The sequence below is a fragment of the Castanea sativa genome, chromosome 8, assembly GCF_040712315.1.
Source record: "Castanea sativa cultivar Marrone di Chiusa Pesio chromosome 8, ASM4071231v1".
NCBI lineage: Eukaryota > Viridiplantae > Streptophyta > Magnoliopsida > Fagales > Fagaceae > Castanea > Castanea sativa.
This window is the reverse complement of record NC_134020.1, coordinates 36,768,877-36,840,102: the sequence shown is the minus strand read 5'-3', so window position 1 is coordinate 36,840,102 and position 71,226 is coordinate 36,768,877. Positions and strand designations below refer to the sequence as shown.

Sequence of the window (71,226 nt, the reverse complement as noted above, 5' to 3'; positions counted from 1 at the left end):
TTCTCATCTGGTCCATTTCTTTTTCCAAGTGCGGCACCCTTCTCGAAGCGGTACCCCGTGTTTGATCTTCGGACTCTACATTTTCCCCTCCTCCTTCCTGACTTGGGGCCCTTCCTTCCATGTGTCCTTGACGCTGCCTCCTGAGGTTGATCTCCCTATTCAACTCCTGGTTCTGACGTGTCAGTTCTGCCATAGCGGCAGCCATGGATTGTATGTGCTGAATAGAGGGCGGTTGCATTACAGGTGCCGATCTGCGATCGCGAAGGGGATTGCTAGAAGCATCCCTACTCTCCTGGTGGCCTGGGCTGGTAGCCCTTGATCTTGTTCGAACCATTTAGCCTTTTGTCTGGGATAGAAAAGAAAATCAGTTTTTCCCACAGACGGCGCCAACTGATGATGCAAAGAAAATCAGTAGGCTGGATGCTTCGGACTTGAAAGGACTACTGGTTCTTTCTGCGGCCTGAAAAAAGAAAAGCGAATCAAGGGTGACCGGGGCTGCCGGCCGAAAACCCTCCGATGGCAAAGTTAGTTTTTCTCTCCATGTTATGAGTTCCAACTTTTTTGGAGTAAAAATCCACGTACCTTGGCCTTGTCTGAAACAGCCCTTTTATAGTGTTCTTACAGGCGGTTATCAAGATTGGAACCTCCCCTAGATTCGAGGAGAGGTAGGAATCAAGTGTAACTTGCATAACTGTTTGGGAGTTATGCTTCTGTTCCACAACGGATACCTAGCGGTTATGCGTGGGATAAGGGATTGTCGCGTCATGCTCGGAGATTTTCCTAAGTATGGTACCCTCGTCCTGGGGCTCTTTGAATGTGTACTGGTATGCGCAGGGGCTGTTTCGTCTAACAGACGAATTCTTTCAGGACGAGGTTATTAGCGATCTGGACGAGTGCATCATTCTGGTGATGCTTACCTCGTCCATAACTCTTCTTCCTTCGACGAGGTAATTCTGGGTAAGTTCCTGAGGGTGTTTACGATGGTAGCCGGGTTATGGACGACCTTTATGGACGACTTGGAGATAGGCTAAATCAGTACCCTATCAGACTCATCACCCAATAACTCATGGTACTTGCTAAATAAATTGGACTTGGACATTTCTTCAAAGCCCATTTTGCGTAAATACGGACTATAGTTGAGGGAAACCATTTCATACATAGAGATGGGGAGAAAATATGGTTGTGAGCCCGAATGATGACGAGTTGTTAAAGAACATGAGAAAAGAAATGGATGAAAAAAAGAATGCTATGAAGGGAAAGACATCCAAAAACTTAGATAGGATGATAAAAATGACTAATTCACCTTTCACCACTGGTGTTTTGGAGTGTCCACTACCTTCAAAGTTCCGACTTCCTTAGTTGGAGACATATGATGGTTTGAAGGATCCTCCTGATTATATAGAATCCTTCAAGACGTTGTTGAATCACCAGCAAACTCCCGACAAGGTAATGTGTGCAGATCTTTCCCAACTACACTTAAAGTAATAGCTCAAGTTTGGTTTAGCAAGTTGGCACCCTCGTCAATTGCAAGCTTTAAACAACTGGGTGATTTATTCGTATGACACTTCATTGGAGGACAAATACACAAAATACCAATTGCTTATTTGCTAATGATAAAACAGTAGGAAGGGGAAATCTTGGGGGCTTTTGTGAAACGCTTCAATAGAGAAATATTAGAAGTGGAAGAGGCAGATGACTAAGTCTCACTAATTGATTTCCAAGTAGGGCTAACATCGGAAGACTTTATTTTTGCAATGGCAAAGAGTCGACCAACCACGATGACAAATCTTATGTTCAAAGCACAAAAGTACACAAATGGAGAAGACATATTGATGGCCAAATTAGTAAACGAAAGGAAGAAGAAGAAGTGGACCATTTTTGGTTTTATTAATTTAGAGGCATTGGACGGAAGCAAATTGCTCTGTCCATGGAATGTTGAATATCTCAAGAGGTATTATCAGTAAAAGTGTAATTAGCATTACTTTATTTCCTAGTAATTCCTTGATAACTAAAAAGAAAAAAAAGGAAAAAAAAAAAGAGGACAAAATTCCTTCTAGCAAATAAAACTTCTTCAAGTAAAAGCATTATCTTTTCTTAGTTTATGCTTCCAAAAATTATTTTTGATAATGTAATGAATAAAATCATTAGGACGATAAATTCTTCATACAAGAGTAAAATTGTCACAACAGTAAATTCTAAATACAAGAGTAAAATCATCACAACAGTAAATTTTAAACACAAGAATAAAATCGTCATAATAGTAAAATTTTAATTCAAGAACAAAATTGTTACGAAGGTTAAGAGTAAAATAGTGCTGACATGGCACTATCTCATTGGAGGGCATAAATACTTGGGTTTATGCCAAATCCTAATTGAATTTAAACTCAAATACAATCTACCAAGAGAATACATATCCCTCCTCTTTATTTGAATGTTCTAAAATTGAAATGGAATGGAATAAATAATAGGACATCTTACGACGATGGATTATACCCTTTTTTTTTTAATTTAAAGGAATGTATATAAATTGACATCATAAACAAAATTTTTATTTAAAAATCATAGAGAGGGTTTGGATACAGCTAAAACGCGGACGTCTGCATTTCAGCTTTTTTTTTTTTTTTTTTGCTAGGATGCACATCGTTCACTATTCATTGGCCATGAACAGTGAATTTAGGCCAATGAACAGTGTTTTTCACCTATTGAAAAATTATTTTACTACAGTATTTTTCAGTTTTCAGCTGTATCCAAATGAACCCATAATATAAGTGAAACCTATTCTCCTCCAAAATTGGAAAATTATGTAGTGAGTCAATCTCATGAAATACCCCCTCCTTCAAGTTTTCCCAACTGGAAGGAATTAAAAATGAGGAGTTTTGGTGGGGTATTTTAAGCAACCCATACTTCCCTTTACCCCCCTCTCCATCCAAACACACTGGAAGAGTAAAAATCAAAATGGAGGGAGTACCTTAAATTTATGAGTGGCAAGTGGCAACCATGAACTGTAATCTCTTCGGTGTAGCATTTCATTCAGTTGCCTTCAAAGAGCCAGCTAAATTAGATTAAATAATTACAAAAAGAAAGTACCATTCTATTTCAACTACAACCAGCTGCAAGTGAGAAAATTAAAATTATTTTAAAAATCCTATCTGCTACCATAGTAAATATCAAGTTCCAAACTTCCTGTTCCTCAAAACTCTATCAACTTGATCAAAAGGTATTTGAGAAATTCCAGAAAGATTCGAGTATTTTATTCCATTTTCACCAGTGGATAAAACTACTTGCAAATGCTTAACCTCTTCCTTCTTCAATTTTAAAAGCTTAAGAGTCTCTTTAATACAAGGGAAAAACGCTTGGGGCCGAGCACAAAAAGGCTGAAAAATACAAAACAATGCTTGCATATCAGTTTCAAACTGACTGACCCCCCTGTCAGAAAAGTGAATCTCACTTGAGAGAATGCTGCAAGAAATGAAATGGTCAAGTCCTTCAGCAACACTTCTCCATAAATCCAAGAAGTCTTTTGGATTGAGGCTTGTTTTCAAAACTTGAAGCTGACTTCTAAGAACATCTAATGCTTCAACAAAATCAGTGCATACAACTAGATCCATGGTTGCTGATAATCTAACTGGAGACAAAACTTCTTGCTCTTCCTCAAAATGTTCCTTATTTTGGACATATTCCCATGAAAGATTTTCAAATGCACGAAGAATAACAGAAATTATCTCCATAAGCCAATTGGTCTCGAGTTCAGACAAATTTTTTATTTCTTCTCCAAAAAAGCAACCCCAGTCAATACCTTCATCTTTGTTATGGTGGTTGGAACCATTTTCAGCAATTCTCATCTCAAGAAAGTCCACATCATCACTCCACTCTTGCAGTTTAGAATCAACATACCTGGCGGCATTAATCAGTCCACATAATCTGATCAATGCACCATCATCATAATCGTCAGGAGAGAATTCAGTTCCCTTGAAGCGGAAAAGCAGTACTTCAAAAAAGTACCAGAGGAATTTGACTGCAGTTGATCTGATGAATCGTAGACGTAGTAATGTGGCTGGCATAGTTTGGCATCGTTCAATCAATTCCCAGGAAATTTTAAGGGCAGATTCTGCAATGAATGGAGCTTTATGGTCTTCTCTAGTAGAAATAAGATATTGCTCAGTGTATGTTGCCAATCCATGTTTATTATCAACAATCCAAGCTCTCTCATCTTTCACTTCTGCCTTTAGTTTCTTACAAGCATCCTTGAGCTCCATCTTTGCCCAAATCTTGAGCCAATCAGGCCTATCATGGAATATCATTAATACTGATATGCCTCTTGAAAGGCCTTCAAACCTTTCAGACTCTGCCAGGAAGAGACCAGTTTCCAAATTTACAAGCAATTGCATCTGTTTATCAAAAGCAACTACAAGGTCTATCAGATGAAGCCATGAAGTCACAACTTCAGATGTCATATGTTTTTCTTTGTATCTTTCAGCAAGACCAGAGAAAAATCTCTTTGCTAAAAAGCCAGACAGCATTTGGATCATTGCAGAAACCCAAGCTTCTCTAGCACTGCAACTTACCAGTCTTGCTCTATCAATCAAAGGTTGCAACACATCATCCACTCCAATAATAAAATCCCTCGTAATTTTATACACAAGAGCAAAAATAAACTCAGGCTGATCAGCCCATTTTGAGAAGTGGTATTCCATCCGTGATGCAATAGGAGATACCAGTTCATCAATAGCCCAAAGCTGCATACTGTACTCCTTTTTCCCAAAAAGATTACGCTGTCGTTCTTCCCTCCGTTTCTGCAGATGCTGCAAAGCACAAAGAGCTATAAAGCTATGCGAATATCTCTCTCTTTTGTCACCTTGCATCAAAACTAGAGGGTTAGGGAGGCCAGATATTTGTCCACTTTCAATTTTAGGCGTTAAAAGTTTTGGTGGCCATCCAAGAGAAGCAAGAAGAGTTCGGTGATCAGCAAAAACTTGTGGCCTAATAACTGCCAAAATTTTATCTACCCTATTATCAACAGATATCAAAAGATTACGCCACTGAGGGCGGAACTTCACAACATTTATTAATGCTTCTTCAATATCATTCATGGCTTTTATGGCTTGAAGCAACTTTTCTTGCTTTGGTCCAGAGTCCTGCATTCCAAGACATAATAATGTTCAACATTTTGGGTCCCATCAACTAACCTACCACTTCAACATGCAACCACAAATACTGCAAAACAAAAAGAAGGGGGGGGGGGGTGGGGGGTTGAAGGGACTAGACCATTACAGTAGCAATTGATGACTTTAAAACCTTTGCTGAAAAGAGGGACCCAGAGTGGTGATTCATGACACAGAGAACAGCATCTTCAAGATCCCCAACCAGAGCTTCCAATCGTAGAGCAGTTTCTGAGATATTAAGAAAGTAAGCTTAGCATATGCCTTGGTAGGTCAAGTGGGAAAGGGTAATGGGAGGGGGGAGGGATGCTTACTGTTAATCCATAAAGTTTACCCTATGATTGATTTTAGCCCTTCAATTCAACGTGATCACTTTAGGTTTGCTAGGGAATGAAAACCAATCACTTCAAGTTTTTTAGGGACTAAAAGTAATTGGTTTAAACTTGAGGGACTAAAATTACTTATGGGCCAACAGTGTATTTTGGCCAAAAAAAAAAAAAATGTTAACAGGTGGAATTGGGATAATGTTAATGTCCACAAGAATCTAAGCCTATGAATCAAACTATATAATCAAGTATGAGATGAACATAATTTCTCAGACTGACAGGTATGCATGCCAACAAAGATATACACCATTGACTAATAAAGACACAAGTTGAGGAAGTAAATGCATGTGAAAGAAATTTAAGGATATGAAATTGGTAACAGTAATACTATTTGTCATGTTGGTCACACATTCAGAAAAGCATAAGAATGAAAAAGAAATAGAAATAGAAATAGAAATTGGTCTGTAACCCACCAATGTAATTGCGAATACTCTCAATTTGCCTGACTTGCTTAGCAAGTAAAGCCAGAGGCAACTCTTCACCCAGTATCTTCGACCCAAACCCATCTACAATCCATAATAAAATCAGAACATAAACATGTTACATCATACAACATTAGATTGAACAACGTAAATTAAGAATGAAACCAAACATATACAAACCTTGTGGAACAGTAAGGAGGTTGAGGTTGTGTAGTTTGAGATTGAGATTGTGAAGGGAGGTTTTGGCAGCGAAGGAACGAGAGATCCATGAAACGGCGCGTTTGGTGAGGCTTGTTCCGAGGGAGAGGAGGTGGGTGTCGAGATCAGAGCAGCGTTTGCTGAGTGATGAGAAGAGATGGGGAGTTTTGGAGAGGAGATCTTGATGGGTTCGGAAATGTTGGTCGAGAAACTCCAACTGATGAGGGGAGAGATCACTGGGTTTGGGCAAAACCGCTGGAAGTGGAGGAGTTGGTGGTGGTGGTGGTGGTTGTTGTGGTGATGACACTGTGGGTTCCATTTAGGACAATCTTTTAAAAAACAGAATCTGATACCTGCTATTTTGGTAGCTTTTGGTTTTTTGAACTGGGTGGGGTTCATGTGTTCAACAACTCCGACTTGGGGTTTCTCTCTCTCTGTTGTAGTCCATGTTTGTGTTACGAAAAAATTTTGTTACTGTGTAACGTCATTTGTCTTTAGTGTTGGTTAATGTTTGTTGGTATTCAGCTTCTCGCACACATCTGCCCCCACAACTTTAGATATTGTGCGTACGAAATATGATTTTTGTTATAAAATTGAAATCGTAAAATTATATCTCGAAAACACGAATCGTAAAAGTGAAATTGTATTTTCCTTCTCAAAAAAAAAAAAGTGAAATTGTATCTTAAATTACTTGATTTTAATTGATGTGGTGCACCCTGTTCATCCATAATGTATGTAATAGTCAGCGCTCAATATTGTTTTAATCTCTAAAATTTATATTAACTTCTTGTCATATTATTCTAAAAAAAAAAATTCTGTCATACTTAAATTAAAAAAAAAATTTTCATTTTTCATCCTTAATTTTTTTAAATAAATTTTCAGTAGCCTAGCGGTGAAAATAAACGAGAAAATTATTTTTTTCAATAATTTTTTTTTAAAAAGAAGATATTTTTCAAAGTTTAAGAATAAAATATATTAATATAACTCTTTTAATAGTTTAGAGAGAAAAAAAAAATTTGTTAACATATTTTTTTTTTAGATAATAATAATAAAATAAATTTTAATTTTAATCCTTAAAATTTGGGGAATTTTCAATTTTGTCCCCAAATTTTTTTAAATTGCAATATACACACTAAACTTTTGGGATAATTTTAATATTCTCACATTTTGGATTCATAAAACAAAAATTTCATTACCATATATAAACAGAACGACTTAAATCAAAACGATATATAACCTTAGAGCATTCACATTAATTTACTATTCTGTCAGAACACGAGTTTCTCAAACATTATTGTAAAGTGCAATTTTGCTGAGTTGGTGGACCTGTTAAATTCAGATAGAGTTTGTTCTTTGGAAGTGGCCTGGATTTTGGAGGATATTAAACTTATTTGTGATGAATTTGTTAGCATATCATTTGTGTTTGTTCCTATGAAATGTAATCATGCTGCCTTAACTCTTGCTAATGCTGCAAAAGAGAACGAGGAGACCATTGTCTAGCTTGAAGAATGCCCCTATTTTCTCTTTCTAATTGTACTACATGATATTTAATAAATAAAATCTACTATCATTCAAAAAAAAAAAAAACACAAAAAACACTACTTTTTCTAATTTAACTATCTATTTTTTTATACACATACGGCAACCTTAATAGTATATCATTGTTTCAATTAAATATTATTTTCTTTCTATTCACAATTTAAATCCCAAAACCCACAATCGAGGCAATTTTCAGAATAGCAGTGTGAGGGAGGGCAATATAGTAAGTTAACACACATCTGAAACGTAATAACAAAATAACATCTCGAGTTTTAAAAAATCGAGTTCCATTTTAAAACTTGAGTCCTGAACACTCGTTTTGTACTTGATGACGTGGCTAGCAAATTCCAAAAAATGCCACATAGATCTCGAGTCTGTAAGACTCGAGTTCTAGCAAATCAAAGTCGAGTCTTGTAGACTCGATTTCCACAGACAGACCAACGCCAAAGAGAACCCAGTAGAACACGAAGAAGAGAGAAACCCAGTTGCCCGAACCCAGGAAGAAGATGAAGCCCGAACCCAAGAAGAACGGAACGAAGAAGAAAAGAAGAAACCCAGGACGAAGATGATGAAGAAAAGAGGAAACCCAGGGACGGAAGATGATGAAGAAAAGAAGAAGAAACTCAGAACGATCTGACGACAGAAAGAACGATTTGATGATGAAGGAGGAACGATCTGATAACGAAGAACAGAGACGAAGAACATATTGAACGATTGGAGCTCCGATTGGATCTGCACGAAGTCTGATTGAGAAGAAACGTGAGAAAGAGGAAGAAGTGGAAGAAGACGAAGCTGAAAGGGAAAAATGGTAGAACTCGAGTTCTACGTGAAAGGCAAAAATTGTGGAATTCGAGTTTCTAAAACTCGATTTTTACGTGGAATTTTTTTCACCTCAGATTTTACCTCTTGAGTCTCGAGTTTTAAAAACTCGAGTTTAACCTTGAACTTGAGTTTTTAAAACTTGAGATGCTAGTTTCTCACTTTCTTTTTCAACAGGACAACTAAAAATATTCTTAGAAAATTAATGTTAAATAGAAAAAAAAATCACCCACAACCACCCAACTCATTCCGGTCACTTAGCGCAGCCGTCCCAAAACCCATAACCATCCAACACAATCCAATCACTCAGCACAACCATCACACCGCATCTACATCCATACATGGATATCCATAAACACTCCAACACAAGTTAAACAACCAAATCAATGCCAAAACAAACAAAAGTACACAACCACCAAATAAAGTATCTTGGATCCCAGGTCCCAGGTCTCAAGCCACTGTCTGCTGGAATTCAATCCACCTCAAGTACCATGAGTTATCCCAGGTCTCAAGCCACTGTCTGCTGCGACTGCGAGGAATCAACTCATTGACCGAAACCACTGCCTCACAACTCACACTCAGGTACTCTCTCTCTCTCTCTCTTACTTTCAATTTCATTTTCTTGAAGGTTTAGTTTGACTATATATCTATTTATGCTTGTCACTTTGGTTATATATTTACTCGATCTCACTCTCACTACCTAATTGCAAAATAAATATTGGCGAATCCTGTGAAAACTAAATTACAAAATGCAAGAACTTTTTATTTTATTTTTTGTGACCCTTTAGCCCTTTCTTGTGATCTGAAAATTTTTTTTTTCCCTCTTCCTGATTATAAAATTTTGTGAAAACTTACTAGTATTATATGTTTTTGTTCAAAACGCAATGACTAGGCGAAGTAAAGATGTTCACCTCGAAATTAAATAAGACATGGAATCATACAGTTGCAATTCAACTGTTATTTCTATGAGTTTTTATTTGATAAAAACATTGGAATAGAATAGAAGTCAATTGAATGTGTATGTGTTTGTGGACACTAGAGCAATGAACGGTACACGAGACTGACACGTGTCCAATGCACTGGACACAAGCCAAACCCTAGTTGTAAGATTAGGTCAGGAGGCTATTTTAAGGGAAGCCAAAAAAGAATGACCATCTCTCAATTGTTTTGTGCTCTGGCTTGTTGATTTCTCTTCTTCTTAGTTGAGCTTCATGCTGCTGAGTGAAAATTAAAATTGTATTGCTTCATTATTTGATCACTCTATTTGTTTGCTTGTTATGAAGATATCTTGGCAGATGCACTTGCCAAGCATCTTCTCCATGATCGCTGATACTTTCGGCTGTTATTGTTTCTCTTATGCCTGTTTGGCATCCCCGTTTTGAAACTGCGCTTATTCAAAGTACGACTCTTTTAAACATCATTATTTTCTAGATAGAGCAGCCCATTTTCTAACGACTTGAAAATTAGCTGTACGGAATGAGCAGGCTTGGTGAGCCGCAACATTAATGACTTCCTAATCATATCTGATAATGCCTCCTACAGTACCTTATTTGACTTTATTGGCACTTGACCTGGTGATTACAAGTGGCCCCATTCTATCACTGAATGCAATCCTTGATGGTCGTTGCTTGTTGATTTTCTTTGCACAATTTAAAGGTCTATGTGAGTTATAGAGGTTGAGTTTCTTCTCACCAATATTGATCCTCTAAATTTCCTTGAAAAGAATGTTGGCCTTTTTCAGTTATGTTCTTACTGCATAAAAAAAATGAATGTGCAAGTGTGAGGTACTGGAAATCTTTCACTAGACTTATGCTTGGATGTCTAGGGGGATTGCAAACTTAAAAGCATGATAGACAAATGTAAGGATGATAGCCAAATGTCTTGCAGAATAGCTGACCTGCAAATAAATTTACTTTGATTAGCTTATAATTTTTCATGTTAATATTTTTTAAGGAACCCTTTGATATACCTAACTAAAATAATTCTTTGAAAATGTCATTTTTAAATATCATCATAACAGCCAACTCCTCCTTTCCCTTCTTTTTGGTTGAGCAGAAAAAAGGGAGTAGTTAGGACAAAAGTAGGATTAATGTTTGTTACTTGCATTTAAACTTCATAGGCTTGACAGATTGAGTTTGTCTGCACCATTTTATTAAATGAATGTGTGAAGAAAATGTTTAAGACCATTTATATACTTTCTTACTTTTAGAGGCAGCTATTTATGATATTTGCTTGTCTATCTAGAGTACTTGCTCTCTTCCAATGGAGGCTGGGATGGAATTGAATAAAGAAAGTGAGAAATCTACTTCCATGGACTCTCATTTACAGTGGAGTCAGTGGCAATTGCTTGATTCCATCCTTCCTACAGGTGGGTTTGCTCATTCTTTTGGTCTTGAGGCAGCAATCCAAACTCGTATAGTATCAGGTCCTGAGGATCTTCGAACTTTTGTAATCCATGTGTTAGAGAATACTGGAAGCTTACTCCTTCCTTTTGTTTATTCTGCAACCTTGTCACCTAATTTGGAAACCTGGCATAAACTTGACAGAACATTAGATGCAATGCTCACAAATGAAGTGGGTCGAAAGGCATCAATTGCACAAGGATCAGCACTTATAAGAGTGGCTGCTGTTGTCTTTTCAGAAATCCCCTCTCTTAAATCCATGAGAGATACCTTTCTGGGTTCTGGGGTTGTTTCTTTCCACCATGCTCCTATATTTGGGCTTATATGTGGACTTCTTGGGTTGGATAGTAGAACCTCTCAGAGAGCTTACTTGTTTATTACAATGAGGGATGTTATCTCTGCTGCAACAAGGCTGAATTTGGTAGGACCTATGGGTGCAGCTGTATTGCAGCATCAAATTGTTCTTCTTGCTGAAGCTATCTTGGAAAAGTGGATGGACCGTAATGCTGAGGAAGCATGCCAAACAATTCCTTTGCTTGATACCGTGCAGGGTTGCCATGGTTACCTGTTTTCTAGAATGTTCTGCTCTTGAAACTACAAAAAGATTGCATCAATTTGTTGTTTCTGTTGTTCTGCACTAATGACTGATGCTACAGCCTCTGTGGGATAGGCTTATACTGGTTAGACTTCCACCAATTTTTCCTTGCCTTCAGAAAATTAAAATCACCAGCTATATTTCTAAAACTGATACAGTAGACATATTCTGTTAGCAAAAAGAAAGCAATTCTAAAGATTGTTTTATCGCAAACTTTTATTTGTTTACTTCAGTCTTTACTACTTTGAGGTGCTATGCTTTTAGCTAGCTTCTAGAGGAGAAACTTACCTGAGTCATGTTGGATCTATCAGTACATAAGTCAAGCCACTTTCTAAAAGATCCTAAAGAGCGTTTTCTTCCTAGTTTTGGGCATAAAATGCTCTTAATTTGTAGAAAGAGATCAATTGTAAACTTTTAATGCTGGCTTTACTAGTTCGTACCCAAAACAAAATTATCAAAGAGTCACCGCAATGGACCCGATGTCCATCTTTGCATGAAGATTGATGTCAATATCCTGGAAACTAAGCTTTACAAAAACCCACTTAAATTCTTAGGAAAATGCTAAAGACAAAATATTTTACAATTTATTTTACAAATTGTTAATGTGGTGAGTGGTTATTGGTAAGTAAAAAAGTGATGTTAGTAGTTGGCAAAAAAAAAAAAAAAAAGTAAGAATTTGACACATTAATTATTTGTAAAACTATTGTAAAATAGTTTGTAACTATAGTATTACTCTTTAAATATTTTAATTCTTAAAGAGTACTATGAGGGTCCGGTTCAATGGGATGGCAATCTTTGGGCTTAAGTCACAATTAATTAATTTGTGGGTAATTGGAAATATAGCTCACAATGGGTGATCCCAAGCAGAACTAAGTAGATGACTGATGAATAAAAGTTACTGCATGATGGTTTGGGGTTATCTATCGGATCGTCCAAGGAGATTGGGCTTAAGTCACAATTAATTAATTTGTGGGTAATTGGAAATATAGCTCACAATGGGTGATCCCAAGAAGAATTAAGTAGATGACTGATGAATAAAAGTTACTGCATGATGGTTTGGGATTATCTATCGGATCGTCCGAGGAGATTCTCAGGTGGCCGAGGTACCTTTTAAGTTTTCCCAATTGGTTTATTCTTTCCCAAAAGAAATGTATTATCTTCCCATTTACTTGTGTTTCTCACCCTAGAAAAATGTTCCAACCCCTTTTCCTTTGAATCTTTTTCCTCTTATACTCTCCCGTTAGTGGATTGGTAATGGTGAGAATATTCAACTTGTGCATGGGCCCCACACTTGAGTGTAGGGCACTGTTCCATTATGTCTAATTTCATATCAGAAAGAGGGCCCCCTTAGCTTCGCCCCTGCGATAATTCCTTTGTAATTTGAATCACGCTCGGATAGCGGACTCTCCCAATGCATTATTTATCCTCGGCACTACTTTCCTCCTCTGGGGATAAGAGTGATTTGTTTGGACCATTAGGGTGGTTGTCCATGTAACAAACTTGTTTGGGCCTCTCACACGTGGGTTGGGCCATATTTATGGGTATTGGCTAGAATTTGGCCTGGGCCGTGCTCCATCCACCCACGATCACATTTATTTATAACTCACTAAATAGTTTATAGCAATTTTTTTTAAAGGAAAAATGAATATATAAATAAAGGGAAAGAATCACATTTCGAGTCCTTAGGGGTAGTGATTGGACACATAAAAGAATGTAAAATGATAAAAAATAATAAATAAATAAAAACTCTTGATTTCTTTGAATAAAGGCAAATGATTTTTTTTAAAAAAAATTAGTAAAGAAGGAAAATGTGAATGACCTTTAGGCAATATCATATATATATATATATATATATATATATATATATATATATATATATATATATATATATATATATTTATTTGTAGTAAATTACAAAAAACTTTCCTAAAGTTTTAGGAATGAAATTTCACTCCAAACCTTAACAAAAATGACACTCCTCTCCGTGAGTTTTGTAACAAATCAACACATAAATCATACCATTAATAACCTTAATGAAATATTTCAATTTTTGAAAATATTCATCTAACCAAATTATAAAGATGGTTAGTAAAGTTTTCTTTTTAGCCATTTTCCAGTCACTTTTAATGGCTATTTTTAGCAATCATACACAAATTTGTTTAGTTAAGAAGATGGAAAAGTATGAGGATAAAAAGTGAGAGGATACAAAACATTTTAGTTTTCCATCATATGTGTTTGGTAAAGAGGAAGGAAAAGTGGAAGGGTAAATAATAAATATGAATTTTCTTTGTTTCGCTAGAAAGAATAATGAGAGGATAAAAAAAAAAATAGTTTAGTTGGATTTACTATATTTCTCATGTTACATTTATTAAAAAAAATAAACAACATATTTGGTCAAATGGGTCTCAAAGGGTAAAATAGTAAAAGCATCTATTATCAACATTTTTTACCTACTTTTCTATCCAATTTGCGGGGATAGAAGTTTGTGGGCCCAAGAAAAATCATTCACCCCATTTCCCTTGCCCTTTATTTTCTCTCTTCGACTAAATGATGGAAAACTCTCATTTTCTTTTCCCCCTTTTCACTAAAACAAAACATAATATTAAAAAAAACAATATTATTTGACACAAAAAATCAACAAAATTTGATTTTTTGTTTTTTGTTTTTTTTGTTTTCAATATGAAAGAAATAATTATGAGAGTATTTATTATAATTTTTTGTTATGATAGTCATTAATACACATTTATTATAATTATGTTTGTATTAATAAGAATTTATTATGATCATGTTTGTATACAAAATTATTATTCTACCATTTGTTGAGGCTCATTTTTGAAAAGCCCAGCAGCCAGAAGAAGCCCAACAATATGGGCAAGAAGACAGTTAGTGGATTGATAGGAATGAACCATTAATGACAAGAATAATGGATCATAGACCCATAAAATAAATAAATGGGTTTTGAGACAAGCAAATGGGCTCAGAGAAGTCCAAAAGAGGAAGTAGCAAACCCATGGACATTATGTAATGAAGAAATGCAAGAATGGGCCACAGTAGGCCTGAAGTAATGAAGTAGGAAAGAAAGGGTTGATGGAAAGCCCATGAGCCTCAAGGATGAAGGATAAAGCAATTGGGCCAAGGAAGCCCAAAAGAGTTAGCAAAGTGCCTATGAGAATGCAGAATTGGAAAATGGGCCGAGGATGCCCAAGAAAAGAAAATTGGTCAAGGATGCCCAAGGAGAAAGAAATGGGACAAATTAGCCCACAAGTAATGTAACAGATTGGGAAAGCCCAAAGTAGCATGAATAAGCATACGGAGTCATTGAAAGAAGGATGGGCAGTAGGCCCAAAGAGGCCCAGTAAACATGGGTCCATTAACACCGTGACAAGAATAACAGAATGGTGTGCCAGGAATGGTAATGAGACTACGGGTGGAGCAAGGAATAGACTAAAAGGAGAAAAACCCAAGCAAGGCCCAGCCCTTGGAAAGAAACAAACCAATAAAGAATGAAAGACCAAAAGACGGCTCACGCCATAGGAGGTCAAGGATGGGCAGCAGAATGCACAGGTGAGCCCTAGATTATGGCAAACACATGAGCAGTGGAGAAGTTTTGGACGTACACAGGAAGTGGAGCACGCGCAAGACCCAAGCACTACCAGCTTGTACCCAGCCAATACAGGAGTGGTGGGTCATGGGTCAGAGGTAAAAGAGGGTATAGTTTGGCGATGGGGAGAAGGGAAAGCCTATTCTGGGGTTCCCGCTCAAGCTCTTTTGGGGGAAATGTCTTACTAGGATGACATACCACCCAAAAGAGGGAGAATGAGCTAGAACCACTAGGTGCATGTCACGAGGGATAGGAAGAGAGAATACCTACACCGTGGCAGATGAGAAGGCCACGGTGAGCAAACAAACAAAACAACATTCTTTGTCTGGTAATGGGGAATGGCACAGCCAGCACAGGTAAGTGGTGGTGATTGTGGTGCTGACAAACCAGTGATGGTTGACAAGGACACCTAGACCAGACAAAAGTTGTTAAGGGGTAAAATGGTAAAAAAGAGTTGCGGCAGGCAATATATAAAGGGCTTTTGCCGTGCACAGTAAGGGGGGCAACAGTAGCAATCACCACAAAAGTGATCACCATCACGTCGCATAAGAAAACACTAAAGAAAAGAAAGAAATCAAAAGGAAAAATTGAAATAGTAAAACAGGGGAAAGAAATAGAGAGTTAGAAAAAGAGCGAGAGAGAGTAGAATGACAAGTATGCATTAATAGATTTTCTCCTTCTCTCCCTCTTAAAGCCTACCTTTTGTTAAAAAATCCTTTTGGGCACAAGCCATTCAGGTCCGCTCCCTCAAAGTGTGTAATTTTCGCGGCAGGATCCTCCTGCGAGGTTACCCACATTAAGGAAATAGTTCCCTTCTTGGCCATAGCCACGTTACTAAACTGAATGTAGCAAGCTAGTTATATTCTTCTTTAATTTTACTGATTACTGCTATCATTTCTCCTCTAAGCTTTATTATTATACTTATAATTTGTCCTTCTCTTTTATTTTAACGAAAAATTGCTTACTTAGTTTACCTAATAATAATGTATCTCGCTTATTATTATTTTGTTGTACCCATTCTGCTGTAATTTTCTTCTGCAGCAACTTCGCCTGCCATGGGCATGTGACAAAAATTTCAGCAAACAGAGGCATAGTTTGTGCACAAACCGGACCAAAGTGAGTTGTAGTTGGGTCGGTCCTGACTTTCTTATCCAAAATACTTGGGCCCAGTACAGCAGGAGGTAGTCCAGCCCAAAATTATAAAAAGGCCCACCGCACCATTTAAAGGTGAAAGTATAATAAAGTAAGATACTAATGGAAAGTAATGTTATAGACATAAACTATTTTACAACATTTTTACATATTTTTGTTGTGACCAACTTCTTACTATTTTTCATCTAGGCTCACCACTAACATCACTTTTTCATTTACCGATAATCACTCACCATATTAGCAATTTGTAATTTTTTTTTAATAATGCTAGAGATACAAACTATTTTACAAATAAATTTACAAAGTGCTTATGTGGTAAGCAGGGACGTAGCTATGTTTGGACCAAGGGGGGCAATGGCCCCCCTTGGCCCAATGAGAAAAAGCACAATATAAAATATATGAAGCTTGGTTTTAAATTTTTATACTCAATTTTTGTTCAATACTTCCATGTTTTTACAAAAAATACAATTTCTTTATTCAAATTTTCATTAAATTTTGATTCTTTTTGTGAGTTTCTGTCTGGATTCTAAATGATTTATGAAATTTATCTTAAAGTATTAGCATAGGATAATTACAGCTTAAGTGTTCGATGAAGTCCCCTAAAAAAGTTTGGGATAAACACACACACACACATATATTTTTTCTTTTATAAGTAGCTTGGATAAAAAAAAATTGGTTTTCATTGGGTTAATTTAGAGTTACAATATGAAAGTTTAGGTTATAACAAATTTTTTAAGCATTTGGGTTTGAGTATATCTCGCCCCCCTCACTCAAAATCCTAGCTCCGTCCCTGGTGGTAAGTGATTATTGGTAAATGAAAAGATGATATTAATAGTGGAGCTAAATGAAAACCAATAAGAGGTTGGCCATATCAACATTTTGTAAAAATGTTGTAAAATAATCTGTGACTGTAGCATTACTTTTTTTTTTTTTGTAAAAATGTTTGTATCTCTAGCATTACTCTTAATAGATGAATTAAATATCATATGATTTATAAGGAATCCTTTATAGCATTAAATTCAATTAAAATATATAGGGAGAGAAAGGTTTTAAACTTTGTGCTTTACCTAAACCTTGTTCATAAATCAATTTGGTAGACAGATAGTAGTTAAAGTGTAAAGAGATAAAGAGATAAATAGATAAATAGAGGAAAGTTCACTTAGAGCAAGAAAGTAATTTTCATAAAATCATAATTGATTATGTAATTGAAATACAAAATTTATCAACTGTTTTCCTTTTTCTTTTACTCCGTTACAATCCAGAATAACATAAATGAATAACAAGATGGATAAGGAGTCTATATTGCAACAACTTTAACTTTATTACCATAAAGTTTTTCATTGCAACAAACATTTTTTTATAGAACTAAACATGCCTTATCCTAATATTTTTATTATGAAATTTGTGAACATTATAATAGTGTGTAATCATACAAGGCACATGCATATGCAATCCTTTCCATGAACTTATATTCAAACCTTAAACACATTGAAAGTTCCTAAAAACCCAACATCCTAAAACAACCACTTCATGCCATCAACTAAACCTATATTCAAACTAGCAAACTTTTTCAAAACTCATTGAAACAATGAATTTATTCAACTTATTTAAGTCAATGATGTGGTGGGCCTTTTTATGATTTTGGGTTGGACTGCCTCCTGCTATACTGGGCCCATGTGTTCTGGATAAGAGAGTCGGGATTGGCCCAACTGCAACTCACTTTGGTTTGGTTTGTGCACAAACTATGCCTCTGTTTGCCGAAACTTTTGTCACATTCCCATGGCAGGCAAAGTTGCCGCAGAAGAAAGTTGCAACGGAATGGGTATGACAAAACAATAATAAGCGAGATACATTATTGTTAGACAAACTAAGTAAGAAATCTTTCATTAAAATAAAAGAGAAGGACAAGTTATAAGTATAATAATAAAGCCTGGAGGAGAAATGATAGCAGTAATCAGTAAAATTAAAGAAGAATATAACTAGCTTGCCACATTCAATTTAGTCACAGGACTATGACCAAGGAGGAAACCATTTCCTCAATGTAGTAACCTCGCAGGAGGATCCTACCGCGAAAATTACATACTTTGAGGGAGCGGACTTGAATGACTTGTGTCCAAAAGGATTTTTAAGCAAAAGGTAGGCTTTAAGAGGGAGAGAAGGAGAAAACCTATTGGTGCATGCCTGCCATTCTACTCTTTCTCGCTCTTTTTCTAACTCTTTATTTCTTTCCCCTATTTTACTATTTCAATTTTTCCTTTTGTTTTCTTTCTTTTCTTTAGTGTTTTCTTGTGCGACGTGATGGTGATCACTCTTGTGGTGATTGCTATTGTTTTCCCCCTACTGTGCACGGCAAAGACCTTTTATATACTGCCTGCCGCGACTATTTTTTTACCATTTTACCCATTAACAACCTTTGTCTGGCCTGGGTGTCCTTGCCAACCACCACTTAGTTTGTCAGCGCCCTAGTCACCACCACTTACCTGTGCTGGCTGTGCCACTCCCCATTACCAAACAAAGAAGGTTGTTTTGTTTGTTTGCTCACCGTGGCCTTCTCATCTGCCACGGTGTGGGTATTCTCTCTTCCTATCGCTCGTGGCATGCACCTAGTGGTTCCAGCTCATCTTTCCTCTTTTGGCTGGTATGTCATCCCAGCAGGCCATTTCCCCCAAAAGAGCTTGAGCGAGAACCCCAGAATAGGCTTCCCCTTCTCCCCACTGCTAGACCATACCCTCTCTTACCTCTGACCCATGACCCACCACTCCTGTATTGGTTGGGTAGAAGTGGGTAATTCTTGGGTCTTGCGCGTGCTCCACTTCCTGTGTACGTCCAAAACTTGTCCTCTGCTCATGCGTTTACCGTGGTTAGGGGCTCACCTATGCGTTCTGCCACTCATCCTTGACCTCTTATGACGTGAACCTTCTTCTGGTCTTTCATTCTTTATTAGTCTGTTTCTTTCCGAGAGCTGGGCCTTGCTTGAGTTTTTCTCCTTTTAGTCTATTCCTTGCTCCACCCATAGTCTCGTTGCCATTCCTGCCACACCATTCTGCTATTCTTGCCACGGTGTTAATGAACCCGTGTTTGCTAGGCCTCTTTGGGCCTGCTGCCCATCCTTCTTTCAATGACTCCGTATGGTCATTCATGCTACTTTGGGCTTTTCCAATCAGTTACATTGCTTGTGGGCCCTTTTGTCCCATTTCTTTCTCCTTGGGCATCCTTAGCCCATTTGCTTTCCTGGGCATCCTCGATCCATTTCCCAATTCTGCATTCCCATGGGCACTTTGCTAACTCTTTTGAGCTTCCTTGGCCCAATTGCTCTATCCTTCATCCTTGGGGTTTATGAGATTTCTATCAACCCCTTTCTTTCCTACTTCATTAGTTCGGGCCTGCTGTGGCCCATTCTTGTTTTTCTTCATTACATAATGCCCATGAGTTTACTACTTCCTCTTCTGGGCTCTTCTGGACCCATTTGCTTTTCTCATGATCCATTTATTTATTTAATGGGCCTATGATTCATTATTCCTGCCATTAATGGTTCATTCCTATCAATCCACTAACTCTATTCTTACCCATATTGTTGGGCTTCTTTTTGCTACTGGGCTTTTCAAAAATGAGCCTCAACAAATGTCAAGTTCCTTTTCATTTTATTCTTATTAATCTAAATTTCTCTCAAAGATCAATTTTTGAATAAATATTTCATTGTTTTGGGTTCCTAAAATTTCTAAGTAACTAAAGTTGGGAAATTCCATGACAAGGCAACAAATTCAAAAGATATTCTAATTTGTTTTTTTGTTTTTGAAAGTGCAAAAAGCATAAAAACAATTTTTGAATAGTTGCTTTTGATACTATATGTCAAGAGAATTGGTTCCTGTGGTTGTGGTCTTCTTTCATTTGTCATCAATGGCTCATGTCTAGTCCTCACTCCTTAACCAGTAATTGCAAGAGGTTCAGCTCTATTCAGGAGAAAGCATCAATTATGATCGAAATATTAATAAATGTGTTTTATAAATTAAAAAAAAAATATTTACATGTACTCTGTTAGTTTTTATTTTTATGTGATGAAAATAATTTTAAAAATGAGTAACCAAACAAGATATATATATATATATATATATATTTAAAGTCAAATTTGAGAGAAAATTCAATATTTTTTTAGAGAGTTTCAACCTATTATGTTTGCTCTTGATGATAATTCTTTATCATCAGGCCAAGATACTAATCAATTTTTGGTGTAGGCAGAGATTGAACCCCAAACCTCTTATTCAACCATAAGAGACTTTAGCAGTTGAGCTAACTAGGATCCATGAGAGAAAATTGTATTAGATTCTACAATTAGAATCTAATTTTGTACCACGTGTCTCATCTAAATTTTTATAATTTTGAACTAAGTGGGTTATTTAGTTTAAAAGATGAGGAGTCGAGCATAAATAAACCAAAAAACCCAATCGTTCATCTAATCTATACTTCTATGCTATTTTTTAAGTTTTCATCATCAAATGTCTAATTTTATGATATGTGTCCTATCTAAATCTAAATTTTTAAATTTTTGTGTCAAATAAGTTACTTAGAGCAAAAGATGAGGAGTCTACCATAAATGAACCATTAAAACCCAACCCATTTATCTAATCTATACTTCTATGCCATTTTTTAAGTTCCTATCATCTATATTAGTTTTTATACATATAATTACTCTAGCCATTGGAAACACACTTTGTTAAAATCTAATTTTTTTTTTATCGTCTAAAATACAAGAGTGATAATTTTGGAGTTAGGTTTCCTCCAACTTGATGCCATGCAAGGGAATACTTTTTTAAAACTTTCAAAGAACCACAGTAAGCAAGTTTGTTCCATTTATCATCTAAATAAATAAATATTATGTCTTAGGAACTTTTTCAATGGCTTAGATTTGCCTTCTCCATGCATATAATATTAATATTTTTTATCACATAAGTTTCTTTGATTAACTTACAATTGGGTTTAAGCCCTTATTTTATTTGCAATTTTGCATGTTTGTCTCTTCATTTAGATGTTTTCAATTTTGCAAGTTATATGTTGCGCGATAGCGGATGCAATACAATTTTTAGTTTGCCTTTTTTTTAGTATCCAAAAGTCTGCTTCAAAATTCTTTAATTTATTTTTCTCTTTTTTTTGTTATGAGAAATTTTACTTATAATTTCTCAAATTCTGTTGCGCGGTAGCATTAGCCATCGATTTCATAGTAATTTCTTCTTCTAATTCACAATAACACACATAAAGAGACATACTTCTATTAATCAAATTGATGCAAGAAACAAATTGATTTAAGAAACGTGAAAGGAATTTGAAGGAAATGAATGTGTTTATTTAATTTCCACCCATATCTTAATTTTTTTGAATAAAAGATTGCATATAACTTTATGCGGGATAACTAAATAATGATTCTTAATTTCCTCTCTCAATATAATGTTAAATCACAAAATCCTTGCTCTTTTCAATGGTATATTTGTGCCAAATTTTCATGATAAACTATTGCATGATAATAGGAAAGAATGATTTCAGCTTTCGTGGACTTGGAGACAAATTTATAAAATATTTTATATAAATAAAAAGAAAAAAAATTGAATTACAAATTACACATTTTTTATTATTATTTTTTCTTCAATTTTGTGGCTCAAATTTTATTTTTGTATTCAATGCGGCCCTTCTGTTTACTTCTGTCTAGTGGATTTATGTTAAGAGTAAACATTCGGTCAGGTTGTGGCGTAAAACTAGTGTTTTACGCCAGCCAATAGGAGGCTGCCACATCATCTCCTTTTAATGAGTCACTTAAATCCCTCTCCAAAGAGTCTAAACAGAGACCGAATTGAGAAAGAAGACCCACAGCCCTCAGATCGAAGCTTGCCCGAACCTCCACCACACCACACATCGAGTTTGCCGGAGCTGTGTGTGGAGCTGGAAACATACCGGAACAGAGACCGAAGCTTGCCTAAACCTCCACCACAGTAAATTATATTACAGTTGCATTTGCATTTAATATTTATTTTATTTTATTTTCTCTCTCATTCTATTCACTCCCTCACTTTTTCTGAACATCTCTTTGTCCCTCACTCTCTCTGAACTCTCTCTTTGTTTCTCAGTCTCTAACTCAAGCTTCTCAATCTGACTTGTCGTGGAGCTGGGTGGCGTCGAAGAAGATGAGGAGGTAGTAGGGTCTTGGGATTTTTGTGGAGGTGAGGTATTGAGAGACAGAGTGGTCATCGAGGTGGATTATGCCGGTTTTGGATCGGGATTGGAGCTTTAAGACTTGGTCCGAGTCGGAGGAGCTGATTGAGGTTGAGGTTGGGGTTGAGATGAGAAGAAGGAAAATGAGGAGAAGGAGGGGGAGAGAGTGAGTGCGAGACATGGTTGTGGGTTTTTTGGGGTTATAGAGAGAATGAGTTTGGTTTGTTTTTGTTTTGGATCTTTGGATTTTTGTTGTGTGGCTTGATGATGGTGATTGGATCTTTGGATTTTTGAATGGGTATATGAATTTCATTGATGGTAGCTTGGTTGAATGGGATGGTGGCTGGGTTGTTGTGTGGCTTCATGATGGTGGTTGGGTGGTTGGATGATGGTGGCTGTGTGGGTTATCTTGGGTCTGTGAGAGAGGTGAGAGTCTGAGGTGGAGGTTTGGGCAATCAAAGATGGAAGAGGGAGGAAGCTTTTTTCTGAGGGCTGTGGGTCTTTCTTAATTCGGTCTCTGTTCCGGTATGTTTCCAAGCTCCACGCACAGCTCCGGCGAACTCAGTGTATGGTGTGGTGGAGGTTCGAGCAAGCTTTGGTCTGAGGGCTGTGGGTCTTCTTTCTCAATTCAGTCTCTATTTGGACTCTTTGGAGAGGGATTTAAGTGACTCATTAAAAGAAGATGACGTGGTAGCCTCCTATTGGCTGGCGTAAAACACTGGTTTTACGCCACAACCTGACCGAATGTTTACTCTTATGTTAAACATTAAAAACACTTCATTTTTATTTCCCATTTTACCCTTAACTCCTTTTTTTTTTTTGAGAAATAGGCCTAGGCTGCCAAATTCATTTAATAGCTAAAAGATTAGTAACAAACACCTTAAAAATTTCAGGAGGAACAGACTCCATCCAAACTAAAACAGAAAAAGAAAATCTTGCTCTCTTATCTAAAGCACGTGCCAAAAATTGTCTTGTCGAAATATATGAGAGAAAGAGTAGTTCTATAGAGAACTTGCTAGAGACAGGATGTCTTTAATCAAATGACCACAAGCAAGTTGGGAGAAGCATTGGTCTCTGATGGCTGAGATAGAGAATTTTGAGCCACCTTCAAGAGTTGAGTTATGCAAGACCCAATTCATGAACAAACTGGACAACCCTTCTTACCACGATTCTTTCAAGTGCAACCATGGGGGAAGGAATGAGGATAATCTCTGATAAAGAAGCCATAACTTTACCAAGAGAATTACAGACCATAACACTAGTACCTACTACATTCAAGTCTTCGAAGATTGCACCATTGAAGTTTGTTTTCAACAAACCAAGATCCGGTGGTTTCCAGACAATTTTCTTTGGAGGTTGTTTTCAACATACCCTTAACTCCTTTTGTTTTCTATTTTTCTTTCTTTTCTTTCACGTCTAAATCTTTGACCACCTATCAACCACCCCAAATCTCTCAATACCCTCAATATATCGAAAGTTAGTCAAAACCTAACATCCTAAAACAACCACTTCATACCCTTAGCCAAACCTATATTCAAACAAATCAAACCAACAAAACTTTTTCAAAACTCATTGCACCAATGCATCTATTCATCTTATTTTAATCAATGTCAAGTTATTTTTCTTTTTATACTTATTAATCAAAATTTCTCTCTAAGATCAATTTTAGAATAAATATTTCATTCTCACATGTTTTGGGTAACTAAAAGTAACTAAAGTTGGGAAATTCCATGACAAGGCAACAAATTCAAAATATATGTTAATTTGTTCTTTTTTCAGGGAGTGTGTGGGCTAGCGTGGTCTTATAAAGGAAAAAGTGCAAAAACACCAACAACAAAAATTTTTTTGTATAGCTGCTTTCGATGCTACACATATATAAAGAGAGAAATGTTGACGGATGTTTTAAAAGTATTGGTTTATAAGATATTTTTAGAAACCTTTAATGGGAAAAGAAAAAAAAAACCCATTAATTTTTTTGACAAATTTTTATATTTCCTATATAAGTTATGTCAAAACTTTCCAAAAATGGTTTATTCACAATTGCCTAAGAGCACTCATAAACATGACACATAAATAAATTTGGTTGCCCTAGTTCTAGGTCTTCTTTCCTTTATCATCAGTGGCTCTAGTGTCTAGTTCTCAACCAGTAATTGCAAGAGATTAGCTCTATTTAGGTGGGAGCATTGATTATGATCAAAATATTATTACACATGTTTTATAAAAAAAAAAATTCTTTACGTGGACTCCATTAGTTTTTTATTTTTTATTTTTATTTTATATATGATGGTGAACTAAAAATCGGACTATCTCTAGTTCGTCCATAGAGTCATCCAGGGCTAAAAATGTTAACCCAGCATATGAAGGTTGTCCATCAGGGAAGCACCTGATGGATGATCCCTTAACACTTAGAAAAAAAAGAAAAAATTTTCAAAATAAGTTTATATCCCGAAAGCTTATAATCTGGACCACGTTCTACTATTACAAATTATGACCAAAATCCTTACTCATCCCTCTAACTTCCCACTAACTTCTTACCTTCTAATAGCAGTTTTAGAAGATAAGTCTGAGTCTTCTAACTTCTATAGTAGTTGTAGAAGATAAGACTAAACCTTCTAATTTCTATAGCGGTTGTGGAAGTTAAGTCTGAACTTTTTAACTTCCATCCACGTGGAGGAAGTTACTAAACAAGTAACCGCTCCAAAACTCACTATAGAGGACTCATCCATGTCAAATGAAGATAAGTTTCCACCACTCCTAAAAGTTGGGATTCTTGAGTTCTTGAGAGAAAAACTAACTTAAGCATCGGAGGGTTCTTGACCGGTTCAACCCGGTCACCTTTGATCTTGTACTTCTTTCTTTTTCAGGCCTTCCGAACAACTTCAAGTCCATTGAAGCCCGGAGCACTTAGCCTACTGATTTTCTGTGCATCATCAGCTAGCACCGTTTGTGGGAAGTTAAATCTATACTTTACAATTTATCTTTCTTAGACAAAAGGTTGTATGGTCTAGACAAGGTCAATGGCCACTAGTCCAGGCCACCAGGAGAGTGGAAACGCTTCCAACCATCCTAACTGCGCTCACCAGTCAGCACTTGTCATGGCAGAGCTAACTCGTTAGAACCAAGAATTGACTCGGGAGATTAACTAGAGAAGGCAACATCATGAATGGCATATAGAAGGAAAAGCTTAGAGTCAAGAAGTTAGAGGAGAAAATGTGGAGCACAAGACTCAATCAAGGGGTACCGCTTCACGTAGAGTGCCACATTTGGAGAAGGAGATGGATCAAATGAGGAAAGTCATGGACAAGATGAGTAAGAATCTGAGAAGAACGAATCCTGTAGATGACTTGGTTCATCGAACTGATTCTCACTTCATAGCTTCCATCAACAGTCATCCCTTGCCTTCCAAGTTTAAAATGCCTTCATTGGACTTTTATGATGGAACGTGTGACCTGTGTGACCACATTGCAACCTTCAAGACCACAATGCACCTTCAAGGAGTTCCAGATGAGATAATGTGTAAGGCCTTTCCAACTACCCTTAAGGGGCCAGCGCGAGTGTGGTTCAGTAAAATGCCTCCGAATACTGTTGGTACTTTTGAGGAGGTGAGTAAGTTGTTCGTCAACAACTTTATCGAAGGACAAAGGCATAAGCACTCCTCGTCCAGCCTACTAACCAAAGAGCAAGGAGAAAATGAGAGCTTGCGATCCTTAATCACTTGCTTCAACAAGGAAGCCTTGACGGAAGACGAGATGGATGATAAGTTGCTATTGGCAGCCTTCCACAATAGGGTCAGTTCATATTTATTTATCCACAAGCTCTATGATCAGGAGCCACAAACCATGCCTGAACTCGTCCATTCAGCCTAGAGCTTCATGAATGCAAATGTTGCAATCATTGCTAAGAAGAAGAAGAGAGCAGAACGAATGGAAGAAGACCCCCCACACAATCCTGAACAAAGGCCTCGTCTAAAGAAGGCTTGGACGGGGGAAAAGAAAGATAAAGACAATCAGAAGGTAGGTTTGTCTTCAGGAAGGGGTTAGCATTACACGCCTTTGAATGTTCCACTTGATTAAGTGCTAATGCATATCAATGATGACCTATCCTTGAAGTGGCCAGAGAAGATGAAGGGAGATCCTAATAACCGTAATAAGAACAAGTATTGTTGCTTCCATAGAGATTATGGGCACGACACAGACGAATACTATGATTTGAAGTAGCAAATTGAAAATCTCATTAAACAAGGAAAGTTGAGAAATTTCCTTGGACGAGATCACAAAGACGAGAAGTTGAAAGGAAAGCTAGAAGAGCCATTACAACCCTCGCTTGGAGAAATAAGAGTCATTGTAGGAGGAACTTTAGCAGGGTAATCTTCCAAGTCAAGGAAGACTTACTTGAAAGTGGTGCAGAACGTCTAACTCTCTGGACAAGTTTCAAGGATGAAGGGGGCAAACGGGCAGGCCATTACTTTCACAGGCGAAGACGCTACAAGAGCCCATCATCCATATGATGATGCAATCGTCATTACTTTGCTCATTGCAGATTACACGACTAGAAGGGTGTTGGTAGATAATGAGAGTTTAGTAGATATCCTATATCACTCTACCTTCCAGCAGATGAGGCTTGGACGAGATCAACTTCGTCTAGTGAATTCACCCTTAGTTGATTTGAAGGAATGAAGGTACAACCAGTGGGCACTATTACTCTACCCGTCATGGTAGGGGCATATTTGCAACACATAGCTAAAGAAGTGAACTTCCTCGTCGTAGATTGTTCGTCTTCTTACAATGCCATCATTGGACGACCAACTCTAAAAAATTGGAAGGCAGTGACATCTACTTACCATTTATCTGTCAAGTTCCCAACAGAGTATAGAGTAGGGCAAGTGCAAGGAGATCAGTTAGCTGCTAGAGTATGTTACTTGGCCATGTTGGCTATAGACGAACATATACAAATGATGAACATAAAGGAGAGAAGGACTATAGCAGAACCCACTGAAGTACTAGAAGACGTTCCTCTGGATGAAGGTGACCATGAGAAGTTTACTAAAATAGGAACAAGTATGGAGGAAGAGACGAAGCAAGACATTATCCAATTCTTAAGGAAGAGTATTGATGTTTTCGCGTGGAGTCATGAAGACATGTCAGGAAATGACCCAAATGTCATTACTCATTGCTTGAATGTGTATCCATCTTCCAAGCCTATTCGTCAGAAGAAGAGGGTCTTTGCTCATAAGCGAGATAAGGCTATCAAAGAAGAGGTCCAGAAGTTAATCACAACAGAATTTATTCGGGAAGTCTATTACCCGGATTGGTTAGCTAATATGGTAATAGTCAAGAAGGCTAACGACAAGTGAAGGATGTGTGTAGCCGTCACCGATTTGGACAATGCTTGCCCCAAGGATAGTTATCTGTTGCCATGCATTGACCAATTGGTGGATTCAACAGCAGGTCATTAGTTACTCAGCTTCATGGACGCCTTCTCAGGTTATAACTAGATAAGGATAGACGAGGCAGATCAAGAGAAGACATCCTTCATTACCAGTCAAGGTTTATTTTGTTACAAAGTGATGCCCTTTGGTTTGAATAATTTGGGGGCAACTTATCAGAGGTTAGTCAATCATATGTTCCATCCACACATAGGACGGAATGTAGAAGTTTATGTGGACGATATGTTGGTGAAGAGCTTGGACGAGAAGAAACATCTAGACGTCTTATAGGAGACATTTGACACACTTAGTCGATACAATATGAAACTAAATCCAAGTAAGTGTGCTTTCGGGGTTTCGTTAGGGAAGTTTCTAGGATTCATGGTTTCACAGAGAGGAATTGAAGCAAATCCTGATAAAATCCAAGCTATACTGAACATGGAACTACCAAAGAATGTCAAGGAAGTCTAGTCCCTCACTAGACAAGTTGCAGCTTTAAACAGGTTTGTTTCAAAAGCTATAGATAAGCGTTTGCCTTTTTTAAAAATTCTCAAGAAGACATTTGAATGGACGAATGAGTGCCAGAAGGCCTTCCAAGATCTTAAGGTCTATCTTATTACAACTCCCCTACTAAGTCCGTCCATACCAGGTAAGGAGTTATATTTGTATTTAGCAGTGTTCCTACATGCAGTAAGCTCAGCATTGATCAGGGAAGAAGGGAAAGTTCAGAAGCCTATGTATTATACAAGCCAAGTACTAAGGGGAGCAGAAGGACGATACCCAATGATTGAGAAGTTAGCTTTTGCACTAATAATAGCTTCCAGGAAACTAAGGCATTATTTCCAGGCTTATGTCATCAATGTCATGATGGATCATCCGCTCAAGAAGGAAATGAACAAGTTGGAAGCTGCAGGACGACTGATCCAATGGGCCATAGAGCTTAGTGAATTTGATATTAGGTATCAGTCTAGAATTGCAATAAAAGCTCAAGCTCTAGTAGATTTCATTGTGGAGTTCACTCCAAGTCATGGTGGCTTAGAAGGGTTGGATGACTCAAAGACATGGGTCGTCTATGTAGATGGTTTGTCCACATTACATACAGGAGGAATAGGAGTTATACTAAAATCTTCGAAAGGGGACAAGTTCAAGTATGCAGCTCGTCTACAGTACCAGACAACCAATAATAAAGTTGAATATGAAGCCCTTCTTAAAGGGCTAGAATTGGCTAAGTCCATAGGGGCAGAGTCAATAGTCGTCCAAGGAGACTCTCAATTAATTATGGGCCAAGTAAATAAAATATGCGAGGCAAAAGAAGAACGGATGAAGAAGTACCTTAGTAGGGTGAAACGCCTTATTAAGAAGTTTAAGGAAGCCAATTTCTTTCAAATTCCAAGGGAGGAAAACATGGAAGCTGACGCCTTGGCAAAGGTAGCATCTGCAGATGGATGGGTGGACGAGCATGATGAAGTCTAATATATGCCCAACATAGATCTTCCAGAGGTGCAGCAGATAGAAGGTGAAGAGAATTGGATGACCCTAATAATAGCTTACCTAAGGGATGGAAGACTTTTAGAGGAGAGAGATGAAGCCAGAAAGCTAAGGATCAGATCAGCCAAGTATGTCCTTATAGATGAGGTGCTATACAAAAGAGGCTTCTCTCTGCCTTACTTAAGGTGTTTAGCTCTCGACAAAGCAAACTACGTACTAAGAGAAGTTCATGCAAGAGCATGCAGAAACCATTCAAGAGCAAGAGCACTCGTCCACAAGGTCGTCCGTGCAGGTTATTACTGGCCGACGATTCAAGCAGGTGCTAAGACTTATGTAAAGGTGTGTGATCAGTGTCAACACTTCAGCAGCGTCCCTAGACAACCATCAGAGTACCTCACCCTGATAATCGCCCCATGGCCTTTTGCATAATGGGTATTGGATATTTTGGGTTCCTTTCCAATTGGAACTAAGCAGATGAAGTTTTTGGTAGTAGGGATTGATTACTTCACCAAGTGGGTGTGATTGCTCGGATTTGTGTTAAAAACACAAGAGCTATTTAGACCTCAAAATAATAAATTACGGCTTGATTGATTTAACTCTAACTTAAACTAAGTGCAGAAACAAGAGTAAATGAAGCACAATCAACCGATACTACTCTAGTGCAAAAACATGAACAACAAACAATAAAAGTAAATCACAAGAGTAAAGGAAGAAAGATGCAAACACAAGATAACACGGCGATGTGTTATCGAAAAGAAAACCGAAAATATTGGCGAAAAACCTATCCGCCGCCCTCCAAGCGGTAAATCGATCCACTAGAGAATAAAGTTGGAGTACATGAATAACAAAAAACCCTCAAAGCCTAGTCTACCCAATGTACTTGAGCCCTCCAAGCTCCTACTACCAACGGACTTCTCGGAGTCATGTCTTCTCCAGCTTTTTGGATCCCGCAATACGCTCGATTGCATCTGCCAAGCCTCACCAGCTTCTTTTGGCAAATCTCCAAAGCTTCCCAAGCTCCAAAACACTCTCTACACTCTAAAAGGGTGTGGGTTGTGTTTGGGTACAAATCTTCTCTCAAGGTATGGCAATGGGAGAGGGAAGGAGAAGAGGCTACAATGATTTCTTACTAAGGATGGGTAGCTCTCTCTCTAAAAGATGGGCGTGTGTATTGTTGAAAACCAATCTAGGGTTTTTCTCTCTAAATGACCTCTTATAACTTTGTGGGTAATGAGAGTATATATAGTGTGGGTGATAGGTAAGAAAGTCACACTTAAAAATCTTCCAAGCAGAAAGTTTAGTAGGTATCTCGCGGGAAGGCCTTACCCGTGAGATACTCGCGAAATTCTCCAGGCTGGCACGACTCTTCAGCTTCCAGCATGTGCTTCTCATGTGGCTCTTTCGCGGGTTAACTTCTAGCGAGACAGTCGCGAAATCCACTGATTCTTCATTTTATGCTCGATTCTTCACTAACTTAATACTAAACCCAGTACAATAAAATCCCATAGAATACAAGTAACAAATTAAAGCAAATACAACACTTTTTGTCATGGAATAAAGCTAACATAAAACATAGTTGTAAATCACAACTTTACAGGGTGGAAGCTAAAATCTTAGCAAAAATCACACAACAAAATTTTAAAAACTTCGTCTGGAAGAGCATTGTATGCAGGTTTGGGTTACCTAGAGTACTAGTGTCAGACAATGGACAATAGTTTGATAACATACCCTTTAGAGAATTCTGCGAGCAGCTGGGAATCAAGAATCATTATTTCTCACCCTCCCACCCACAAGCAAATGGATAAGCAGAAGTAGCAAACCAATTATTGTTGAAGATCATCAAGACTCAGCTTGAAGGGGCAAAGGGAGTATGGCCAGACGAGCTACCAGGTGTATTATGGGCCTACCGGATGACTGTGAGAACCCCCATAGGGGAAACTCCTTTCAAACTAGCCTATGGAAGTGAAGCAGTCATACCAGCAGAATTGCACATGGCCAACCACAGGGTGATAAAGTATTAGGATGAAGAGAATGAAAAACAACTTCATCTTAACCTCAATCTTATAGATGAGGTAATGATGGATGCAGAGCAGAGGACAGCAAGATACAAAAATCTTATGGCTAGACAACATGATGCAATGGTGAAACCCAGGCGCTTCAACATTGGGGACCTCGTCCTAAAAAGAGTCTCCTTAGCAACCAAGAACCCGACCCATAGAAAGCTAGGACCTAATTGAGAAGGATCCCACAGGGTTATTAATTGCAAAAGGCAAGGATCATACTACTTGGAAAACCTAGATGGACAAAAGCTAGAGCACCCCTGGAATATTGAGCATCTAAGAAGATACTATCAATGAAGGGTTAACCTGGATGAGCATTATTATGGACGAAGTTGAAGCTATGTGTTACTTTCTTCATATTTATTTGTGTTTATTGCTAGTACTATATGCCTTTAATATTTTAATTCCCTAAAAGTGCATTAGTTTCCAACTTTTGCGCTGTCTATGGATGAATTTGTGATGGACGAAGTCATGTACTTAGTCTGTTTGTTTGTATATAAGTATTTTTAATTCCCTAAAGGCACTAGCTTCTAAGCATGTGCTACGCTTGTGGACAATGTTTATGTTATGTATAAACAGTTTGGATACCCAATGTATATAATGTTGTGTGAATTTCTAATTCTCATGTTATTTTTATTCAAACTAGTCTACAAGAAGGCTAAAAGCCCAAGACGAGTAAAATCTCTAAACGCAGGGATATAACATCTATAAGCTTTCCTTAAAATAAGGATGAAGCAAAGAAAAATAAACTTAAGGTATATTCGTCTAGTTAATGGACGAGGTAAAAACTTAAGGAATATTCGTCTAACCAATAGAAGAGGAAAAACGTGCACGTAAAAATACTTAAAATCCATGGTTGAATTTGGCCAGCCAAACAGTCCAATATTTGGATTAGTAAATGATGGAAATGTCTTACCCAAAGATGAATAAAGGACCGTCTAGCCTATGGATGAGAGATAATGCAAGCTATAAGTCAAATTCATGGACGAATAAAGCTTGCAAAAGAAATACCATTCATAGAGGAGTTATACTTGGAAAATATAAAGAATGGTAAAGGTGTTGAGCATGAAAAGTTTATCCTAACATGAATGATGTAAACAAAGGAAATTCGTTCATGCAAAAAGGACGATATAAAATGTCTTCATAAGTGGACGAGCCACACTTAAAACCATAGAAATAACATGGACGATGTAAACAACGGAAATTCGTTCATACATAAAGCATACAACATGTTCAAACACCCAATGAGAAATGAAAATAGTAGACGTTCATTCATAAAATTTAAAGAAGGGTAGACGACCATCGTCCAAAAAACCTTAAGTTATTCATAGCCAATGAAGGCAATTGTATTTGTTCCTCGTTCATAAACTTGGACGAGGGAATTGTACTTGAATAAATTTTAAGATAAAGCCCAAAACAACGGGCATCCTCAACAAATGAAAATAAATAAATTTTTTGAAAAAAGATACAAATTACTTCGATAAACCACTGAGGGCATCACCCCCAGATTTTGGGTCGTCCTTGCTGGCACCAATGGCATCCTTGGCAAGCTCTGTTGAGGCGTCGTCCACAATATTGACATCCTCTAAGCTTGTTAGAAGTAGGGAACTCTCTATGGCAGTGGGGATCTTGAAGGAGTCAAAATCCATTTTAGGTTAAGTCTCCTTGGCATCAGAACGTAAGTCCTCATAGCTAGCAGCATAGTAGCGATCTAGGCGAGTGGTAAAATCGTCTAACTTCATGAAGGTTGCAATGGCTTCCTCCTTAGCCTTCTTCAGAGATGAGGTAAGCTCTTGGACTTTCACCTTAAGGTGACCTATATGAGACTCCTTCTCAACACAATTTGCCTTGAGCTCTTCCACCTCATTCTTTATTTTCGTCTTAACTGCTAGAAGACGAGTAACCTCCTCAGTTTGCCTGATTACTTCCCCCTTCTTCAAGAGGATCTCATTAGATAGCTCCTTATTCTTCTCCTTGACAACCTTAGCCTCGTCACAAAGCTCCTTAGCTTGGGTGGATGCAAGGTAAAACTTTGACATGGCCTGAAAATAAATGGACGAGGGAGAGTTAGAAATTTTCCTTAAAAATTCTTAGAAAATAAAATGAATAATGATAAGCTACTTACCTTGAAAAGGTCATGAATGGAAAAACGCTTAAAGTCCTTCACTGACATGTTGTAGTAAGTATTTACTTCATTCTTAGTGATGAGCCCTTTGAACGACCTCTAAGCATAACCTTCGTCCAACACCAAGTTAAGAGGATGCTTGCTTGACTCTGAAGGATGAGTCCTATGAGGAGTTTTGGCTGCAGGAGAAGGAAGATTCTCAGGCTAGAGGGATGGAATGGTCTGGACAAGTACCATGTTCATTGCCAAGTCGTCTAGGTCTACCATCGTAGGAGGGAATTTGGGAACCTTAGGAGGAGGAGTCTTGTTAGACTTTTGCTTCTTGGAGCCTCGACGACTTGGAAGGTCACCAAGATCCACAGAACTGGATATGCCCTTCCTTTTCCCAACTTGAACGACAATTTTCTGGACGACCAAAGGAGTTGTATCGTCTTGGACCTAGACGTCCTCTGGATGTCCTCTTCACCCTCAGTATCACTGGTAACAATCATCTTGTTTTCTTTTATGGTGGCCAATCCTAAGGTGAAGAAGACAAAGTTAGTAATATATATATATATATATATATATATATATATATATATATATATATATATATATATAAGAGCAATGGATGATATTTACTTCGACAAGTGGTTTCCTTGTGAGCAAAATTTGTAGTAGTAGGCTCAGGACCAAGTCCCCAAGCAGCTAGACGACTAAGGGTCACTAAGCTATGGAAGGACCTCTCACGGAAGGCACAAACTCTGTCAATACATTCTAAATGAAAACTGTCCAAGTGTGGACGAGTAACAACTTCACCAATAGAAGAGAAGGTTAGACGAGGAAAAGTTAGATAAAATAAATAAAATAAAAGGAAGAAAGACATACCTTCAGGACGAAGACGACCTAGGGGGCTGGTAAAAGGAGGGAAGGGGGCATAATTTACATCAACTGGGTCCCTAACCCAATTTCCAGAAATAAGAAAGAATTCTTTTTTCCAATGCCTGTTAGAAGAACTACGGCCCTTAATCAGACTAAATTGGGGGCCCCTAGACGAGAACCAATAAAAACCAACAAACTGTTTAATCTTTGAGGGCTTATAGCAATAAAGGAACTCGTCCACTGTGATTGGACGATTCCCCTCAAGCGCCTCACGCCATAATACCTGCATGGCTACTATCGTCCTCCATCCATTAGGATTGAGCTGGTTTGGTCCAATACCCAACCTATGGAGAAGACCTTTACAAAATTTTTTTAAAGGAAACCTAAGACCTATTAGGAAATAAGAGGTATAAACACCTAAACCAGAAGAAGGAGAACAACACCATTCCACCTCTTTAGGTAGACGAGATCTAAACTCACAAGGAATTTGGTATCTACCTACGAGAGTATTTAATTTACTTGTGTCTAGAGTAGATGCCATCTCAGGGGCATAATTATAGATTACATTTTCTTCCTCCTCTTCATCTTGAGGAGGACCAGGTGACTTTCTGGACAAGCTAGCCTCAACCCCAGAGGCCATCCTACGTTGCATCTCCTGGAAACCTTTGAGGGAAAACCAAGGACCTAGACGAATAATACTCATCTGAGGAACTACTATCACTACTATTACTTGTACTACCCTCACCACTCTCATAACTGCTACCACCACTTCCAGGGGATACGTCCTAGTACTCGTCTATCTCTCTTTCTAAACTACTACCGAACACAGACATAATTGGAAGAATGAATAAGACAAAAACCTAAGGATGAAGGGAAGGACATACCTGACGAGACTAGAAGACAAGGACTAGACGAGGCTCTTGGACGAGATGGCAGGAAAGAAATTATTAGAAAAGTGAAGGGTAAGAGAGAGAAATCACATATTTATAAGGCCCAAAGATAAGGTCAACGAAGTGACGTGAACCTACCAGAAGCTGACACGTGGCATTTTTCTCAAAAAGATGAATCGACACGACAATTCAACCAATGAGATTTTGACATGTGGCACAATCCGGAACAATAAAATTCAGCTAGAGTAAAGACGACACGTGGTGCAACTATTAACCATTAAAATGATTGACGCGTGTCAAAAACCAACAATTATACTACAGTGTTCTGGACGACCCTTGGACAAAGAAGGCAACTGATGGTGAACTAAAAATCGGACTATCTCCAGTTCGTCCATAGAGTCGTCCAGGGATAAAAATGTTAACCCAACATATGAAGGTCGTCCATCGTTAGGAGGTCGTCCGTGCGTATGAAGGTCGTCCATTAGAGAAGCACTTGATGGACGGGCCCTCAACACTTAGAAAATTTCAGAATAAGTTTATATCCCAAAAAGCTTATAATCTGGACCATATTCTACTATTACAAATTATGAACAAAATCATTACTCATCGCTCTAACTTCCCACTAAGTTCTTAACTTCTAATAGCAGTTATAGAAGATTAAGTCTAAGCCTTCTAACTTCTATAGCAGTTGTAGAAGATAAGACCGAACCTTCTAACTTCTATAGCAGTTATGGAAGTTAGAGAGTTAAGTTTGAACCTTCTAACTTCCATCCACGTGGAGGAAGTTACTAAACAAGTAACTGCTCCAAAGCTCACTATAAAAGGACTCATCGATGTCAAATGAATGTAAGTTTCCACCACTCCTAAAAGTTGGGATTCTTGAGTTCTTGAGAGATAAACTAACTTAAGCATCAGAGGGTTCTTGGCCAGTTTAACTTGGTCACCTTTGATCTTGTACTTCTTTCTTTGTCAGGCCTTCCAAACAACTTCAAGTCCATTGAAGCCTGGAGCACTTAGCCTACTGATTTTCTGTGCATCATCAATATATAAGATAGAAATTCTACTCTAAGCTAATCTAAGTGTATAAGTGTGTGAATCTCCCTCCTAGAAACTTAAATCCCGATCCTTGCCCTCTACACCTCACAAGTACTTATACTTATGAAATGACCACAATTTAAGTGATGAAAACAACTTTAAAATTAAAATGAGTAACCAAACAAGCTATTATTGCTTTTTTTTTTTCTTCAACCAAAATATTATTGTTGAATAAGACTAACTTTGGAAAATCATATATATATATAAAATTAAAACTGAGAGAAAATTTAATTAAATTCTACCATTGGAGTCTAATTTTGTGCAATGTCTCTCATCTATTTTTTTTTCTAAGTTAGTTATTTAAGCATCGTCTATTTCGACGTAAAATATTTTCAGGAAAATATATTCACATTTTACAATGTTTGTTTTACAGTAAAATATTTGGTCAAAAATAAAACATTTTCAATCAACCAAAACAAGCAGGCAAAAAAGTATAAAATGTTTTACACTTGAAAAAACAGTAAAACATTTTGCGTTTTCTCCCCCAGTTACTGTCGACACTTTCTCCCCCTTTCTTACTCTCTATGTTCTTTTCTGCCATAACCCAACCAGTCACCCATTGCTCATTAGTCCCCCTCCATCCTTTGTTTCTTCTCTCTCCTCCCATCTCTAAACTCTCTCACTCTCAAGGCCAAAACCTTCTTAGATCTCACACCATCTCACACAACCCATTACCCTTGCCCATCTTGCATTGATTCACCCATTGACTAACGCCACCTATTGGCACCGCCCACCACCATTAGTGCTACCGCTGCCAGCCTTCATCACCGTCTCTTCCTTGCACAAACCTCTTCTTCTCTTCTCTCTTGCACCATCCGTTGGGTCCGATTAATGAGCAATAGTCTTGGGTTTTTGGTGGTTGCTTCGATCTCAGCTCCATTGGGTTAGATTTTCAGGTTCAATTTTGTGTTGGTGGAACTTTTTTTTTTGGGTTTTCGATTTGGGTTTATTGGTTTTTTTTTTTTTTTTTTTTTAGGCTTTCTAATTTGGATTTTTAGGTTGTTGTAATTGTTTTTTAGGTGGTTGGCGGTGGTTAGGTGGCTATTGGTGTTGTTTTTCCTTCCTAACCATAGAATGGAATGGAATAGAATGTATTTAAGTAAGGGAAATGAATAGAAAAGAATGGAATGGAATGGAATTAAGTAACTTTGATTGGATGTTATAAAATAAAGGAATGAAAATGAATGGAATGTAAGTAATCTTGTTTGGGAGTAACATGGAGGGAATGGAATAGAGTCATTTTATGACAATATTACTATTAGACCCCTATTTTAAAATAAAGGGTTGAATATATAGGAGTATTTTGGGAGTTTTAGTAAAAAATTCATTAAATCTAATTCCATTTCCTCTCATTCCTCCCAATTTTGGGGGGAATGAAAATTTGAGGTTTTAAGGGAATAAAAAGGAATGAGTGTTCCCTCCTATCCATTTCATTCATCCCACTTAAACTTTCAAACAAGGGAATGGACTTTCCATTCCCTCCATTAAAACTCCCAAATAAAGGAAGGGAAGAATATTATAAAATTATTCTTTTCATTCCATTTCATTCCCTCCTTCCAAGCGGAGCCTAAAAGTGATAATCCAAGTGTTTGCTTCAAAATTCCTCTGTTTATTTTATTATTTTATTTTTTGTTAGGGTCAAATTTACTTATCATGTCTCCATTTTCTTCAACATATTTGTATTTGTACTATTCACCGTTCACTCAATAATCTATTGATCTTTTAACTTTGCTCAAAAACAAACTATACATGCTATATAAATTTAATATCACTTATGTTTTAATGATTTAAATTTTAATTTATTGACATCTTTTTGTAGGGTATTGACGTACATGACCAACTTTATCCGAATAAATAAGACATTAATGCATAGGTAAGAGCACTAGCATCAGTTGTGCTATCCCAAATGTCATTTTAACACACAAAAACCTATTTTCTCTATTTTATCATACCATTTTACAATACACCATGCATTTCTATTTTAACATTACAACACATTAAATAATACAAAAATCTAATAAATTTTTTTTAGTTTCTCTAAACCCAAAACCTCTCTCTCTTCTCTCTACTCTAATCCAAAACTCATTCACCATTGCCCATAGTCCACCAACACCAAATCGGAAGCCACACCACCACAACAACCGCAAACCCACCAAACCACCACCACAAAAAAAAACCCTCAACCACAACAAAAAAACCCACAACAACCCAAAAATATAACCATCACAACCACTAAACTGACGACATAACCATAGTAGCACTACCACAACCACAACCACTCACATCGAAACCCACCAATTCACACACCATCCCATAACTCATTACATTTACAAATCTTAAAACCTATCCCAAATCAAACAAACCTAGATACAAAAAAGACACCCACCACTGGCTGATTGACAGAGATCCAAAGGCAGGAGCTTTCGAAGACATGGGGAGGTTGTCGACATGGCATGGAGAAAGACACGTTGAGGTCGGTGGCGTGGCATGGAGGACAATGCGGCGAAGGCGTGGTGAGATCGGTAGTGGGCTGAGGAAAGTGAGTGAGAAGGGAAAAGAGTGATAGGTTGAGGAAGAGAGTGAGAGAGGAAGAGAAAGAGAGACTGTGAGACTAAAAGTATCGCAAACAGGAAGAAAAAGATAAATGGGTTGAGCCGTTGAGGAGAGAGAAAATCTTAATAAAATAATACTAAATATTTTACCATCTTTGTTGGTACCATGCCAATTTTATAATTGTACTGTAGCACCAGGCCATTTCTTTTAGCATTTGGCACATATTATGAAGCAAGTATTTTGGTATTTGGTGTGCCAAATGCTAAAAATTTAGCATTTAGCACACCTGATGCTAATGCTTTAGTGACTTATTCCCTTAGAGCATTAGCATCGGGGGTGTAAAACCCCCCAAATTGCTACTTTACCCACTCAAACACCAAAAATCATTCTTTATCCAGGTTGTTAAACCTAAAAAAAATATACAACCTTCTTACAATAAATCCTTCAAGTATTTGCATCAACTTGTGCAAAAATTCTTGTATATTTTAGTATAAGAATCTACTTGTTTATTTTACATACTCATTTTTCAGAATACCTTACATCAAATTATCTATTTTATACTATATTTCATTAAAATATCAAATTTTCTTAATTTTTTAATGGTTTCTCTTTTTTCACATATAACAATGACAATTTACTCTCTTCTTTCATTCTTAAGATACATAAAGAAAGAATAAACAACTAAATGCAAAATGAATAATGTCATAATAAATTTACACGGTAACTATAGCAAACTTATAAATTTACACAATTATGCACGGATTGATGTTGGTCATTTTTAGGCAAAACGGTAAAAATTCTACACATTTTTTCTATTATGCATAGACTTATGTAAATGCTCTCACTTGCAAGAATGTAAAACTAAAATATTATATTGTATTATCTTCTCTTTCCTCACGCATTCTCTCATCTCCATCACTCTATCACTTCTCTCTCTCTCTCTCTCTCTCAACCTCCCTCTCTCATCTCCAGCTCCCTCTCACCTCCGATTGTGGGTTTTTTTGTGGGTTTGGACTTGTGGGTTTTGTGGATTTAACAATAGATTTTGTGTGTTTGGATTTGGGTTTTGTGGGTATTTTCGATGATGGTGGTGGTGGTGTGGGCAACGGTGGTGATTGCTATGTGTTGATGGTAGTGGGTTGTGGTTCGAATTTAGCTTTTATTTTGTTTTTATTGGGTTTTTGTGTATGGATTTGGTGGTGGTGGCCATTGATGCTGATGGTGGTGGTGGTGGTGGTGCTATTTGATTTTAGGTAGTGGTGGTGGACTGTGAGGGTGGTGGCTGTTGTGGTTTAGTTTAGTTTAGTTTTTTTTTTTTTTGGGTTTTTGTTATGGGATTGATTTTTGGATGGGTATTGATTGTGGTGGTGGTGGCTAGTTTTGATTGTGGGGGTGGTTATATTTGTGGGTGAAGGAGAGAAAGAGATAGGGAGAGAAGAGAGAGAAGAATATTTTATATTATTTGATTGTGTAGTTTATATTATTTGATTGGGTTGTATGTTGTGGTGGGCCTTTTGTGTGATGTTGGGCTGGATTGGTTCCTGCCATGCTAGGCCCAAGGTGTTCTAGGTCAGGGAGTTGGGACTGGTCCAATTGCAACCCACCTTGGTCCGGCTTATGCGCAAACTATGCCCTGTTTAGCCCAGACTTTGATTACATGCCACTGGCAGGCAGAGCTGTTATGACAATTACGGTAGGCAGATATAATAAAGATAAAAATAGAGATTTATTCACCACTTAGACAAGATAAATAGTGGGTTATTACGAGAAACACATGTTTTATGAGATAGCAATACAAATAAATATGGAATAGGTGTTAATAAGCCTATTGAATCACAAAGAAATATCAATCTGCCGTGCAGAGTTATGTAACAAGGTCTAAATCAAGAAGGAAGCCATTTCCTCAATGCGAATAATCTCTCCGGCGAAGAAATTAACTGCTTTAAGGGAACGAACCTAAAACGACTTGTGCCCAAAGAAGCCTCTTGCCTTTAGCAGAGAGCGTGGTTTGAGAGGGAGAGGGGGAAATCATCCTAGTTGGTGCATGCCTGCTGTGCTATTCTCTCTTTTTGTTTTTCCTTTTCTCCCCGATTCTTTCTTTCTTTTCCCTTTCGTTTTTTTATCTCTTCGTGTTTTACTTAGTCGTTGTGATTCTTTCCTTTTTGAGATTACTGTTTTTCGTTCTCCCCCCCTGTGCACAGTTGGGGTTCATTATATAATGCATGTCGCGGTTAGCTTTTACCATTTTAACCCTTAATCGGCTTTGTCTAGTGTGAGCGTCCTTGCTGACCATTACTGATTGATCAGTCGCCCAGCCAGCGCCACTTACCTGTGCTGGCCTTGCCACTCCACATCACCAGACAAAGAAAACTATTTTGTTTATTTGCTTGCCGTGGCATTCTTACCTGCCACGGTGTGAGTGCTCTCTTTCTCTCCATCCCTCATGGCATGCACCTAGTGGTTCCAACTCAGTTTTGCTTCTTTTGGGAGGTATGTCATCCCAGCAGGACACTGTCTCCAAAAGAGCTTGAGCAGGAAACACAAAAATAAGTTTTTCCCACTCCCCACCACCAGACAATGCCCTCTTACCTCTTACCCATGACCCACCACTTCCTGTATTGGATGGGTATAGGCTGGTGGTGTCTGGGCCTTACGCGTACCTTACTTCCATATTCGTCCAAAATATACCTACTACTCATGCGTTTGTCGCGGTCTGAAGGTCCGTCTGCCCATTCTGTTGTTTGTCCTTGACTTCTTATGATGTGGGCTGCTTTCCTGATTTCTCATTCTTTATGGCTTGCTGGGCTTTGCCCGATTGTTGGCTTCCCCTCCTTCGTGCCATTCTCTGTGTTTTATTCTTAGCCTTGCCATTATTTCCTGCCATATCATTTAGCCATGTCTGTCGTGATATTACTTGACCCAGAACTGTTGGCCTCTTTGGGCTTGCTGTTCATCTCTTTTCTGATGGCCTAATAAACTCATTGGGCCTTTTACTACACTACTTGCGGGCTCCTGTGTCATGTTTACTTCCTTTTGGGCATCCTTGGCCCTATTTACTTTCTTGAGGCATCCTTGACATTTTTCTAATTTTGTGCTTCCCATGGGCTTTTACTAACTTCTTGGGCTTCCTTGGCCCAATTACTTTATACTTCATCCTTGGGGCTTATGGACTTTCCATTACCCCTTACTTTCTTTACTTACATTGCTTTGAGCTTGCTGTGGCAGCTGTGGCCCATTCTCACTTTTCTACGTCCATCCCGTCCATGGGTTTGCTACTTCTCTCTTTCCAGGCCTTTTTAGGCCCATTTGCTTCTTCAAGGTCCATTTGCTCACTTTATGGACTTATGATCCATTATTTCTGCCGCTTGGACTTAATGGCTTTTCTATCCAACTTTCTTCTGCCCACGTTGTTGGGCTTCTTCCTCCTGCTGAGCTTCCAAAAAATGATCATCTACATATGTAAAAATAAGAAATGAGATGTCGGGTGTATTGTTAAGTGAGTTGGTAAGATAGATAAAGTAACTTTTTATAGTGCAAAATAGGTATTTTTTAGAAATCCGAATGTGAATACTCTTAGACCAATTATTATTTCTCTCGGGTTTTTTTTTTTTTTTTTTATTTTCAATTCTGAAAATTTTCAATAGCTTTTGGGATTATTTCCTAATCTCTTAGGAATTGTTATTTTTTAACGAGTTTTTTGATAATAGGTTTTGAATTTTGAGGATTAGACATTGATTTAATTTGTTTTATAAATAAAAATTATGCGAGGTTACAAGTGTTTCATAAAGGATATATCTTAATCAAGTGTATTCGCACGCAATGATACTTTTTCTCTCATTTGGAAAAGAGGCCAAAGTTAATAATGGGTTTACAATATGTGGAGATAATAGATTTTTATCGATTGAAAATAATTGACCTAATATCTACCTTCATCATTTATATGTTGTAGCTAGGATTAAAATTTTTATAAACTAAAATATTGGAGAAAATAAAAAATAAAAAAACTTAATCATTTTGTAAAGGGAGAAGACTATACTTGGGGTTAGAGTAATCAAGTCAACTCTAAAGATAACTAGTAAAAAAGATCATTCTAAAGTTCGACACTCACGCATTGACACTTACCATATATGATTTTCCAGTGTTTAAAATGAATTCTTTCTTATTTGAGACCCATCAATTTGATACATTGATGTCAATATGTCCCCTGCTCAAGCTAAAGTGCTACACAAACTTGGCCAGTTCAACACGTAGAGGTGCTCAGATCAGATGGTCACGTAAATTGCGGAGCTTGCTGAAGATTATTTTAGCATGCCAAGTACATGAAAAAGAAAGGTACTTGTATGATACGTTCGTTGTGAGCATCTTAAGAATGAAGTGCCACATAGACCTTAAAAAAAAAAAAGATAGTATATGTTGATTCTTTTTCCTTTTTTGAGTTCTTTGGAGTTGTGCGTTACGGGAAATTTTTGCTTACAAAGAGATTTATGCACCTAACTAGTCATTAAAAGCTAACAAGGACTCGATTAATAGTCAACATCAATTAACTTTCACTTAATAAGACTTTGTATAAGTTAAATAAGCCCAATAAGCTGGAAAAGAAAGCACCGGTCAACTAAGATAGAGATTTCTAATGGAGTGCATGATAAATAGTTTGACAGTTATTTTGGTGGTAATTGAGTCTATAATATTGAAGATCCTATATTTTGTTTAGCGTAAAAAAAGAAAGAAAGAAAGAAAATTATACCTTTAAAAAAGTGAAAGCCAAAGAAACCAGTTGATCAATAGCTTATAGAAGATATCATATTGAAATTTTCTAGTGAATAAGTGAGTGAAAATTCTTAAATTATTGAGGGTTTAGAGCAAGATCGATGGGAAGTTTAGAACACTTAGGTGCTAGGATCATTTCATCAAATTGTACCCTATGAATCTCAAGTATGGTTCATTATGTTATGGTTTAGGAACTTGAGTGAAATCAAAATGTTGTGTATATTCATTCGAGTCATGCGATACATCTGAGTCTGACCAAAAGGAGGATAATGAGAAGATCTTAAATGAAAAACAAATAATAATATCTGATAATTGTTGAACAGAAATGAGAAGCACATGTTGCTATTTTGGTGGTCTCTCTCTCTCTCTCTCACTGGCACTAGCTCCATCGCCAGTCAAAGGCAACTATTTTGACTGAGAAATTTCGTACTAGCAACAGAACCATCACACGCTCGAGAAAATGTACCATGGGCACTACCATTTCCACTAGACTTTGGCTGCTTAACGTGTTTTTACTTTGAGAAATGCTAAGGACAAACCCGTTCTCACACTCAAATCCACATTTGGTTTATTTGTTAATTCTTGATTGGATTTTAACACTTTAATTTCAATAAGTTGAAATTTAATCAAAAATTGACACATAAACATGTAAATTTTTACGTGAGAACCAGGGTAAATTTATCCTTCCATACTTTTAACAAACTACATAGAGAAAATTCCAATTATGTACAGTACGCACCAAATCTAAACACGTTTTCCCATCATGATCACACTATCACTATCAAACCTATAATTTTGTGCAGTATGTCATTTTCAAAATTGATAGGACACCCAAATCATTGTAATGACTAATGATTAGCTTTCCATTTAAAAGCTTTGATTTTGATTTGAGTTAGAACATTAACAATCAATTCCAAGTGCGTCAGTAGTCTCTGTGGGGGCTAAGGACTTGTGGGTCAATTTCCACTATTCATTTTTCTTCACACTCTGCCTTTACCAATATCAGAGAGAGAGAGAGAAAGAGAGGTGCCGAACCCAGTGGGAGAAGGAAAAGGAGGAAGAGGAGGAATTAACAACAACAAAAAACACTTTGAAAATTTTACAGAGAGAGAAGAAAATCATTAGCTCAAGCTCAGCTGGTGATTTCTCCTCTACTCTCTCCTACTTTTTCTCTCCTCATGACATGACATATTTTATTTAACTTGGGTTTCTTTGTTTTTTTTTGTTTCCTTATTTCTCATTTCTCTCACCATTGTTTTCAAAAAAAAAAAAAAAAAAAACACTCCTATTCCAATTCTAATTCGTACTACAAACACAAACTCTCTGTGTGTCAGTCATCACCTTCAGCATCCTCAGCTCTCTCACTCACTCTCTCTCTTTCTCTCTCTATCACTCTATGGTTCGATCATGTCCTCCCTTCTTCGCTGACTATGGTTAGAGAAAGTCACGGAAGTCTCTTCATTGTTCAGCCATCTTTTATTGTTTTTTGAAGGGTTTTTGTTACCTTGATTTGGGACTTTTTTTTATTTTTTATTATTATCAATTTTGTCTTTTTGTTTGTTTGTTTGTTGGTAGTACCATTTCTATGTTCATTGAATTCTAGTATTTCAAGTAATCTTAGAATTTCCTAGATAATCTTGTTATCCTTTTTTTCTAAATTTTATTTCTATTAAAAAAAAAAACTCTTGTTCTTCACTCCATCTTATTGTTCTGGTTTAGTTGATACCACTACTTGGAGCTCTGCAAGTAATCTTCAGTCATTCCAGGTATCATGCCATTTTCCTTCCTTGTTTGTTGTTATATACAGTATACATTGGTGTCAAATTTCCTTCATTGAGAACTGAAGCCACTAATCAACTTAGACCCACATAAAATTTCACAGATTTTCTTTATTTCTGTTGTTCCACTTGTATCCAGCTAGTTATAGTACTAGACTTTGTTAACTAAATACTTTGAGTGACTCCTCTGAAGTTTACAGATTAACCAATCTTGTATTCATTTTGCTCAAAGTTCAAGTCTTCTAAATTCTGTCCTGTTTGTTTAAAAGATGTTGTGACAAAAATAAAAAAGATAATTTAATAAGAGTTTTTGGGTCTTAAACTTTTTCCTCATTTTGGGAAATGTCAAACACAACAATCTTTCAACAAAGGATTCATATTGTAGAATTATAATTCTTCTCCCTCTCCCTGAAAAGGTGCTTATATTTAAAATATGTAGTTCTTCCCCCCTCATGCTTTGTAGTTTGGGAAATTTGCGGCTTGAAAGTGTTGGTGTTACTTTTTTTGTCTTTTAGTCCTTTTTTGGTTTTCATTAAGAGTAATTATTAAGCATTCCGATTTTGAGGTGTTTCACATAATAGTGGGTCCTACTAATTAAATTCATAATGAAACTCATCATTCATGTGAGAGGGAGGGCATTACACCTGGAGTATTGAATAATTTTCCTTTTAAGCGAGTAATTTATTAAGGCCTTTTGTAGGGCTAGCTTTAGTTTCTTAGTTAATTTCCTTTCTCTTCAGTCAGATCAGGTCTAAAAGTGCAAAAATTATGTGCCAAATGAATTCCAAGGGTAAGTGTCTGTTGAAATTGTTGTTGTTGTTGTTTTTAAGTCCTAATTTCAGAGCAGTTTCTTGTCTATCTAACACCTAAAACCATTTCCCTTCAATTAAATTTTTATGTTTTACTTTTACATATTCTGATATACCAGCTCACTTGCTCAATCTTTATATGCTGGTATGTTAAATTTCCTTCTCATTTAGGCATATTCAAGGAGATGATGGGTGCAACAAATGACAGTGAGAAAAGAAAAATATCCAAGGGTCGCCGAGATTTGGCATCAATTCAAGAAGCTTGCGCTGGAGGAAGCTTGGGAGTAGGGGGTGGTTTGAAGAAAGGCCCATGGACATCAGCAGAAGATGCAATCTTGGTGGAATATGTTAAAAAGCATGGAGAGGGGAACTGGAATGCTGTCCAGAAGCACTCAGGACTTTCCCGGTGTGGAAAAAGCTGCCGTCTAAGATGGGCAAATCATTTAAGACCAGATTTAAAGAAGGGTGGGTTCAATCCAGAGGAAGAGCGCCGTATCATTGAACTCCATGCTATGATGGGAAACAAATGGGCTCGAATGGCTGCAGAGGTTTGTGGCCCTTTTCCGTCTTCATTTTAATTTCTAATGAATATACAATGTTATAGATCTATTTTTTCTAGTTACGTTTAAATGTGAATGCTATGTTCAGTGATAGTGTACCACATCATGCTATGTTTCATTGGCAGGAATTAGATTATACATGTGCATACAGCACAATCTTCAGTTCATGGACACATGTAGACATGCATACCCACACCTAGACACCCACATATTTAAATGCATATACTTAAAAACCAGATTTTTTTTTTAATTTGTTCATGGACTCTTGTAAGGCTAGACGTGCATATGTCAAGGTAGAGGGACATTGATTTTTAGGCGTGTCTGAGGCAGTAAACATATACCTTGTCATGTCCAGAAAGTACTATGCTGAACATGATGTCTGATGTGAACATAGTGCCATATAATTGTCTATAGTCTCATAAATCCAGTTTTCCTTTTGGGTGCTCTTTTTTTTTTTTTTTTTTTTTTTTTTGTTGTTGTTGTTGTTGTTGTTGTGATACCACCTTTTGGGTGCTCTTGACACAATTATAATGGATTCAATAATGTGATTCTGGCGGAGAGGCACTAACACTTGTTTTCTCTGATTATTTAAAAAAAAAAAATTTATTTGAATGATGGATAGAAACTCTGATTTAAATTACTCTCATGCCTTTTAAATTGTGTTATTGACCGCTTCTCTCACTTTTTTGTTTTGCCTCTGTATGATGTGTTTAATACTAATGTGGTGTTCCCATGGCTAGAGTTTTGGTACTTTGCTACTAAACAATATTGCTAGTCTGAATCACAAAACGGCACAATTCTCTATGTAACTATAATATTTGTACATTGTTTTTCTATATTGTCTCTTTTGAAGTGCTTAATTTTAAAATATGCTGATTTTATGGCAAGCTTTCGTCAACATCAGACTGATTCACACTTCATTTAGAGCAGCTTTTAAATTTCCATCTCAGAGCTTCTTTAGGTTCTTGAGCTGCCCTTCAGAATTGGGCTGGCTTTACCACTTAATAGTCTCTTGTTTGGCAGACATAAGAACAAAATTTCTTATGGGGTTAGATGCTCAAAGCATGTCATACACATGTCACCAGCACAAACAAATATACTGGATTTTTGAGCATCTGTCCTCATTCTCAGATACTTGCCCTTCTTTAATAATTGAAGGGCCTGAAGTTTATTATATTTTATTCTGAAATTTGGAAGTCTTGCTTTAAATACTACAAGAGTTCTGTTGGGTGAGAATGGCTGTAATAATTCTTGTAAGATGTATGAATAATTGGCTGGCTTTTAACCTTATTCCAGTATTATAAACCATATGATATACAGATGCATGCAACTTAATTACATTTCAGGATTTCTTCTCTTTTTACAAAGTTTTTGGATATACCATATGAAAATCTTCCTGTGATGCTTTTAACTTATGTTCTTATTATCTTTTGAAGAAATTTATCTACCACTTTTCCTGGGTCACTTCACACTAGGACCCTATCTGTATTGAAGGAAGCTGGTTCAAAAACGTATTCTAGAAACTGTCAGACTACGATTGCTTTTGTGCTTAAAAAATGAGGAAGAGCTTACAACCTCCTTCTTTGAAGAGGATGTGGCACAGTACCAGCGGGATTAATAAGGATTTATGTCTATAATTAGGGTTAGTGATTAGGATGTTAACTTAGGTTTCAGGAATTTAGGATTAAAATTCTGGTGAGTACTAAAATTGTTGGATTTGTGGATATAGTGAACAGTTTGTGTCAGAAAAATAGATAAAGAAAAGGGAAAACAAGAGGAAGAAAATGTTTGTTTTCAAAACAGTTTCAGATAATAAGTTTTATCTTATGTGTTTGACTTCCACTTTTAAGAACAATTTTCAAAATACTTAAAACAGAATTAAAAAAAAAAAAAAGATGTTGGGGGCATGGTTTTAAAAACCGGACCAGGGCAAAAACCGTTTTTGCCTCCGGTTCCCGGTTCAACCCGGTTTTGGGTTGGCTTTTACCGGTTTTGAGGGTTTTTATCAAACCAGACTTCTGCCTAGTTCCCAATCAAACCAGTTGGACCGGCCCGTCTGGTTTTTAAAACCATGGTTTGGGGAGACCATTTCAACTTTGAGATTAAAAAAATTATATTTTACACATGTAAATTATTATTATTATTATTATTATTATTATTATTTTGGATAATGATAAGCTTTAAATTGAAGTGTGGGAATAGAACTAATGTACATTTCTTTCTTTCTTTATTTTTAGATAATGATAAGCTTGAAATTTAAAACGTGAGAATTTTTTTGGTGATAAAAATAAGCTTCGTAATTTAAGAAATAAAAGAGTTTGGGAAAATCTGTGGAGTCTACTATTTTCAATTTATTTACAACTATGCCATTAAAAACATTTTCTGTATCTTGAACACATTCTCTCAATTGTTTTCAAAATCTTGTTTTGAATAGGGAAATAATTTTCTGAATACTGTATTCAGAAAATATTAGCCAAACAATGATTCAATTGTGGGAAGCACCATTTTATGGTTTCCAAAAAAAAATATTGTATCTAAATCCTCAAACAGGATGGCTGCATATGCTTTTGTACTGAAGTTACATAAAAAACTACCTGAGAAAGGTTCTAAAATGCTAACTGACTTCAAATAGAAGAAAACACTTTAAGAAGAATACATTAAATAAGCTGCAACTAAGAAACAAACATAAGATCCCATTAAAATAAAAGCTTCAAACAAGCAAACTAGATAGATAAATCTCAGGCGGGCTCACAAATGAAATATGTGCTTTAGAAGTTGGATCCCCATCTCTTGTAAACCCTCTCAAACTGCCTAGCTTGTCCCATCAGGATGTTTAATTGAGTAATATAGCCAACATTCTGGTTTTATTAATCATACATGACATAATTCATCTATTTGCATTGGTTCCAATATTTTTGTAGACTTGATTTTCTTTCTATGTAAATAGAGAATTAAGTATCCATTATTGAAAATTAAGTCCACTTAGTCTTATTCATTTAATTGCTTTGGTCAAAATAATTGTGGTTGTCGTACTGAAAATTCCACATTTTTAATCCTTGCAGCCAAAGATAGTTGTGCAGAGAGCACAATGTTGACTATGTTTCATCTTTTACTAGTACTTGCAACACTAGATTTCTTCTAATTTGTAGTCATTCGGTTTTAAGGCCTCCTGACTTGGTTGTTTATTCATTTTGGTGATGTATTTGCATATGGTCAGAGATAGACTGACCTCCCTTTTCACATTTCTCCTTCTCTCCGTTTAACAGTTGCCTGGACGTACTGATAATGAAATAAAGAATTACTGGAATACAAGGATTAAGAGACTGCAACGAGCTGGCGCACCAATTTATCCACCTGAAGTGTGTTTACAAGTATTGAATGGGAGTCGAGACAACCAAAAGAGTACTTTGCCAACGGGGGACGCACACCATCATGATCACTTGCAGGGAGACGATTTGGAGATTCCTGATGTGAAATTCAAAGATTTGGATCTTGATCGTGAGTATCTCTCTTATTCGCCAAAACTTCTTGATATTCCTGCAAGCAGCTTGCTCAAACAAGGTATTGGTTCATCCCGTCCATATAACTTCAAGATCCCAACAATTTATCCCTTCAAACGCCTCCGAGGGTCAGAGACCATGTTCCCTGGTCCGGATGTCAGTGTCAGTGGTGCTCTTCCAATATTCAGTCACTACATGGATAATACTTATGAGAATGTTGCTGAACCCTTTAACTTGCCTTCTATAACTTTTCCTTATCATAACACCAATGACCAGTTACCATCAGGTGTTCTTCCTGGCAGCCATGCCCTTTTAAATGGCAATTCTTCTTCTTCCGAGCCCATATCTGAGGCTATGAAGTTGGAGCTCCCTTCACTCCAATATTCAGAAACTCAACCTGGCAGCTGGGGCACCCCTACTTCCCCACTGCCTTCACTTGAGTCTGTTGATAGTTTGATCCAGTCTCCTCCAACAGAGCAGACTCATTCAGATTGTCTTTCACCAAGGAGCAGTGGTTTGTTGGAAGCCATACTCTATGAGTCGCAGACTTTAAAAGGCTCAAAGAACTCACCCCAGCAAACATCAGACACTTCTTTCATGCCAGCAGATGTGGTGGAAAGTTCGCCCATGAATCCCTGTAATAAGACAAAATGGGAAGCACATGGTGAGCCAAATTCACCTCTAGGTCATTCTGCTGCATCAGTATTCAGTGAATATACTCCTCTAAGTGGAAGCTCCATGGACGAACACCAATCAGTCGAAACTGTGCTGGGTGAGAATTTTTTACATCACATTAACTTTCTAAGATTGAACAATATAGCTGTGCTGAAAAAGTCTGTCACATGTTTTATGCAGGGTGCAGTAGTATGCCTGAAACAGTCAATCAGGATCGAACCCATTATGTCATTAAGAAAGAACTTTCAACTCAGAGAGACTTTACCAGGCCCGATGCTTTACTTGACCTGGGTTGGTTTGGGCATTATAATGAGCATGGTAAGAATCAGTCCACTCTTACAGATGCCATAGGGGCACTTCTTGGTGAAGAATATAGCAATGGCTACTAGCAAATTGGTGCTCTGACTGTTGCCTATATTAAGAAAGGATGTGACTTTGATATTGCGCATGAGAGAACTCTTCTTGACTCCTATAAACTTTTTGGAGATTATTGAAATCTTCCTGGAACTTTAGTCATCTTTGAAACTATTTGTTATATTTGATAGGGAGTTTATTCTCAAACTTTATGCTGTTGGTGGAAAGTTTTTATGGTATTGTTGTTCCTTTGCACATTATGGTGTTGGTTGGTTGTACTTCGGTGCTGAACTTGGAAGACATGGTTTTAGTAATAATATAATGCACATGTTCTGCCCAAGAGTTGCGTGCAAACTCTTTTTTTTTTTTTTTTGGTTGCTAAAACTTTTTCTTTTTTCATTACCTAACTCACCTATGACATTTTTTTTCCCATTAAGAATGTGTGTTTTTTTTTTAATTTACTTTATCATAGTTGACATGTTATATAATGATGATATATAAACATGTATTATTTGATTTTGAATTAATAAATGATATGGTAGCCAAAGGCTTTGTTGCTGAATTGACACTTCCTCATATACAAAGTGCATGGAGTTTAGAGGAGAAAGGGTTCGAGCTGCGGGGTTAACAGCATGTTATAATTATTTCTCAAAAATAAATAAATGATATGGTAGAGCACTGTGAAGAAATTATAGACAAACCGAAATGGCAACCTAAGTAGAATTGACAAGATTGCTAGCTTATTAAGTTATAACCATGTCATATGCACAAGTTCAATTAAGAATAATCACAATTAAATACATGTACTTTATTATTATTATTTTTTAATTATAAGTGAATAATGTTTTTTAAAAAATACTCAATTGAGTACATGGGGCCCACAGGCGGAGCCAGGGGGTGCCAAGGGGGGCCATGGCTCCCCCTAGCTTTTGAAATTTTCCTTTAATCTTACATATACTTATTATAGAGAGGAAAAATTATAGTCATCCCTTTATTCCCCTTGTAAATGCTATCTAACAGCATCTATTGTCCAAATTTTTACCTTCTCAACAAAACAAACACAACTTCCGCTCACAACTTTGCAACAGGTCACGTCTAGCATTGAGATTTAACAGACTTGGTGTTTCGGGATGGGGATTTTGCCGATTTGGTTTTTTATGGAGAAGACAAGAAAATTTTTATTTATTTATTGGTAAATAAAAAGGCCTAGAAGGCACAATTGATTTTAGAAGAAAGAGGGGGACACAGGAATTATGATCAATGGATTTATTAATTTGTTAGGCCCTAGCAGGAGAACCACCTTAAAATACATATATACATATAACTACATACATACATACATACATATATATATATATATATATATATATATATATATATTATGGTAAGGTAATCTATTCATACATTTTTAAATTGAAAAATTATCCTAATTTTTCAATAAATTTCTCATCATTGACCCCACAAAATTCTTTTCAATCGATGCAACTGTAAAATTATTATTCTAGGCTGGTGAGAATTTTAAATTTTTGGCAGTTACTAAAATTATGGGTGTAATAAGTTTTTTTTTTTTTTTGAGAAGAGAATGGGTATAATAAGTTAAATTGGTCAAAATATAGCTGCAATTCTTTAAGTGTTGTACCTAAGTTTCCTAATTGGATATACCCACATTATTGTATTGAATAATACAAAAAAAAAAAACAATATTATTGTTTCAAAATTAATTTAGGGACACAACTTATTCCACAATTTGCTAAAGCAATTGACTGTAATTAGTGGGGGGAAAAAAAAGTAATAGATCAATGTAAAGGTAGTAGTTGTCTACCATTCATAGTCAACTACTTTAAGAAGTTGTGAAAATTTTGTAATAATTATGTCTCGATACATTGGTTTTTTTCAAAGAAACTTAAATTTCCCTAATTTTTTTTTCAAAGACATTTCTTCTTCTAAAAAAAATTTCCCTAATTAATTTTTACCTAGTTTTTTTCTTTTTACTAGGATTTTTACCCAGTTGAAGTTTGAAAATCTTGGAGTGCCTCTATATGTTAAGAAAATATGACTCTTGATGTACATTTTTCATTATTTTCAAAATACCCTTAATGTTAACTTCAAATTGATTTAAAAAAAAAAAAAAACTAACTAAGGACAAAAAATAATTTTCACAAATGGTTAACAAATTTCTTTTTTGAGAAACTTTGACAAAGGTTAAAGGACAAATTAGAATTCGATAAAAAGAGAAAAAAAAAAAAAAAAAAAAGAGAGGCAAAAGAGTCATTTAATTTGATGTAAATGCAAACAAACAATTGACTTTTACTATCCCAATACCTCGCATTTAAGTCTCATTAAACCATAGGTTGATGAAACTCTCTTAAAAAAAAAAAAAAGTCTCATTAATCCCCTTTTATTGACAAACTTTTACTTAAAATTTTAAGTTTTAACTTCTCTGAACTTCTCATTCTTAACCGGTTATTATTTCTTCTTCTTAATTACTTTTAGATTTTAAATGCTAATGTACAGGCTTCTCTGCTGAAAAAAATATGCTCTATAAAATTGCAATGAATAATTATATAGAAAATGTAAAGGCACAAATGCAATTATCATACATTAATAATAACAATAATATAACATTGAACTTCTACTTTTTCATGCTTTGCCATTCAATATTTCCTCAATTTGCAGACTCAAACGATAATTGCACCTGTGATATTCTCTCTACAAATTTCACCATGCCACCAAAAATTTTACAATATCTTCAATTTAGTCGCTGTCTATTTTTCTTAGAAGCATGTGTAAATATTCAACGATAGACAGTGACTAAATTGACAGCTTCTACACTTTTTTTTTTCTTCTATTTTGCTAAGTAATTTATCATGGTGTAGTTTAAGTGTTTAACAAGTTATAATTTGTGAGTTTCAAATTCTTTGAAAAGACAGTTTTTTTGAAATAAATAATGAAAATTGTTTTTGTTATTATCAAAGTTTTAATGTTTCGTTGGTGCAATCAAATTATACGATTGAAATTCATATTTTTGATTTGGTACTATAATGAAAGAAACTCAATCCTACTATTGAGTATTGACAGCAATTGTTTAATTTTATGCATTGTTGGAGTTTTAAGACCCAAAACTTTTATATATTATTTTTTTAATATAAAGGAACCCATAAACATATGAAAAAATTGTCTCAATACCACAATATGTGATTCTAATTTCTCGCCTAAAAACTACTGCACCATTTTAGTGAGTTGGTACCTCTCCAAGAGAGCAAGGTAAATATATTTAACCATCTAAAAAAAAAAAAAAAAATCTCACCTAAAAAATAAGAATTTATTTTTTTGCACTTATAAAAAATCAAGAGTTCACCTATCATATATAGATTCATAATGGTCAAATAAGTTATTTTATTTTATTTTTAATCCAGATTAAAATTTCAAAATATCTAAAATTAGCTCTTTCTGAATAATGATTTACCAGTAATTCAAAAGGTAAGGAGTTTAAACTCACAAAATCTAATCTTACCCCCTAAACATGCCCTAATTGGCTAATTATAAGATTTAAAATCTCTTTCATATACAATAAATACCTCTAAACTTTTTTAAAAATTTGAGTGGTGTGCACGCACTCACCAAAACCTGTTGTGCACTCCAGAAATTCTACCAGCTGTAATATCTACTGTTGAGTGAAAGCTTATACAAGATTACAAGTAGATGAGCATTTGATATTTTGATATCACCACCAAATAGTAAAAAAAAAAGGAAATAGTCTACTTTGCTTTCAATAATCATCTTCAGTACTGATACTCGAACATCATGAAACAAAGTCAGATAAACCAAAGGGATATCAGAGCTATCCCAAAATAAATTTCAGCAGGTAATAACAAAAATACATAACCAAAGATGAACATGTTCTTCTGGCTAATTAACATCTTCATTATAATTAGAAAGAATCAGATGTCTTTTGGATATTTTCTTTGTAGCAAAACCTGACCACATGATTATGCATAACAAGTAATAGTGAAGGGGCTAAGTCCAAATTCAAAATGCCAATAAACTTATAACTCAACTTGACACTTCTTCCAAGTCAATAAGAACAAGAAATGACACTTTATCCCTTTATAAGTGTTAACTGTTAAGTGGAGAGTGAAGTCGTGGATTCAAACACAAAACACATCACAGGTATAATTTTAACTTACCAATATAAAAATTTAAAAAAAAAAAAAAAAACCTCTAAATTTGAAAGGATAAGAAGCTTTTAGGAAGTAGCATTTTATGTGCCTAATATATTTTAATTAGTATTGGATAAATAAAAATAAATTGTATTCATTCAAATCAATTAGTTTGGATAAGGATTAGTTCAAATCATGATAAGTTTTGTTGATTGTTTATAGGAAGATAGTATTTATCTTTAATCGAATTGGAAGTCAATCTTGTATAAAACCATTGTTAACAATGAACATAAAATAATCATGATTTTTTAAGTTACAAATCATTAGCTAATCAAGTAGTTCATTAGGCTCGGTTCCTCCAAGCAATCAATAACAAAAACAATCTTGTCTGTGATACAGAAACAACTAAATTCAAGAACAAAAGAGACATGTATAACTAGATATGAGAAGCCAAAGTTTGAAAAACTAAATCTTGAATCTAAAATCCAAGCAGCAAAGGTAGAAAGTTCAATAACATCACTAACTAGCAAGGAAAGAAGATGCATGACCAATATCAAGATATCACAGGTTTACAACAGATTGAAGGTAGACTCAATACCTTCATCGTCCATGAGATTACAAGGTTGATTAAGATCAAAATCCAATATTCTTTGACCACTCTGATTGACTTCTCCAGAGGATGCTATTTTAGCTTCATCAGTACCTCCTGGTGATACTACTTCACTCGATGGAGGAGCTTCAACTAGTCCTGTAGAATCACATCTTCTATGCCCGTCATCAAGATCCCCATTCATAGGGAATGTCTTAATAATGCTTTCTTCTTCGATCTCATCATCTACAAATAATGCATTTGTTGCTTGTTTCTTCTTCTCTTTGTTGTGACTTGATCTGTGACCACCCAATGCCTGGAAAGTTGGGAAAGGTTTACCACAATCGCTGCACTTATAGCTGCCTTTATCATCATCAATCAAGCCAAGATCTTCTTGTTCTAAATCTTTCAACATCTTTTTCCAATTCTTCACTTTCTTCTTCTTCATGTTTTTTCCACTAACTTCATAACTATCTTTAAAGGGTTTACCTGGACTGCCACCTTTAGTTTTCTTGCTCTCAGTCAGCTCCACTATGTGCTTTTCTTGTCCTTCTTTACCACAACTATTACTTCTTGCAGCTATGTACGGATTGAGACTAAAGAAACTCTTATCACGAGATAAACACATGAGATTCTGTGCAGCCTCGGTGCTATCAATACACTTCCTTCCTCTCTTGTCAGACTTGGACCAGTTAGATACATAGCTCAGAAGATCAACACCAGATCTCACGTATGTCTCAGCTGAGCTATTATGAAGATGATCATCATCATCATCCACTTCATGGTCCTCAGAATATGACCTGCCCGAACTAGTACTAGGACTGTTTTGATCAGCTATGGGAGGAGGTTGAATGCCCCTCCAATCTCTATCAGGATGAGACCTCATGTGTCCAGAAAGCGATTTCGTTGATGGGAAATTTTTGTTACATATACAGCACGTAAGCTTATCAGCCATCAGATCATAATTGACAGTCTTCGCCGCCAAACCCGAATCAGTATGACCCTGAAAGACATGTTTCTTGATGCTGTTCTTGGAAAGATCAAGCTTCATAGCTTGAAGATGAGATCTTCTGTGGCCTCCTAAAGCTTTTCCACCGTTAAAAGTTTTGCCACAGAAGTCACAGATACGTATATCCTGATGAATATTCTGATCGCTCTCGCTCTCTTTTGTGGCTTTTGGCCTTTTGTTTTCACCATAAGCCAAAGTCTCTAACGAAGATGACCCTTTCACCTTCTCCATCTCGTCAAGCTGGTTTTCTTGCTCATCAAAATCCATTGGAAGGAGAAAAGAGAAGGCACGAGAAAAAGGAATAAACAGCTAAGAAGCAAAGAAAGAGAGATACAGAGAGAGAGAGAGATTGAAAACAAAGGTTATAAGACTTAAAGAGGAAAAGGTTTCATAAGATGGAAGAAGAATAAGAAGATTTGGGAAGCGAGGAGGACTTGTTTTTGGACTGTGATATAGCGAGAATATCTCAGAAAATATGTGCAAATAAGTCGGTATTCATTAAATTTCCGAAAGTGTAACAGATTTCCCATTGCACATGAATGACTTTTATTCCTACAATTAATACATGTAGTCTTCTTTGCCAACTTTTCTATGGCAAAGCTCTTAGGCTTCGGTTTCCATAAGGTATGTACATTATTCCAGTATCCCACAATATTCCCATTTAAACCTATTACATATATAGCTTTTTTATTTTATTATTATAGTATATATAGTTTATTTTTGAAATCACACCTTGTTATTTATTATTATATTTTTATAAACATACAGTGTTGTGTGTGTGTGTATATATATATAATAAAGATAAACATAGGTATTATGCTGGTTCATGTGGAATTTTTTTTTTTTTTTTTTAACTTCAAGATATGATGAGTTTGAGAATTTTTTTTTTTTTTATGAAAAGAATTAATTGTATTTTGATTTTGATTTTTTGCATAATAGTTAGAGGAATGAGGATTTGAACCTTGGATATCTCTCTTGAGGTACTTAAATTTTGCCTATAAATTTATAAAAAAGATGGCATTATTTAAATAATAGTATATAGTAAGTTGTTAACTTTCTTTTGGTATATGGATATATACTAATTAATAGAGCTTAGAGCCGGTTTTTTCTCTCTTTCTCTAGCTGTTTTTGTGTTTATCATTTTCTTTTCTTGGTAGATTGTGTTTATCAAATTATAAATGGCACATATGTCTCACATCTTATCTCCATTTTCAAACACACCTCAGCTTTTGCACAACATTACCAAACAACTGAATTAGCCGTCAACTGATCATTTTCATCAGCCACAGCTAAACCGATTCATTCTCCAAGAGAAGTTTGACTGAGGTCAAGTACTTAAGTTATGAACTACCCCTACATCTTTTCGAGGAACCACCCATAAATGATGAACCACAAGCCTTTCTATCTTCTGTGTTGATCCCAATAAGAATACTATTAAGAGCAACTTAACTAATTAAAAACGTGGTGCATGTCTCCACTTTCATCCTCTATCTTCTTTTATTCTACTTGATATTTTAGCAATCCCATTTGAATCATAACTCCTACCTTAATCCCCATTATTACTCACTTGCTTCAGCTAATCAATTGTTAAATCCTGTAAACATACTAGACCTAACAATGAGTTGGGTCGGATTGATTTGGGTTTGATCCAATTAAGATACGGATTAGAAACTTATCAAATTAAAATTGTTTGTTAGTTTTTCTATAACTCTTTTTTATACAAGATAGAATTTATACTCTAACCTAATTTAAGTGTATATATGTGTGAAACTTCCTCTTGAAAACTTGAACCCCAACTTTTGTCCCTTACAACCCATAAACACTTATATTTGTGAAGTGACCACTGCACCAAAGGTACACAGTGGTAGTTTTTCTATAACTCTTACTTCACCTTTAATGAGTCGAGTCAACTACATATGCCCTTTTTTTATGTACAAAAAAAGGGAAAAATAAAGTTTTTCATACTTTTTAATGTCTACAGTACTCAAAGCTAAAAATATGGAACAATACATAAATCTTAATTCTAATAATCTTATAGTGCAACAATTCTACAAAATAAGAAAAGAAAATGCATATACATGCTATACATAAAACATAAAATAAAGTTAAATCATATATAAAAAAAAAAATTAAGTATGCATTTGGATTAGTATTTTTGCTAAAAGTTTGTTTGCATAGTTTTTCTTTTTGGATATGTTTGCTTGGCAAAAGTATAGTTGTACTTAACAAAAATTAAGGCTTTAGGAAGTTTTATAGAAGCATATAACCTAAAAAGCTTAAATAAAAGGAGTAATTCAAACTCACGCTATATATATATATATATATATAGAGATAGAGAGAGAGAGAGAGAGAGAGAGAATTTTAAGAATAAAATATAATATGTTAAATAAAAAAGGTAAATAATTAAGAGGGAGTCTAAAATCAAATTACCAAAAAAAAAAAAAACTTCTTAACGTTATTAGTAGTTCTGACAAAGAAAATATATATATTTGAGAATTACACATCAAGTTAACAAGTTATACCTTCTCCAAAAAAAGAAAAAGAAAAAGTAATGCTGTTACTATATAAAAATTTCTTATATGACTTTATATTGTATTTAGAAATCCATTAAAACCGAATCAATAAAAGAAGAAATTTTAAATTTAGAAGAGTCTTAGTGAATGGTTCGTGCTAAGTTGATTTGGCCCGGTTATGTCATAATTAGGTACAGTTCAAACTAATAAACTATAGTGAGTTGTAGAAGTGGTAAAATTAGACACGAGCCGTGAACCCAACATGACACGACACAAAATTAGTTGGTTATAAATTGAGACTTAATAAGTTTATATCATATTCAGGTTAACACAATTGACCCGTTTAATAAACGGGTTGGGTTGATGTTCAACACATAGAACCCGTTTGACTTGTCTGACCTATTTATTAAATAAGATTTTATCAATATATCATTCAAACTTTAGGTATATAAACTTATTAGTTATTGTGATTTATTTTCTTTAACATATTGTGATTGATTAATTGTGATATTGGGATATGTGTTAGTTTTAAATAATTAGTTGTGATACAATTACTCGTTAGTTCTGAATTTTATATTAAAAATATTTACTTGTTTGTTTTTTTTATAATTTTTTTTTTCATTTTGATAAAATCTGATAAACAAATCAACGTAACTGACTCGTTTAATAAATGAGTCGTGTTAGGGTTGAAGAATCTTGACACGTTTAATAAACATGTCGGATTAGTGTTGACCTATATAGTATGATACTTATGAGATGACACGACACAAATCCTACATGTGAACACGAATTGCCAGCCCTAGTGAGTAGAGCCAACACTTAATTAATAAGAGAAAAATTATGTGCTATCCAAATAAAATGATGGACCAATACACACTCGTATAATTGTTTTTTGTTTTTTTTTTTTAGGGGAGCACTCTTAATAATTGTTGGGAAGCTTAATTACCACATGTGGTACTTTAGATTTTAGAACATGCTTTTCTTATCTGAAAAAAAAAAAAAAAAAAAAAAAGAAGCTTTGCGGAACATGTATGCTAGTTATGCGTAGACATACATGTTATACACCCACGCTTATTTATTTGGTATGGACTATGGAGATTGCACTCATATCATTTTATATGAAAATTAATTGTTCCCCTCAAAATTTATTTGAAAAACACTTTGAAATTTTTTTTTCAATCATTAATTGGATTTTTATAATTTTACAAAATTTTAAGAAAAAATTAAAAATTTTGACAATTAACCGCAACACTTAACAAAAGTTGATAGAGAGATTTTAATTAAATAAATTTGAAACTTAAATGATTGAAATAAATAAAAGCAAAAATAGAAAATTGAAATGAATTATAGTAAAATATAGATTGTGAGTTTTGCATTTTAAATTTACTTTTATTATACACTAATCAAAATATTGCATAATTTCTCCATTTTGTTAAGCATATATATTTTGAATAATTATATATATATATATATGTAAAGATACACAGTAACACACATATGCACTATGCAAAAGAGTTAAATAATTAATATTTTATGATAGGTCATGATCATGTTATACCTAAGGTCTGTTTGAATAGTACTTATTTTGCTAAAACTGAGAATTTATTACTGAAAGTACTTTAAATAAAGGTAAAAGTTAGTTGAATAATACAATGGGGCCCATGAATAGTATCAAAAAGTGCAGTAGAGCCCATGAATAGTATCAAAAATAAGCTGAATAGTGAAATAATTTATAATTTTCATTGGTTCCCAAACGCACACCTAATGTAACTCTTTCGCTCTTTTTAACATTATACCACTTAATAACTTTTTATTGTCTTCTCCAAAAAAAAAAAAAAAATTTATTACATTAATATTTGAAAATCCTATTGTTAAATTACAGGTCGTCTTTTTTTTTTTTTAATAGGAGGGTTGTCTTCTTCTTCTTTTTTTAAATGCACACCAAATGTCATTTTATTATTTACTTTATAATCTATATAATAGAATTTATTTCAAGAAAATCAAACTTGATTTATTTAAAAGTTCTATAGCTCTAAATTGCTTTAGTTTTGTTGAGGTCCAAAATATCACAAGCATTGTGTCGAGGCCTAAAATATCACAAGTGTTGAAATCTAAAACTAAAAAGGTCCTCAAAGGAAGGTAAGGTCTAATCCACCAACCAAGGCCCACTTAAAAATGAGTAAGAGGAGGCCCAAACCCATGAATGGGCAAGCTTTGGGCCTTAGAAAAAGAAGGAAAATGAAAAAGGAAGCTCAGCCCAGATTTTGTAAAGAGAGTTTCTTGGGGAGCCCAGAAAAGGACTGGACCAGGATACCTTGGGACTACCAAAACCATGAGATCCTCGGGAAATACAGGAAGGAGTCAGCTGAGATGTGGACAGCTCAGGGGAGCATGCTTATGGACACAAGGAATGAAGACAGGGATGCTCATCAACCGCTTACGGCTCAAAAAAAAGCTAATGGCTTAGGAATCAACACTTTATGAAAAGAAGCTTGGAACCTTGGGGAACGTAGTAAGGTGGACCATGAAGGAAGGTGGTTGGGGTTCTTTCAGCTTGACAGAGAGAAATCTTCCCATTTAGAGAAAATGACAAAAGGTGAAACAACCAAAAAGGTGGTTTTGAAAATGAGCATTTAGAAGCATTGGGAAGAGAGGATGGAACGTCAGCTCTTAGAACTCCCTAAAAGAGAAAGGTCAGCTAGGGACCTTTTGGGGAGAAATCTCAAAAGGAGAATATAGTGAGAAAATAAGGAGCTCTTAAGACCCCCTAAAAGAGGAATGTCAGCTGGGGACTTTGTGGGAGGAAACCTTAAAATGAGAATATAGTGAGAAAATAAGGCAGGGATCAGCCACTAATGTTGCTGACACAACATTGATTTTGGTACCCAGGGCAGCAAAACCCTAGGAAAGTACTATAAAAGGGGGTGAAGCCATCAGCAAAAACCATTTAGCAAAAAAGAATCAAAGCAAAAAGATCATTTGAAAAGCTTTTTTAAATCTCAGAAAAATAGAAAAAGGGAAAAAACTGTGAGGGATCCTGAGACAAATACTAGAGGATACACTTGAATTCAAGGAGATTCAAACCTCACAAGTCTTGGAAGCCTACAAAGAGCTATCTAAGTCTGTGACTTTTGAATTTATTTGAACCTTGTGACACATCCTAGTGAAAAGAATGGTCCATATACTAGAACTTAATATAATGAAATATCATTCTATTTTTCTGAGGATCCATGACGTCTTATCTACCTTTTTTTTTTTTTCTTTACTGTTCCTTACGGTACAATATGTATATATTTTGTATGTATAAATGTATATGTGTCGTAGGAATCATGTTTTGTGAGTAACTTGGTTCGTAATTAGCCCAATACAGCTTATAGTTCCTTACTGTACAATACGTATATGTTTTGTATGAATAAATGTATATGTATTGTAAGAATTATGTTTTGTGCGCAACTTGGTTCGTAATCAGCCCAATGCAACTGTGATGAACCAAGCTCAGTCCACCAAATCACGAGGCCCAAGATCATTGTTTCTACGTGGCCTGGGTACTATCAAAAAAAAACCCACAAGTTTGATACAAAACACATTGATTTTGAGATTTAATTGGTTTCAAACTAAGCTAGTGTGGGAATACAAGAGGAAATCCTAAGAAGGATCAACAAAGAATAATTTAATCAAAATTTATTTACCGCTGAAGTAATATTCACATAAAACTAAAAATCGTGACATGAGTATTCGTCTTAATTGGTTTCAACTTTCAACGAATATATAATGATTTACTAATAATCTTATGCTCTAAATTTAAAAAAAAAAAACTGAAGTCCTCTAAGTAAAAATGCTAACGTAGAAAAAAAGTAAGAACTTTCAAAAAGTAAACGTGGCAATACAAGAGATACCCAATTTATACTGGTAAGGTCAACAAGGTGACTTCCTAGGCTGCACGGAGAGGAAGAGCACAGGGAAAAAACTTCGGTTACAGACTCACAAATGTGGTTTTGGTGACCACAAGATGAAAAAAGACTGCAACACCATGCATGTCTGCATATCATGTAAACAACCCAAAAGTGATCACTTTGAGTGGTTCCCAAAATACATAACTCCCATTTGTAGAGTTTAAGAGAGCTCATAATAGACAGTCTTACTCCCCTTCCTTTATTTTGTTGGAGCGGTTGATTCCCGAAGTGGTGCAAAATAAATTGTAGCTTAACTTTTAACTGATAACACGCCAGTTGGAGGGTTCATCAAAATTAGCTAAAATTTGAAAACAAGAGGTGCATCATATTGGCTTTAATCACCATGGTAAATTACAAATACAAATGACCATAAAACAAGGAAAACTAATAAGGGATGCATCAAGCTCCCTCTCTCTCTCTCTCTCTCTCTTCAAATATGAGAGATACATGGAAGGCCATATAAATGTCGCAGGCATAATTGCTCAAGCTAACACAGCTTTTGAAAGCAGGCAATTTTCAAGCCTATACGTATTTCCCTCTATATTTTGGCTTAGGTTCTTTACTGAGTTTAGAATCACCAGTGGCAGTTAACTGAGGATCTGGACTGAAAACTGCAGAATGAAGATTACCATCTTCTAACCACTTCAGATGGTTTTCCCTGAAATCTATATGTTTTATCCGAGCTGCCTCTGCAATTTCCAGAGTGTAAGGACTTATCTTGACCATGGTCAGTAATACACGGCTATAACGTGAGCTCAATATCTGCTCGGAAGTAGCAATCCGTTTGAAACACGGATGCTCTGGGAAATGGTTTTCTACATGATCATCTTCTCTCAATACAGGGTAAAAGAAAACAAGCCTGCCCCCCATTATAAGCATCCTAGCAGCTAGGTCAAGCAAATCATGGACACACTCGACTAAGCTGTAAGCTCCAGTGGATGGTATGTGGTCTGTCCTCTTGTCATCAGGAACGGTATAAGGGTCCACAGTCCCCTTCAGCAACTTACGTCCACCAGATTTACGTCCCCCAGCACGAACTCCATAAGGAGGATCACAGATTATTGCATCAAATATCTAACAGCAAAGCATATGAATCAGCACAGAGGATGCAGCAAACTGAATGGAAAATAAAATTGTAGAGCTACAAATTCTAAAGTAGGCAATAAGATTCCTGGCAAAAAGGACCATAAAATGCCACCATAAGTCTTACAGTTTCATGTCAAGTCTCATCTTAAACAAGAAGCAGAAAAAAATCAAGTTAAGAAGCTAAATTTGAAAGATAGAGCCGTCAACCCAATGTAATGAAATGAACCTAGTAAGTTCAGATTGTTCAAAACAAACAACTTGAAATTCTTCAATTTCAAAAGGTGAAAAGATTGCAGCAATAATGACAATAGCATGTTCCAAAAAAAAAAAAAAACATCATTGCATATGTCAAAATGATTCACACATCCAGCTACATTCAGGTCACAGGTCATTTGACCTTCCCAAGTCCCAACCATGAGCCCAATAAACCATTCAAAACATGCTCATGAACTTTAACATGCACTCTTAATGCAGATAAGAACCCCACAAATCCATTAGATTAGGGGAAGATAGGATGGTACCCCAGTGTCTACATTGCCACACCAAGGTAGAGGGAACTACATGCCTTCTTCTCTGTCTAGACTTTTAAAATCATAATGCACCCTCAAGCCTTATGGTTTATTCAGCATCAAAATTTAGTTCTAGGTCAACATATTTAGTCATTTTCTTCCCCAAGCATCAGGGTGAAATCCTGTGATAAGTCCATGTGGGTAACTAAAATACAAGATAAAGCTGAATGAGGAATTGATATACTATTTCACAATGAAATGCAAAAAAAAAAAAAAAAAGAGAGGCTAGTAAGCCTTTTTATGAATAATTGGCACACATTGGGTGACCCCTTTTTGATAACTTCCTGTGCTATTATCAGTTTCTTAAAACTGGCTATGGAAAGAGTGAAGAAGCTGCATTTACTGAATCTGGCTAATTTAAACCAAAGCTGTCAATATGAAACATTCTATATAAATCTAAATTCTGTTGGAAAGAAGTAGCCATTCGGGAAGAAACTACCTTCCATGAATCTGGCAGATTGAAATTTGTCCAAACTCCAAATTTCCAATTAAAACTAAGTTAGCTTTCCATGAATCATAAGTTTATCTAAGGCCTCTTAAATAAAAATACAAAAGCTTTACAGACAGGAGAGAAAAGATATTAGTACAAACTAGGACAGTATGGCATGAGGTTTGAATGATACCAAACTGGGACAGTATAGCATGGGTTTTGAGCAATACCCCAGTTGTATCAACACCTCTTGCAGAGCCAGGGAACTGGAATTCAAACCCCACCAGCATCTCCCCCTATTTACCTGGCAAAAAAACTAGGACAGTATAGCACAGTTGAACATCTTAGATTTACCCTATTTGATATATAGGGAACTTCCTATTCTTACCATGGTACATGGTATATTTGTCAAGGGTCACAATCACCATCCCACACGTTACCTCTAATGCCATGCACCACCACATTGGAGCATCATCAGTTTGACATATAATTAAGCAACGCCAGGTGAAATACCCTTAGTTTTTTTAGGTGACCCAGTAGCACTGCCACATCAAGGCATCTTATGATCTTATCAGCTTCCCTAGCATACAGTCTGGAATCTGGATTTACCAAAAATTAAATTAGAACACTCTGCTCCAAGAGGAGGGATGAATTTAATCAAAGGAGAGTATTCAAATAGATAGCCCATGCTTCTGCAAGTTTGGGGCATATCCATTAATTCCATATTTGAATACCTTGCCATGAGTTTAACATTGATTACTCACTCACAGAAAACATTACTATATGATCTCCATATCAAAATGTGACTCTCAACGTCATCCACATATATAGATAGATACTACTAGCCCATTTATCTCTGCCAAAGTCTCATGATCCAAACTGATTTTATTTCCTCATCATTACACCAGGTGCTTCCAACAGAACAGAGAGAAGCAAACATACAACTTTGTTGTAAACTATCTCCTTATTCACTAGAATTACTAGAAAATCTTATTTATCTTCTTGAGCTTGGTCCTTGCACCAAATAATTGAACAATCTATAAATTCAAATTCTTATCTAACATTCTCTTCTTAAATTTTCCTTTTTTTTAGACACAGAATCATTTCCCTACAGATCTGTTACGTTGGATAGGGGAAATTGCCAAATTAAAGTGATAAATCCTAGTGTGCTGATCTGTAAGTGACGTAGCATGAAATTATATCTTCAGAAGGCATGAAGCCAACTTAAATAGGAAGACTTCATCCATGCCCATATTTGCAAATATCACATTAAAACCAGGTCTGAACCCTAATATATGTAACATCAATTGAAGTAAGTCATACATATCAATTACTCATCCAGTAAAAATCAGTGACACCAACGAAAGAAAATGCAATGCTTGATCACCCAGCTCATTCATTTAGAATCCAGCTCATGGCTTAATCTAGTAAAAAATAATAAATCTTAATGCATGGACATAAATGAAGTAACGGTATTATATAGTACATCTAGCCATTATCCTTTTGACAATGATAAACCACTTTATTATCCTCAGCCAGGCCTATATTCAGCCTTAGAATTTTACCCACAGTAATTATTACTAACTAAACAAAACTTACAGTTTTATCAATTTCATTAAATTACTCAAAATCGCACATTCGTTATCCCTTAAATCAGCTATTTCATGGTTTTACCATCAAATCTTCAGAAAAAAAATGAGAAAAAATCATCTTAAAGGAAAGAGCAAATACTGTGATTACACTTCAAAGGAAAAAAAAGGTGGGTGTAATAAATTGTAAATAAACCCTGCCAAACATCAGCATCTATGAAATCACCAAATTGAAACATTTTGAAAGAACTAGCCATTGGGATTCACCAAACAAACTGCTAAAATTTTATCATATTATATACTTTATTAGATGTTGAAAAAGGTTCAATGCACTTTGTCTTTGAGTAGTAAATGTCCATAATCAAAATGACTGCACTGCTATTCAGCAAACCCAACTCATACCATCATCACAGAAAAGGGGAGTGGATGGAGGGCACTTCTCAGCTAGAGTTGGGGCTCCATGGAGAATCACAATGGTAAAATACAAAATATCAAACCACAAGAGAATCAAGTGCTATGCAACTATAGGTCTTCTTGGACCTTTAACATAATGCCATGTCTCATTGCTTTTATCAGTTTGCGATAATCAAAATTAATAATCTATCATAACGTCATTATCAAGAAATAAAAGTTAGTATGCTGATATGTTTCACTCAAATGATAATAAGTATTAAATAATATCATAGGAAAAGCAGTTACAATGAAACAATTCAAAACTCTGAATAGCATAGCATAAATGATAGGTTAAGGACGCATTTTGAATTGAAAAAGAACCGTATAAATTACAAGAAAACAAACAAGGTAATGACTCATATAAAACAGTAAAAAGAAAGTTTGCAAGAAATGACCTCTTTCAATCCAGGGCGCCATGGAGGAAGGTTATTATCTGCCCTCAACAGACCAACTGGCATTGGTAACCCATACTGCAAAAAGAATGGGATTAGCTAGAATTATTGGACTAAAAAGTCTCATTATTGACTTTTAGTCACACCAGGGAGTTTCAACCTACAAATTTCTCCTTTTTAGTTGTCTGTTGATGATAACGGAAAGCATTTTAAAGTACTAAAAGAAGTTCGAAATCCAAAATTGTAAAGCACATATACCTGCTTAAAATTGCTCCAAACATTACAATCAGGGCCTCGCCCATCACGAACTACCCTAATGTCTATGTCTGCACCCTGAACAATTTACATCAGTTCATACTGAAAGAAAAGTATTTACATGCAAATAGTTCAAATGATTCAGAATTCAGAAAAAGAGCAAGAAATACAAACCATTGTCATTGCTCCAAAGTGTGCTGCAGCGACAAGAATGCTACCAGTGCCAACAAATGGGTCATAGACAAGTTTGCCCGGTGTGGCCAATGCTTGGTTGGCCATTAAGAAAGCCATTTCTGCATCCATGGCAGTTGGGCCAAGATAATTGCGGCTTTTTAACTGATACGTTGGCAAAAGGCTCCTATCGGCACCCCCAACTTCCCGACCAAAAAAGATTCTCCTTCCATCAACTGGTGGAAGTCCATTACTGGATCCATAGTCATCAGTTTCCATAACCCAAAACTTATGGTCTGGATTCTTCAAATTAACTTGACCCTGCAGCCTATATAGGTCAGCAAAACCGCTACCAATGACAATTATTAAAACATAGATACATACATGTATAAATATGTATCACACCTTCTCTTTTGAGTTTATAAAGAAACATTAAGGAATTTTATTTTTGCAAAAAGACATCTACTTTTTCTTTTTCAATCTAAGCAAAATGCAAGAGGTCAAGCCTTGGCGCAATGGCAACTGGCAAGTGCCTTCCACCAAAAGCAACCAGTCGTGAGTTTGAGTTCGGCAATCAGCCTTTCCAAAACAAATTGGGGATTAGGGTCCATTTGGTTAGGCCTTTTAGGAGCCCACAAGAGCGTTTTTAAAACCCAAAACTCCATTTTGTAACAGCAAATCCTTATAGCTTTTTTTACAAAAGTTCATTTTAAACCCAAAACACCGTTTTGCAACAGCTTATCCAAACGCACCCTAAAGCTGCCTACCATGACCTCTCACAGACCCATCAATAATATAGTGAATAACTCATGAACTACAAGGAATGAAATACGCGTACAATGACGGAAAATTCAACTATGTGATGCAGGGTTGAGCCTATCCTAAAACTCGAAAACTAAAATCACAAAAAAAAAACAACAATGAACAGGAGCATTAACATATTACCTTGAAAGGAATGTAGGTAAATCTTTGAATTCGATCATTTTGGTCTTGGAAGCTAATGACTTTCCCAAAGCTATCAACAGTAATTTTGAAAGTGGTTCCAGGCTCCAAATATGGCAACTTCCTCTCATCTGGATAGCTCCGTATACACTCTTCCAATTCTTCATAGCTACTCCCTTCTCCCCAAATTTCATACATGCCCTTCACAAGTATACCTACAATTTACCAAACCCCAACAAGGTAAAATGGAGTAATTGTAAAAGCATATTGAAAATAGTAGAACAAAAACAAAAACAAAGACAAAGACAAAGACATAGTTAAGGGGTGGGTGATGAGTACTTCGATTGGCGATGTTACGAGCGACATCCTCGGAAGGGAGGTCGACGTAATGGAAAGGAGAGTCAGGGTGGTGATGAAGCGGAAGCCTCCACTCCAACGAAGACCACTTGTCGTTGTCGTCTAAGAAGAGTTGTGCTAGAGATTCGACCTCTGCTTTTCTGTAATCTAACAATCTGTGGAAGAACATACACAGATACCACATTTTAAAAAAAAAAATTTATTTGGCTTGCTGTTTTGCTAATGCTACTAGCTACAACTACAACTACAACTACAACTACAAGTCGGCCAGGTTCAGGTTCAGGTTCAGAGGGAAAACGAAAAGTCGAAAACCCAAACAAAACCCTTGGGCTGGCTTGGCTTGGCTTGGGGTGTGTTTGTAGTTTGCACTTTGCAGTGCACTATTGGGGTTCTGGAGTGCTCAATGAAACGACACCGTTCATTGAGAATTATATAATTTCCTTTGTTAACCTTTTTTTTTCTAAAAAAAAAAAAAAAAATCAAATAGGTTTTTTTATTTATTTTTTAAAAGTAGTATTTTTGGGGATTATTAATAACAAAATTGATTAATTTATGATGAATTTTATTACAATTTTTTTTAAGCTGGCAAAATAGTACTCATAACTCATAAGTCATGCTTAATTAATGCAATATCAATAAAATGAATTTTATGGCATGCTTTTGTGTTAATAATAATAATATCAACATGGATTTGGATGATTGAAATAATTGCATAGTGCAATTATGCAACTATAAGATCTTTTTTTTTTTTTTTGAGAAACCTGCAACTATAAGATCTTTGTAAGGCATATTGCTATTCTTTTTAGTTTTTTCTGCTTCCAATAAAGATTGGAGTTTATTATAAAAAATTAATAAAAAAATATGTAAAAGTATAATGTAAAAATTAAAAATGTTAAAAGTTATTGATTGACCATAAACAAGTTTGCCCGGTGTGGTGCTTGGTTGGCCATTAAGAAAGCCATTTCTGCATCCGTGAGGGCTAAAGATAAGTGCAGCTTTTTAACTAATATGTTGGCAAAATCAACGCCCCCCAATTCTCCTAGTTCAGTCCATTCAAACCACTTCGATTCACTTCAACCTATTCAATTTATTTTGATTTACTTTGGTCTTGTTCAGTCCATTCAGTCCACTTCAATCCTATTAGGCCCATTTCAGTCCACCTCAGTCTTGTTGGGTCCATTCGCTACTTCAGTCCTAGAGATGTGTTTGTAGTCCTAGAGATGTGTTTCTGGAGGGGAATTAGTAGGCGAGTGGCTGAACAAAACGATACCATGCCCAAAGAATTATTTCCCTTTTTCTTTTTTTTTTTTCTTTTTTTCCTCTTTCAAATATGAATTTTAAAACAAA

The 71,226-nt window shown here is 36.0% G+C and overlaps 7 protein-coding genes across 9 annotated transcripts; 4 read left to right on the top strand and 3 right to left on the bottom strand.

The window, feature by feature from the left end:
* Positions 1-3,003: 3,003 nt before the first annotated feature.
* Positions 3,004-6,627, bottom strand: LOC142606857 (RINT1-like protein MAG2L). 2 transcript variants are annotated; one of them, XM_075778216.1, is made up of 4 exons: positions 6,148-6,627; positions 5,959-6,051; positions 5,272-5,390; positions 3,004-5,135 (listed from the first exon to the last, which is right to left on the bottom strand). In XM_075778216.1, the coding sequence occupies exons 1-4, from the start codon at positions 6,482-6,484 to the stop codon at positions 3,168-3,170; spliced, it is 2,517 nt and encodes an 838-aa protein (XP_075634331.1). In that variant the 5' UTR covers positions 6,485-6,627; the 3' UTR covers positions 3,004-3,167. The 2 variants fall into 2 exon arrangements, with proteins under 2 accessions (XP_075634331.1, XP_075634332.1); XM_075778217.1 differs by having other exon boundaries at positions 5,296-5,390.
* Positions 6,628-8,730: 2,103 nt separating this feature from the next.
* LOC142606786 (urease accessory protein F-like) lies at positions 8,731-11,733 on the top strand. The gene is made up of 3 exons (XM_075778127.1): positions 8,731-8,970; positions 9,029-9,105; positions 10,768-11,733. The coding sequence occupies exons 1-3, from the start codon at positions 8,910-8,912 to the stop codon at positions 11,515-11,517; spliced, it is 888 nt and encodes a 295-aa protein (XP_075634242.1). The 5' UTR covers positions 8,731-8,909; the 3' UTR covers positions 11,518-11,733.
* A 15,449-nt stretch (positions 11,734-27,182) lies between these two features.
* On the top strand, positions 27,183-27,824 carry LOC142606268 (uncharacterized). The gene has a single exon (XM_075777650.1). It carries the CDS (start codon positions 27,183-27,185, stop codon positions 27,822-27,824), a length of 642 nt encoding a protein of 213 aa, XP_075633765.1.
* An 855-nt stretch (positions 27,825-28,679) lies between these two features.
* Positions 28,680-29,369, top strand: LOC142606267 (uncharacterized). Its single transcript, XM_075777649.1, has one exon. It carries the CDS (start codon positions 28,680-28,682, stop codon positions 29,367-29,369), a length of 690 nt encoding a protein of 229 aa, XP_075633764.1.
* Positions 29,370-44,575: 15,206 nt separating this feature from the next.
* LOC142606949 (transcription factor GAMYB-like) lies at positions 44,576-51,750 on the top strand. Of its 2 annotated transcripts, XM_075778326.1 has the most exons (5): positions 44,576-45,501; positions 46,254-46,303; positions 46,494-46,870; positions 50,149-51,154; positions 51,238-51,750. In XM_075778326.1, the coding sequence occupies exons 2-5, from the start codon at positions 46,282-46,284 to the stop codon at positions 51,444-51,446; spliced, it is 1,614 nt and encodes a 537-aa protein (XP_075634441.1). In that variant the 5' UTR covers positions 44,576-45,501; positions 46,254-46,281; the 3' UTR covers positions 51,447-51,750. The 2 variants fall into 2 exon arrangements, with proteins under 2 accessions (XP_075634441.1, XP_075634442.1); XM_075778327.1 differs by lacking the exon at positions 46,254-46,303.
* Positions 51,751-56,140: 4,390 nt separating this feature from the next.
* LOC142607300 (uncharacterized) lies at positions 56,141-57,436 on the bottom strand. The gene has a single exon (XM_075778742.1). The coding sequence runs from the start codon at positions 57,434-57,436 to the stop codon at positions 56,141-56,143; it is 1,296 nt and encodes a 431-aa protein (XP_075634857.1).
* A 6,429-nt stretch (positions 57,437-63,865) lies between these two features.
* LOC142608401 (uncharacterized) lies at positions 63,866-70,284 on the bottom strand. Its single transcript, XM_075780175.1, has 6 exons — positions 69,862-70,284; positions 69,526-69,737; positions 68,584-68,901; positions 68,413-68,487; positions 68,158-68,232; positions 63,866-64,709 (listed from the first exon to the last, which is right to left on the bottom strand). Exons 1-6 carry the CDS (start codon positions 70,061-70,063, stop codon positions 64,158-64,160), a joined length of 1,434 nt encoding a protein of 477 aa, XP_075636290.1. The 5' UTR covers positions 70,064-70,284; the 3' UTR covers positions 63,866-64,157.
* Between the last annotated feature and the right edge of the window lie 942 nt (positions 70,285-71,226).

Excerpts from the sequence above, each read along its gene's own strand:
- LOC142606857 (XM_075778216.1), bottom strand. The coding sequence starts at position 6,484 with ATGGAACCCACAGTGTCATCACCACAACAACCACCACCACCACCACCA. Across the intron at positions 6,052-6,147 it reads CCTCCTTACTGTTCCACAAG|ATGGGTTTGGGTCGAAGATA; the intron begins GTTTGTATATGT and ends TATGGATTGTAG. Across the intron at positions 5,136-5,271 it reads TAAAGTCATCAATTGCTACT|GACTCTGGACCAAAGCAAGA; the intron begins GTAATGGTCTAG and ends CTTGGAATGCAG.
- LOC142606786 (XM_075778127.1), top strand. The coding sequence starts at position 8,910 with ATGCCAAAACAAACAAAAGTACACAACCACCAAATAAAGTATCTTGGA. Across the intron at positions 8,971-9,028 it reads TCTTGGATCCCAGGTCCCAG|GTCTCAAGCCACTGTCTGCT; the intron begins GTCTCAAGCCAC and ends GAGTTATCCCAG. Across the intron at positions 9,106-10,767 it reads GCCTCACAACTCACACTCAG|AGTACTTGCTCTCTTCCAAT; the intron begins GTACTCTCTCTC and ends TTGTCTATCTAG.
- LOC142606268 (XM_075777650.1), top strand. The coding sequence starts at position 27,183 with ATGGTAGGGGCATATTTGCAACACATAGCTAAAGAAGTGAACTTCCTC.
- LOC142606267 (XM_075777649.1), top strand. The coding sequence starts at position 28,680 with ATGATTGAGAAGTTAGCTTTTGCACTAATAATAGCTTCCAGGAAACTA.
- LOC142606949 (XM_075778326.1), top strand. The coding sequence starts at position 46,282 with ATGTGCCAAATGAATTCCAAGG. Across the intron at positions 46,304-46,493 it reads GTGCCAAATGAATTCCAAGG|GCATATTCAAGGAGATGATG; the intron begins GTAAGTGTCTGT and ends CTTCTCATTTAG. Across the intron at positions 46,871-50,148 it reads GGGCTCGAATGGCTGCAGAG|TTGCCTGGACGTACTGATAA; the intron begins GTTTGTGGCCCT and ends TCCGTTTAACAG.
- LOC142607300 (XM_075778742.1), bottom strand. The coding sequence starts at position 57,436 with ATGGATTTTGATGAGCAAGAAAACCAGCTTGACGAGATGGAGAAGGTG.
- LOC142608401 (XM_075780175.1), bottom strand. The coding sequence starts at position 70,063 with ATGTGGTATCTGTGTATGTTCTTCCACAGATTGTTAGATTACAGAAAA. Across the intron at positions 68,902-69,525 it reads TTACCTACATTCCTTTCAAG|GGTCAAGTTAATTTGAAGAA; the intron begins GTAATATGTTAA and ends TATAGGCTGCAG. Across the intron at positions 68,488-68,583 it reads ACTTTGGAGCAATGACAATG|GGTGCAGACATAGACATTAG; the intron begins GTTTGTATTTCT and ends TAAATTGTTCAG.